Source organism: Pleurodeles waltl, chromosome 8, assembly GCF_031143425.1.
Source record: "Pleurodeles waltl isolate 20211129_DDA chromosome 8, aPleWal1.hap1.20221129, whole genome shotgun sequence".
Classification (NCBI taxonomy): Eukaryota; Metazoa; Chordata; class Amphibia; order Caudata; family Salamandridae; genus Pleurodeles; species Pleurodeles waltl.
In genome coordinates, this window is record NC_090447.1 from 345,989,360 (window position 1) to 346,061,448 (window position 72,089).

At 44.8% G+C, this 72,089-nt stretch overlaps 1 protein-coding gene across 1 annotated transcript; it reads left to right on the forward strand.

The window, feature by feature from the left end:
• Positions 1–13,795: 13,795 nt before the first annotated feature.
• On the forward strand, positions 13,796–55,148 carry NYX (nyctalopin). The gene is made up of 2 exons (XM_069203129.1): positions 13,796–14,127; positions 53,415–55,148. Exons 1-2 carry the CDS (start codon positions 14,001–14,003, stop codon positions 54,803–54,805), a joined length of 1,518 nt encoding a protein of 505 aa, XP_069059230.1. The 5' UTR covers positions 13,796–14,000; the 3' UTR covers positions 54,806–55,148.
• Positions 55,149–72,089: the final 16,941 nt, after the last annotated feature.

Below are 72,089 nucleotides of genomic sequence, written 5' to 3' on the forward strand. Positions count from 1 at the left end.
GTGATTCATGTGTCCTGATACTGTGGGCGTATTCCTGTTGGCTTAACGGTGTGGGTTTTGGTACTGCCAATTTATCACTGACCTTTGTTCTGCCTGACTTGTGTGGGTGTCTGTATAGTGGCGATTTCTCAGTGTGGGTCATAATACCCTTAGCAGAATACCGCCGCGGTCACGGTATGTTGGCGGCCGTCAGCACAGCGTTAGGCGGCATTTACCGCCAGGTTTGTAATGAGGGTCCTAGTGTTTCATTTTCCATATTTTTTCTCCATTTCTGTTGAAACTGCTGCATTTGCTCCTGCAAGTTTTCAGTTCTAGCATGTTGCAGATGCTTGCGAAAGATTCATTTGGGCTATACCCATACCTGCTAGTATCTTATCTAGAAAATGACCTATATAAAGGTATTAGACATCCTTTGTATCACTGTGCAGAAAGGCCACATGGAAAATCTGTATTTTTGTTACTTTCTATTCCTGATTCTAATTCTTCACTTTATGTTCTCTAATCTTGTATTTTTCAGCCTTAAACAAGTGACGAGATATTGCAAAACATATGGTGGCTGAAATCATATGCATAACTGGATTCAGAAGCTCTTTTGAATGAACTTTATGAAACATACACAATGTAAAACATTTTTCATTTGTAATGGTTGCATCTTTTTAAAGACAAGACATTTTGTAGTAGTAAAATTTGAAGTTTGTCTGTATGAATCACATAACTGAATAGTAGCCTGATTTGCCGACTTAACTAAGACTGTCAGAAAATAAAATCTTGCTTCTATATTGATGTGTTAACATTTGCATAGAAATAACATTTCACTTATAACTTTTGTTGCTGCAGTTCTTTGCATTTAATTTGGATTTAAAAACAATTAAAAACGATCTCAGGAATGTATCTGACAGTTTGTACAGCACAAGGCTCTGGACACTACAATCCCATTCACTACCCCGTATTTTTCTAATCTCATAATAAAATCTAAAGTATGTGACTCGGGCAATTACTAGTAGGTCTGGTGTTGGTGTTTACACAAGCTTTATTCAGCCAACAGACCATCAAAGCAATACAATACAAAATAAATAGTCATCACAATAGAACAATTCAAATCTACCATAAACCAAATTTAAGGAAGAGAGTAAAATCCATTCAACCCGAGCTTAAAAAAAGTTAAAATCATTATAGATAAAAGTTGCGTATACGCCATGCCGCTACTAAAAACTTGCTTACAGCAAAAATGAACACACTTGAATTGTGGCTTTTTAGAATCCTCAAAGCTAAAGCACATTTTCTTAACTTCAGTTCCCGACAAATGTTACAGATCCATTTAGACCTTGGAGTTAAATAAGCAGGACAGAAAAACATAAAATGCTCTACTGTTTCAGGGGAATTACCACACACAGGATAAGTATCAGATGTTGAATTGGATCCCCATCTGCTCGTCAAGGCCATTAATGGTAATGTTCCAAAGCGGAATCTGGCATACAGTCCTTTGCCTAATAGGTCAGGTATGGTATCTAGGTATAATTCAAATTCCGGGTACCATTTGAAATCAAGGAAAAGATTGGTTAAACGACCACTAGATTTGCGGGAAATATAGTTGTTCCGTATGTAAGACCAGTAGGCTCCCTTCAATACTTTTACATGGGATTTCTCAAGTTGATGAGGGTTCTCCCATAGATCTCTCAGTCCCAATGTGCAAAACCAGCTGGATACATGTTTGATCCATGGGACAGAGGTAGAATTAGAACATTTTAGCAATTCTAGATGTGAGGACTTGTATACGACCAATTCGGGGACTATCCATAGCCTCACCCAGTACAACAAAGGTCGTAGAATAATTAGATCAGCCATCCGTTCTAACCCTAAGTCTAAAAATAAAGGGATTAATGAGGTGCTAATGGGGCATGCACATAAAGCCCGTGCAAAGATATTCTCAATTTTGGTTATTCTACTACTATCTGACATGCCCCAAATCTCTGCACCATAGGCAGCTGCTCCCTGCGCCTTAGCCACATAAATCTTTATTGCTGGGGATACAGCTTTGGCAATCGTGCTCCTATAACGGCGCAATATGGATGCTGCCCGATGTTGCAAAAGTCCGGCACTCTTGCTAACCTGTTCCTCCCAATAAAGTGAATCTGTAAGCCTCACACCCAGGTAATCAATGGAGCTAACCTGGTCCAATATAACACTATCTAGCCTTATAGTGCATTTCTTCCGAGGTCCGGAGCGGAGCGCCATCAATTTAGTTTTCTTCAGGTTCAGCTCTAGACCAGAATTCCAACAAAATAATTAAATTTGTCCACAAGAATTTGTAAACCCATAGGGGTTTTTGAAATAAGTAAGGAGTCATCCGCAAAAAAGAGAATAGGAATTGTCAATTCACCTTGGTTGCCCCACCTCACTTGCGCATATGTGTCTTCATGCATGCGTTTCAATAGGAGAATTGTATGGGCTGGTATCCCTATTTTATATAGCACTTCCCAAAGCTTTTCTCTTGAGACCAGATCAAAGGCGGAACGCAAGTCAACAAAGGCAACATATAAGGTTTGCTTTGCCAGAACTAGATATTTCCAATGTAGCACAGCCAACCTAAAGGCCTGGACTACCGTACTTATTTTAGGCCGGAACCCCACCTGTAATGGTGAAAGAATCTGCTGTTCCGTAACCCAGCTTGATAGTCTACCTAGAAGCTGTTTGGCAAAGATTTTTTGCAGATTATCAATTAAACTAACCGGTCTATAGTTGGTTGGGAGATTTGGGTTACCCTTTTTGTAGATGGGGATAATTTCGGCACCCTTCCACGTCTCGGGAATCTGCCCTCCTTTTATGATTTTATTTGACAATAAGTTGATATACCAGGTCCATATAAGTGGCTCACATTTATATAGATCACCTGGGATTTTATCTGGTCCTGGGGCTTTACCAGATTTCAAAGAGTTAATAGCATCAGCAGTTTCTTATAAGGAGAAACAAATGTTACTCTCGGGGTCATATGGACTCCCATCGGGTAAAGAAGTGGCAGGGTTAACATTTGGTAAAGTGGGGGGTAGTAGGTCTCTTTACCACGTTTTTGTTATTTCTGCTATAATTGGCAGTTCACACACAGTAGCCTTTTGATATGAGTTTTTCTTTTTTACTTCTTGTTCCGAGGGAACTTTCAAAGATTAGTATTTACTTTTTCTTAATAAACTTAGGTTTTCAATAAAAGGTACCAGGAGCAGACTTCTCCAATGCCCTAGTTTCTGAAATGAAGCACAAAAGGGTTGTGTGTGTAATTTAATTCTACACCCATGCAGCATTTCTTTTGAAGGTGCTATACTAACTAAATCAAGCTAAAGAAGCACGTTCATCGTGAGAAGTGGAAACTGGTCAGACCATTGTTAAATGTCCTGTGTTAAAATAGCCACCTAACCGAAATGATTTGGAGTTTTGCAGTTTTGGGCCTATAACCATGGATTTGTTTTATATAAGTAATTGGTCGTGGATTCACAATGCCTTTGCTGTAATGGCTGTAGTGTGACAATACTGAAGATATTGCATAGTTCTTGAAGGATCTGTAGAAGTATCGCTCTATAATTGCTACCATCTCTAATTGCTCCATAGGATTGATCTTGAATAGTATTTGGTTGCATTCAGAGGCCTAGTGAATGTCACCACCTGGCCTCACTAAACAGCTTGCCTCTTTCGAATTCCTCGCAGCGCTAAGTGGTATTTCCTCTCTTTACCAAATACAGGCATGGCACTGGTATGGCCATAGGCAATCTTAAGTGTTTTGTGTTTTCACCCTGAAATAGTTTATGCCACTGTGAAATCTTGAGGTTTCCAGATGTTTCCATGTACTGCATATAGAATTGGTTGACTTTTATTCTCAGTTTCTGTTCTTTATTGGGTTAGCAATTTGATTCTGCCTTTCAGCCTTGTCTTGAGTGCTTATTTTGTATATTATGGGTTCTTTTAGAGCTAGAGTAACGTGACAGCAAATACCTTAAACTGTTCCAGTGAAAATATGTTTTTACCTCAATTATTTTAAATGGACTCAATGGATAGGCAATGAGCTCTAATAAGGCGATGAGCGTTGCAGAATTACCTTGCCTGTGAAGTATTGTCTTAAACCTGGAGGCAAACCCACAGGCCATGTTTAACCTATAAAAGATTATGTCCGCATCAGAAATACGAAACCCAAGTAATTTTTGGCAACTGCTACAAGATTTATTTTTATATAATTCACGTGTGTAACGGAGTACATGGTAGCCCCAGTTATGCTTTTGTCATTTGTTCACTATATTTTCTACATTTGTAACAATATTGAGAAGTGTAAAACAAGGATTTTGTTTGGTTGTTTGTGCTTCCGAACTGACTCTGTCTAAACCGAATAAGAAATTGGAAATCTTTGCAAGTACATATGTTAACTAAATTATCAACTGTCTGTGTGGACTCTCTGGGAACACTGCCCTGTGACAGCTAAATACTTAAGCAAATGTTTGATGGTATGCCAAAGACCCTTTCAATTCGTTTTCAATTATAACTTAAACATTTTGATGCTGTTGTATGCTTATTTAGTTCACTGATAGTTTAACACTCAATATCTGAAGAGCTCCATTTTAAAACTTTGGGTGCATTTATGACCATTTGTGCTGCTGTTGCGTCACTTTATGTGATGCAACTGTGGGGCAAACCTTGAGCTCATACCTATGAGGCTTTGCGTGGCTTTGAGTGGCCTGTTAGATATGATGCATGCATCCTTTCACCACCGAACCTGGGGCCATATGTACGAACACATTTTCCCATAGACACAGAATGGGTAAAACCCTTTGCTACATCTGGCTCCTGGTCACTGCACTTAGACATTATAATTAACTCCTCTGGTAGGCCCTTCAGCCAAAGGGCAGGGTGCATGTCTCTAAGTGTGAGGATACCCCTGCATGAGCAGAGTGCCCCTACAGACCCCAGGCCAAATACTGGACTCTGTAAGTGCAGGCAAGCCATCTTAAAGTATATTGTGGACACTGGTCAACATGAGAAGTTGAACTAGATAATGGCTTCTCTGAACCTAGGCGTGTTTTGTTTCAAAGATGTTGGAATCATGCAACTATGCTGATTCCGGTGTTAGATAAAAGATACCATGTACTCTGGGGGTTCCTTTAAGGATCTCCCAGTTCTGACTGTGCAACCTTATGGGGTCTTGCTGCAAGCCCACCCTGCTGCTGACCTCAGATGTTGTTCTGTCCTCCTGCTGCAGAGCCAGGCTCAGGCCAGAGAGGCAGAACAAAGCATTCACGCAAGGGAAAAGTGTGACCACCTCTCCCTGTGTATTAGGCCTCTATTTGCTGGGGTGGGCTCTGAGCATCACCAGACTGCTTTGAAGGGTACATTTGTTGCCCTCCTTGCATAATCCGATTTGCACCAGTTCAGGAACTTCCGGTTCCTGCTCTGGTGAGAAATTACACAAAGGACAGGGGAGTGACCACCCCCCTGTCCAGCTCTTCCCCTGGGGAGGTGCACAGAGCTCTGCCAGGTGGCCACTTGATTCTGCCATCTTGGAAAGAAGATGTGCAGAGGCCCCTGCGAGCTTCTGACTGGTTAGGGCAGGTAGATGACGTCACTGAACCCCCCCCCCGATAAGTGGGGGGAGGGAGTTACCAACCCCCTTTTAGGATTACTTAAGGGCTCCCTCGTGGGTGGGATCTCAGATTCATTGAGCAAGACTCCCCAAGGAACTCTCTGCAAGACATCTTTTGCTCCTGGCCTCTGGAACCGCTGCTGGTCTGCTTTGGAACCGAAACAAGTCTGCTTTTGGTGGGAAGGCTCCCATTGCAACATTGTTTCTCCGGATCCTGCAAGAATTCTGCAACATGCAAGACTGTGCATCCTCTAGGGTCACAAGGACTCAGTTTGTGCCTGGAAGCACGAAGGAACCTCCCTTGGAGTGAAGGAGTCACTCCCCTGTATCTGCAGGCACCTCAATACTATGTAGACCGGCTGGTGGGGTCTGATGTCCACAGACATCTGAAGGTACTGCTTCACAGGTGGTGAGTCTGTGGCCTCTTCTGGGTCCTGCTTGTTTTCTAACTAACTTGGGAGACTGTAATTCCCTGCTCCTGCCACTGGTCTGGAATCCCTGTGCACTGCACAGGCTTGTTGGCTCTTCCTCTGGGAGATCTTCATGCACCAGGAAGCCCTGGCCCCCAGCACTCTGCAATGCAAAGATCAGATCAGCCCCTGTCCTGCAACTCCTGTGATGTGGAACTTCTGTTTTGTTGTGCTGGTGAGGCCTTCTTGTGCCTCCATGTGCCCGTCACCTGTGAGTCACTCATGGGGGCTCCATCGACATCTGCTGGCCTTCCTATGTGCTGAGGGCCAGCCCTGACTCCCCCTCCTGGGTAGAGTCTCCTGGACTTTGATGGTCCCTAAAACTTTGCAAACTCTTCTGCAGCTACTGTTGCATTTGCCAGTGCTTGTTGGTGACCTGGCCGGTCACTGACCCTCCTGCAATCCGGTGACCGTTGAGAGACAGCTTGAAGGCTGGGATATTCTGCAGCTCCTGTACCCTGCTGCTGGACTTCTTCTTTCACCGACTTGCAGGAACTTCACCTTTAGGGGGTGGGCATTGCCACCTGCACCAACTGGGCACCTCCAAGGGTTCTGGACTCTGTCCCCTCCCTTTGCAGGTCCTCCACATCCAGAATCAATTCCTGGGTTCCACTGGCCTGGTCCAAGGGTCGTGACAGCAGCTGGTCAATCCAAGACAGCCACTGACTTCAGAGAGTGTCACTTCTCCCCTCTGCATCCGGGTCATCAGCATAGGTACGCCTGTCTTCTGGGTATCCTGGGGAAGGGGCATTCTCCGTCCATCCTCTTGCCTGCTGGTTTCCTCAGTGTCCACTGGGAAGGATTCTGAATTCCACAAACTCCAACCACTACTCTCTGTGTTAGCCTATGGGACAACTGAGTGGGTAACTACCTTGCACCTGGTTGCTGGGGACACCCACAGTACTTACCTCTGGTGTTTCTAACTGCCCCCAGTCCCTAGCTAAATATCACACTTATTTTGGTTGGGGTCACTATTTTGCCTTCCACTTTTTTATGGTTCAATTCTCTTTATTAAAGGTTTACACATACACCTGCCTACAACCATTTGCTCTCAGGGAAAGGCATATCTTGCTCATGAGAATGCTTAATCCATGATGAAATCAACCTCACCTCCCCTTCTTAACCCACACGGGTTACCCAGTTCCTGCAAATAGCATATTACAGACACAAAAAGGCAAGAGAACCTGTTATCATATGGAATGAGACACGATTAGGAGTCTGTAATGCTAAGGAGTCTCAAATAGTCCAGACAAGATAACTCACGAAATTTGGAGGACAGCAAAGAGATGAGAGGGGCACACAGTTCCCGAAAACAGTCTGGAGATGACCTGAGGGACAATGTAAGTTTCTCCATGCCCAAACATGCCACAACCAGTCAACCCACATACTGTGTGTTGGAAGTCTGTCAGTCTCCTACTGAGAAAGGATCACTTTGTGTGCAGCCCTTAGTGCAATACTTATTCTGTGACCCGTGTGTGTTCGGCGGGGTAAGTAAGAGGGTTAGGCAAGCCCAATAGGGTGTAGGGCAGAAATCTTGGGAGAGTTGGTTCCAAGAAAGTGTTGATATCTGTGAAGACCGAGTTCCAAAAGGCTTGTAACTTGGGGCAGTCCCAGAGAATGTGCAACAGGGTCCCTATCTGTCCATAGCTTCTCCAGCATTCTGGGCTATGCCTGAGGTTCCCCCTGTGTAATGTGGACGGTGTAAGATACCAGTACCTCATGATTTTTTTGACCATTTCTATACTAGCATTGCAGATGGCTGGGTGTCCCACATGGTAGTAGATATCTCTCCATTCCACATCGGTGAGCGTTCTGCCCAGCTCCCTTTCCTAACGTTTCTGACTGGGGTCTTTAGCAGATGGCGGAGGAGAGAGTAAAGTATATGTTTCGGACACTAGTTTGTGGTCGTCTTTCTTGAGTATGAGTCATTTGTCAAATTCAGTCAAGGGGCGCCCTCTCCTTGTTTGACCAAGCTATGAGAGACGCAATGCCGGATTTGGAGATAGCGAAGTCTCTCATTCTCCACCAGGCCTAAATGTTGTGTTAGTTGCTCAAATGTCATAAGGCCCTCCTAGTCAAAAAGGTGGCTGACAGATCGCCAGTCAGCACCCAGCCAACAATAGAATGCTGCCTCATTCAGCCCTGGAGTGAAGTCTGTGTTCCCCCAAATAGGTGTTCAGGGGGGTGGAAAGGATGGCAGACCCTTGCCCGTAGAGACCACGTCTCAAACCTTCATTGTCACGTGCATAATAGGGAAGGAATAAAGTCTCCATGCCCGCTGCCGTGGGGGGAGAAACAGTATTTTCCAGAGTTGAGTACCTGCAATGGCACGACCCATAAAAAGTCAGTGTTTCTCTGACTCCGGTTGGAGCCATTAGACCAGATAGCGAAGCTGTGCTGCCTGGCAGTATCGCTGGAGTTGTGGGATTCCCAGACCTCCTCCCCGCTGTGGGCAATAGCTCCGATCCCTGCTCATACGGGGCCGTTGCCCCGTCCAGATAAATCCATGTATGTTGGTCTGGAGGAGGGTGACTGTGCGAGGTTGGGGGGATGGAACAGTGGGGTGGTGAATACGACCCAGTTCTCTCGCTTGTGCCTGGAGAGAGGAATGTTGTTCCTTCCTCGCTTTATTTTCTGCCGCTGCTATGGTGATGAGTTCCCTCCACAAAACTGATTTCAGTGTCCCAGAGGAGGGAAATGTAGGTCTCAGGATTGTCATTGTCGGCCAAAAAGTTTTGAAGAGTGGTATGGACCTGTTTCATGACTTCAGGTTTGCCGAGGAGAGTCTCTAGGAGATGCCATGGCTGGTATGCACGAGGACCCGGAGGGAGGGGGGATCTCTGCTGTTATGGCAGCGTGATTGGACAGGGATCTAGACGCTATGTTGCAGGTCGGGGGCAGGCGGTGCAGTTCATCAGAGCCCAGGAAATGGTCAATCCTAGCATATGTCTTGTGAGCTTGGGAATAGAATGTGTAATCACGAGTGGTCTGGTGTTGCTTCCTCCATAGGTCTCTCAGGCCTTGATCTCGAAGCCAGCATTGGCATGCTGCTGAGAGTTCCCCAGCCCCCCCATGCCTTAGGGCACAGCAGTTGAGAGCATTATCAAATACTATATTCAAGTCTCCTCCAAGTCCCTTTCCAGTCACATGTATATAGGATTGTGCATATCACCAGTGCACTATTTATTCACTTGTCACTTTTTGCACTGCACCGTCTCTGAATAGGAGCACTTTTATAGAATAACAAGTATTGTTTTGAATTTTGTTTCCTCAGAAATAAATGTGCATTAAATGAAGAAATAGTCCTTGACTGTGTGGAAGATTTCCATGAAGGGAACTATTGCAGTGGTGGTCTGGGGCTACACTTCCCCCGTTGTAACCACATTTTTTGTTTATTGTCTTAGTACACACGGGTCCCTGGGTTATGGGGTCTTACCCCTTTTTCTAATATACAAGTTAAATATGTTTGCAGATGATGTCATTCTCTTTCTGAAACCTGGTAAGGAGAATATCCAGAGGGTCTTGGATGAGTTTCACAAGTTCAAAAGCAGAGGGGAGCTATAAAATCAATCAAAAGAAAACTGAGCTGCTTCTTTTTTATACTTCAGCTAGAAGTCTCCCTGTTTTGCTTCAACTGCAAACTCGTTCTCAAACCCCAATACAATACAGGGTGATATATGTGACAAACAATTACTCTCAGCTTTTTCAAATAAATTATGTCTCGATGCTCCATAACATTAAGATGCCACTTCTTCCCTTAACACTGGTCGGTAAGGCAGCCCTTATTAAAATGGCTATTTTGCCATTTCTTTAATTCCTTTTTTTCGAATGTTCCCATTAAAATCAATAAGGGGTGCGTTAGTGCTCTTGATTCACTCATTAGACCGTTTGTTTGGAATAGAAAGGTACCTAGGGTAAAATATCCTGTACTTCAACTTGACATCGCACAGGGTGGGCTGGCCCTTTCGCTCATTCAGACATATTATGAGACAGCCCTTTTAGATTTATTGGTGAAAGCATTAGAAGAAAAAGGGACAATTGATTTGGGTTTTTTTATTTTTAAGATTGTCCATTTTTTGAGGTCCCAGTACCAGAAAGCTAGCCAAAACATTCATCCATCCTTGTGTGCGCTTTTCAGGTCTAAACTATTGGGTATCTGCAATACGAACAGGCTACTACGCAACCAAGGGGCGCAGTAGCATCTGACTAATTTTCTAGAAAAAATGTGGGTAGTTGCACAGTGTCGCCTCTTGGAGGATGATTGGCAGTCTTTATCGCTAGTGGGCCATAAGGCCATAAGGGCAGCAAATTTTTAAAAGATGTTGTTCCTATCCTGATGGATGGTCAAATATACTCCAGCAGCCCTTCATAGAATGTTCCCTTCGGTGGAGGATTGCTGCTTTCGGTATTAGCAACAGGGCCTAGGAGCTTGGCTTCATATTTTTTATTGTCACATGCTAGCTCACTTCTGGCAGCATCTCTTTTCTGCTTTGAGTCTGGACCTCAGCCTCAGAATAGATTTGGAACCTTCAATGGCAATGTTTGGATTTACCAAACAGGGTCAGTGTTCCGCAATGGGGAAATCAGGACAGATATTCTTGTCAATTGCATTTTCCATAGACTGTTCCTTGATACTGCAACTATGGCAAACTAATAGGGTTCCATCATATCATGATTGGTTAAATAAACTGTCTAGAGCAAAGAAGGTTGAGGAGGCCTATACAAAACTGGTAGGGGTCTTAAAGAAATTCAACTAATACGAAAAGTGGGGTCTGTTTTTCATTAGTAATACTAGTGGGGATTGATAAACAACCCTGTTTTTGTTCTTGTTTTGGAGGTTACATTTCCACTGAAAGCCCTTTTAAGTATGAGTTAGGACTTAGGCCCTAGTAACACCAGGATATTTTAGAAGTTTTAATATTCCATATTCATTCGCATTTTATTAACGGCACTGGGTCTATGTAAGAGTTGGGTTTTTGGGGGGATTAAGGCTTCTTGTTGTCTTTTTGTGGCTATTGTTTTTCAATATTCCTGATATTTTATTTTATATTATGTTAAATTGTCTTAATGATGCATGACTATCCTTTATATTTGGCATTCCGTAGCATACCCGCACTTTATTATATTTCCAGGCACTTAATGCTTCATACTTCATTGGATCTGTTTATTTGCTACTGCGAACAATGCACAACCCTAGATTGCCAGCTCAGTCAGGAGATAAATACTTTGGCCCATATTCATAGGAAAATGACAGTGCGTGACACTGAGCCAAAATTGGCAGAGCTGTGCTCTGCCATTTTCACAATGCAGGGATGCGCCATATTTAATTGAATACGGCACAACCCTGTGTTGTCCCCTGTGCTGGCGCTAAATTTATCTGCCAGCATCAATGAAGGCATCCTTGCACCATTGTGCAAGGATGTCTGCGTTGAGGTGTTTGATTGTTTATGTGCGCGAAGGGGTCCCTTCTTGCACATAAACAATCACTAAGGACGAATGGCATTTCACACAGAAGTGCCAAAGCGTCATTTTGAAAGATTGTTTATGTCCAGGAAGGGACACCTCCCCGCACATAAACAATAATTTCTGGCAGTTTGCTCTTTCTATGCATGCTTCAGAATGCAGCACACATAGAAAAAGCAAAAAACGAGGGGGAATGAAAGTATTCCTCCTTCTTACACCTTGCTATCGCCACCCTTGAGGTGGCGTTAGATTTTGGCGCTGCCTCAGGTTTATGAAAATACGTAAATCTGGGGCAGCATCAAAATGCAATGGGTGTTGCTGTGGCACCCCCACAGCAACACCCATTGCACGCCCCTTCCACGCAAAATGGTTGCGTGTGAAGAGGTTGTATTTACAAGGTGGCGTTAAACTACAAAAAGTGGCTTAACGCCACCTTGTAAATACGCGCAGGGCATAGCGCCACCGGAGCGTCACATAAATAGCGCTAGGGGATGATAAATATGCCCCCTGGTGTTTAATATCCAATACTGCACTGATCCATTCATTGGTCTCGATCATTCTGATGCGAATTTTGCACAACCTCTGATTTCTAGCTCTGTTTAGTGATGAACAACATAAATAATGTACTGCTCTCGCTTCCTTTTAAAAAAAAAATATTTTTACCTTGTACAGGTCTACTCAATAAAAAATATTAAAATATTAAAATATATATACATATATATATATATTTATAAAGCAACATTTGTCTCCACATGTTTTGACCGTGTCATCGTTTTTATTTACGTCGTTCTGTTTGGAATTCACTCTAAAATGCCATTTTCAAAGTCATTCATAGATTCAAAATACTGACGATTTTTAAATTCTTGCTTGCACCAATTAGAGTTGCTTATAAAAATTCTTTAATCTCTAATCTATTTTTTGTGCCATTCTTTAAAAGTAGGTGGTATGTCCGATTTCATCACTGAGTGGCAACTGATCTCTCAACTAAAATAGATATACAAATTAATTTCTCCTTAGGCCTGCTCAATGTTCAGAATACACTAAAAGTGCTGATTCTGAGTCCAGAGGAACTTTGCATTCCCCATTTGCTTACTTAGAAAGTTAAAGATTTCTTCACAGTATAATTGCAGGTTAGTGGAGGGAAAGGCCATAAAGGCCATATGTCAAAATGTAGCCAATCACTCCAAAACTTTTTTTTTTTTTTCCATCTGTTGTGCAGTGGGAGAAGCATGTGCATTGAAACCTATTTTATGAAGGAAAGGAGGAGCTAAAGCATACATTCAGAATTTTAAAAAAATGTATTTGCTTAAAATTGGCACCACAAGTTTTAAAAAAAATGTAATTCAATATATATAACATGTCGATTGATAAATGGGTAACAGTGAATTACGGGGACGTTTTTCACAGAGGGGTTCTGAATGATATTAAGTAGTTATCTATAATATTATTCATAACCCGAGATTTAAAAAATCCACATATTTCACTTTTTACCCGTCCATAACTTGAATGGCCCCCGAAATCAAATGTCCCTTCTTTCACCTGCCACACAGGCGCAAAGAAGTACTGGGGAGCTATACGTAACCTGGCCCCTCCTCCCTAACCTAAATGCGAAACGAAATACCTTACCAGTCTTCTTTAAACAACCCCGACCACCTTCCCTGTCTCCCGTCCACCTCGTGCAGCTCTGCTTTCAGTGCTGCGCTGCGGGCCCTCGGGAAGAAGCAACATTAGTTAATGCACCGGGCTTCGTGCTCCAGAGGGAAAAACACACTACATGTTGGTGATTGTTGTGTTGGCTATAAATGCAGAGGGTGGGGTTTAAAGTATTCCCTACTTATTTTTGTCAATTGTATAGGAAACTTGAGTACGATTTTTCACGCCATCTTTGTCTATTTTACTTCTTTTTCAGAAAGCCATTCGGAAACGTTTGCAGTGTTTCACATATTTCCCACAGATGTGGACTGCCTCTACTGTTAAGTAAGTTTCACGAGAACGACTCTTCTACATCGTTCCTACGCGCTACTGCGGGGCCAGGGTACTCTTTCTGTCAGAGATGCGTGCGCAGAGGCGGGCATAAAGCAGATTGATTTGTCGCAATCTGTCTTCCCTGCTAGAGAGCTTTTAAAAGGCAACCCCGCGCTCCCATCTCTATTAATCCCTTATGTGGCACAGGAGATTTTCCTGTCATTAAGTGATAGCTTTTCTGTGACGAAAGATGCCAACTGCGCGGCGCGCGCAGCACCCAGGTCAAACGGTCTCCCGAACAGCAGGGGAAGCAGAGGCGCTTCGACAGTAAGCTGTATGCCCTTGAAAAATAGTGGCAACCCCCAAAACCCAGCATGTTACTTGCATAGTGAGTATTTCACATTTTGTTACGGAAAAATGCCAGCAGGTAACAGGCTAGCGACAGAAAGGGGGCGTCCTCCACTTCACGGTTGATATTTAGTGAAATGTCCCCAGTGCTGCAAGGCGTTTCTCTTTCTCCATCTGTTCCAGACACTGCCAGAAGAGAGTGTTTTCCAGCCCTGACATGCCACAGCGTCAAAGGCAACGTGATGTTTGCAGTAGTTTTAAATGGTAAGTTGACACTTTTCGGTGTTTTTTCCAAACAATAATACAACATTAATTGGTGTTAGTTTTAACTGCAAATAATTGGCATTGCTGCCTAAAAAGCAATTCAGATATTGTCGTGTTGGTAAGTGCAGTAATTTTAATATATTTTTTTGGCATGGAAAAGGTTTAAATCATCTGAGTGTATGACAACCTATTTTGCATTTTTAATTTATGAAGGATGTGCATTAGGGCAATGTAGTTGCGTCTCCAGAAGTGAATTTTAGTGGGGCACACATTGTGCCTCAGAGAAAATTGGCGGGTCCACCTACAGATATATACAATTATATATCTATATGTGTGTGCGTATGCACACACACACACATAAATATTTACATCTAGCTTTGTATGTGTGTGTGTGTGTATGTATATATATATATATATATATACATATATATATATACACATATATATGTGTGTATATATATTTATAGATATATATATGCCCACACACACACATACAAAGTCAGATTTTAATATTTTAGCAAACACCACTGCTTTGAATTGAGAGACAGTCGGACAAGTTGTCACTCCTGGAACATCAGTGACGGGGGTGGACGGGCATAAGTGCAGCACAAATGCGGGATGATTATGTAAAATGCATCTATGTTTCACTAGCGACGAGATATTTTGAATGCATCACAAATCGGCAGATTTTACTTAAACATATGATCACCAAAGTTTGTCCTTGGGGTCTGAATTCCCATATCCTGATTCACAGACTTAAAATTTGAGTGTTTTTTTTCCTTTGCCAGATCTAGTTTATGATGGAGGATATTCTGTGCATAGGTGATCCCATAGGAGACGCAGGAGGTGCCCACAGGATATGGGGTGAGCCCCACAGCATTTTGTGGTTATGTACAAACATTCCCAACAGTTTTTCACACCTATGCCCAAATGTATACTTTTTTAGCGCCGCATTAGCGCTGCTTTTTGATGCAAAAGCGGCGCAAACTTACAAAATACAATTGTATTTCCTAAGTTTGCTCGCCTTTAGAATCAAAAAATGACGCAAATGCGGCGCTAAAAAAGTATAAATATGGGCCCTAATTTGTACAAATATGGGTATAATTTACTAAGTTTTTACGCCATGTTTACATCACAAAAATTACGCGAATCAGCAGCAAATATTTTTCAACATATTTACTTTCCAGTGCAAAAATTGTTTTGCGCAGGAAAGTACCCTAAAGGTAACGCAAAGAAGTGAGAACCACTGCTTTGCGCTACTTAGCTTCAAGCGATGTTACATGGGTGGTGCATTGGCGCTCCTATGCAGCCACCCATGCCTTTTGATACAAAACCCTATCTACAAACAATAGAAAGCAGACATTAACAGGAGAAATGTTTTAATTTCTCCTTTCTTTTCCATCTTTACACGCGTGCTGCACTGTGCAGCACACATACAACGTAGGAAAAGTTTTAAACTGTGCCTATGCACAGTATTTTGTACTGGAAGGGTACCCTTCTAGTACAAAATCTATGCTAGATTCACGCACACACCTTTGCACTGAGGCGCAAAGGTGTGTGCGTGGCGCATGGCAGCAGATTTTGGTGCCAGGGAGAGGGGAGAAGAGTACCATATTTCTGTGAATATGGCGCAAAGGTGTGTGCGTTGCGCATGGCAGCAGATTTCTGTGCCAGGGAGAGAGGAGGAGAGTCCCATTTTTCTGTAAATATGGCGTTCTCCTGCTCTCTCCTTCTCACACAGCGCAGATTTTTTGACTGCTGCGCTGCTTGAGACTCTTGGAAATCTGGCCAGAAATGCTGACGACAATTCACAATTGCTGTGAAAGTTTTTTTTTTTAAAACAAATCTTTTCCTTGGGTGTAGGTTAATAATTTTCTACAATTCTGGAACTATGGAGAAAATAAGGAACAAAAAACTTGTAAAGTGCAACCCTAAACCAAAACGGGAAGATATTCCTACAGCAAAAGATTCAGCAGAGTTCAATTACGCTTCTCATACAAATCTGCGTTTTTGTAACTTTTCATGGGCACAGAAGAGAATAAGAATGAACATCTCTGCAGTTACAAAGTTATTCCTTTTTCTGTGATTGAGCTCCATATTTCTTGGCTATATAAATATCTCTACACTTAATTATGTATTGTAGTATTAAGTTTCATTTATTTGTATGTTTCTGGTTGTTTGTTAAACTCTTTTGCCTTTCCTACCTGTATTTCATACACTACTCTATATTGTTAAATATGAATAATGGTAATTAGACGTGCAGATTATGATTGTATGTTCACAGCTTCAGTTGATATGCTCCAATTCTATTAGACTCCTGAAATGTTAAGTTGTATATTTTGGGGTTTGTCATAATGATTGATTAATTGCCTTTAATTAAGTGCACTCTGCCTATACGTCTCTTGCCGCTTATCTAAAGAAATACCAAACAAGCATTCTCAATGCAATGGGTTTCACACTTGCTTGAGTTAGAGCTATTAGCGTTGTAAATTCCTAACTGGACTTTTCCTGCCATTTAAATTGAAAATGAAAAGTAAAACAGTTGACATAAGCGAGCCGATTCAAAGCGCCATGGCTGCTATGAGCATGAGTGCGAAGGAGAGACACAAAAAGAAAAAGAAGTTGACTCGCAGTCAACCGTGTCTGCAATCGTGCAATTATCCATGTAACCGGGGCAGTCTGCAAGGCGGTAACAAAACCTCCTCAAGGTGGGACAAATGTAAAGCATTTACCAATGATAACAAAGGCTTTTTGAAAGGCAAGCCCACAAATGAGTTAAAGTGTTGGGCGTGAGGTGGGCGTGGTTAAAAGCCCAGAAGACTTACAACAGGTCAAAGCACTTGCACGCTTGACATAAAAATGATGCATTTTAAGGGTTTTTTAAATAAAGGAGTCATTTGATGAATACTAGGTAGAGGAAAAGGACTTCAGAAAGGTTAGGCGGACATGGGAAAATGCCCACCCATCCATACATTTGACTTTAACCTTGGATTCACTCATCACCAATTTGTTACTTCCTGTTGACACTCTTGTTGGCACATATGGTGCGATTGTTTGGTTTAAGTAGGGTGGAATCATTTTGTGGCTACATTGATACCAATGGCATCCGATTTTGAAAATGATCCACTCCTTTACAAAAAGGCAGTGCTGATTTCATCTAGCTCGCTAGACATTGTCTTTTTGTTAAGCTCCCCATTTTGTCCTGACTGCAGCTTGTTGTGTGTGTTGACGATAATCTATTAATACACTAGGTGATCTGCATATAGGATGTTGCAGTAGTGACATCTAGAGTTGGCTATTACCCCTTCAAACAGGTCTTATGCTTCTAAAACAGTAGTGGCATTCGAAGCTGAAGCAAGCACAATTGATGATAACTATTTCTTATCACCCTGTTGATATGGACCTTTAGAAAGAGATCAGGTTCAAAAGTGAAACTGAGGTTTTTTACTTTCGCAGCGCCTAAAAAGAGTTGATTAAAGATGGTAGGTATAGCAATGGATAAAAATGGTAAAAAATCAGTTCCTTTCAAACACAAACTAGTACAAACAAATAATTTCCAAATGGGTACATGGATCTGCCATAATTACAAGATTGTCTATTCAATTTGGCCACGTAGCAATGGAATCCCTGCTTCTGAGCCTTTTATATTGGTTCTCCTCACTTCCAGTTGTGTTATTTTGAGGCTGATGGTTGCTCTTTGACCACCCCAGAGTGCATGGTTGTCAGCAAGGTGGGGTGGTTTTACATTAGGGTTTACATCGGATGTAGCATTTTAGGTTAATTAATTCAGATCTGTAAGGATGGGTGTGATATGGTTGTACGTTCTGTGGCAACAAGGGGTTCCACTGTCAGTGTGGGGGAGCACATTGGTTAGTGTAAAAGGTGTCAGGAAAATAAAATTGGGTTTTATTTTCCATATGAGAATCACCTATTGCCTTGCTGTTCCTGTTTTGTTGATAACGTGGGTCTTAAATGACAAGCGAGAGTCAAAGTAGAAGCTGGAACACTTATCCCAGTGTATGGGGCGTGGCGGTTAAACCCTCAAGGCATCCATGATTGAATTTGCTGGGCTTGTCCTGGAAGATATATCAGCTCTGTTTTTTGCACTCTGTAGACATTTAGGAGTGAGTAAGTTTGGGCAGGTTATGAGTAGGTTGCGTGCCAACAATACTCGGAGGAAGAGCTGGCTGTCATTGGCATATTGAATTGTGGTATCTGAAGGTCAGCGATGCCCTGGAGGCTCTGTACACTGACTGAAAAGGATGGGAAAGAGAATGAGGTATTTTGGGCCCCAGATGCAACTGTGAGTGAGGGGATCAGGAGCACTCCCTTTGGACTCTTTGTTGGCACCAAGAGAGGAAGGAAGACAATTAATGGAGGACGATTTGGGGATACCCATGCAGGATTAGACTGCATGAAGGATGGTCGCTGATATGTCCAACAGCGCATTTATGCGAAAATTCAAGAATGTGAAGGCAACATAGATCACCTGGGTTAAAGCTGTCTATGTACTGCACTGGGGCCAACATTTAAAAGGCTAAGGCCCTAATTACGAGCAGCCTGATTAATTGTGGTTTGCACTGAAACTGTTGTTACCGCACATATCTCAATTATGTGTTTTGTGATAAATATCGGCAGGTCAAACCTGTTGATGTTTATCTAGGGGAAAAAGGCAGCTATTTATCGGAACATGGGGATTTTAAGGGATAAGCACCAAAATCCACGTGTTAGTCTAAAAAAGCTGATAATTGTGTGGTATTCATAAGAAATAAATTCCGATTCAGCGGAGATGGATTTTATCCGGTGTGGTAACTATGAGGGATTTATTAGCTGAGATTAGGAGGTTGTTGCTGTCTTTCTAGGATTGCACTTGCAAAGCTACTGCCTTTTCTAAAAATGCTGCTGAATAATGTGTAAGGGGGCTTTGGAGGGGTACATGGAGAATTCCTAAGGATCTAGGTATGTTTTTTTGATGGATTGTTGATGTGGCAATGCCGCGAAAGATGAGGTACAGTGCTGCCCTTCTAAATGATTAATTGGTAGAGGCATATACTCTGCCACCCGTTGCAAGGCGGAAGGCTACCTTGGATATGAGGAGTGATTGTGAGCACAATTGGTATGCGGTTAGGTGTAGAGCCGGGGTGTCAAAAGATGTTATCCGACAAGTCGGCAAATCACTGGGAATCGTCCTGGGGAGTTGTTGTATCACTGGTCGTAGATCAGTGATGGGCAGTTGTATGTTGTTTCTCAATCAAAAAAGCACAATCAACACAGTGTTTTCTTTAAAAAAAAAGATGTTATCAGTCAGATCAACCTCATGTTGGATACCGCTGATTGTTTCTGCTTAGACAGTTTGTTAAATTAAAACAAGGTCTTATCATGTACAAAAAGCAGTTCGGAGGAAAGTCATCCTCATGGCTTTTGTTTGTGTTGTGTCATCCTGCCTTGCTCAGTTCTGACAACCCTCTGTGTTATTCTCCAGTGAACCTGATTTTTTAAAACATTTTTATAGCGAATATTTTCTAGTAAACAATACACAGTGCACACACAATGATGTTTCCAGCCTTCCGGTGAGGATTTCCCATTATTGCAATTCGGACAAGTCATCATCTACAATCGCTTACAAGAGTAAACCAATAGGATAATCTAATCATCAAACTCAGTGTTAATTTGTACATCGTTATCAACCTTGATGGTAACAAGCAAGTTAACAGGCAAACAATATCAAGGAAATAAACAGTTAAACAACTAAAAGGCGAAGAGGCAGATTCAGGCGATTGATTTTGTGGGGCAAACTCAAATGAGTGAATTCCAGGGCGTGTACCTGCCTGCTGGGCCTCTCGCCCCTTTATCTCAGTGCGGTGTTGGGGCTCCGCGCGGTCTACCCAGAGCGGCCCGGAGTCCCAGGAGGGCGGACGAGGGACCAGCTGATGGAGTCCTGAATACTCCAAAGGACAGGAGGAGGGAGAGGGGTGAGCTTTCAAATTATGAGGTATCGCAGTCTTTAAAGGGGGTCTGCTGTCATCTTTAGTGTGTTCTTGGAAGGCAATTGCCAATTTAACCCACCGTGCTTAGATGGGGCATTTACCGGAGCCCTCTAACCTCCTCCCTGTGCAGGGCCTCAGCCTCCATCTTAGCGCACTGAGGTACTTGTGTGCAGCTGTGAGAGACATGCAGCGAGAGAGAGATGTCCACTTCATGTGGATAGAGCGCCTAGCTCATTAAAGGCAAAGTGTGTGAACCTGGTAGTCAACCTTCCCATCTTGAGATGCCTGAATAGGCCTAAAAGGCAACTCTTTGGAGTAAAAAGGTATTGTCGGTCTGTCACTGTGGTCAGTATGGTACATACTTCACTCTAGTAGGAGGATATAGCGGGTCAGGTCCAGAACATGTGTGCCATGCTTGCAGTTGAAGTGAAGCAGAGGGGGCAATCGGCATTAGCCGTGTCGTATATTGTTTGGAGACATGCAGGATGTCAAGTATGCACTATTGAGCATGCTTTATTGAGTATGATGAATGTATTGGAACGTAGCATTCCGTGAAACTTAGGGCCTCAATTACTAGAAGTGGTGCAGCGTGGCGCAGTGCCAAAGCGGGCAGCGACGCATCACTTCAGAAAAGCAGGGATGCGTCATATTTAATACAATTGAATGTACCCCTGTGTTTTCCCTAGTGCTAAAATTAGCTGCCCAACACCAAAGAAGGCACCCTTGCACCTTAGTGCAAGGGGGTCTGCGTTGCAGGAAATGATTGTTTATGTACAGGGAGGTGCCCCTTCCTCCACATAAATAATCATTAATGGCGTTTTGCAGAATGCAGCACACATAGGAAAAGCAAAAACGAGGAGAAATAAGTATTTCTCCTTGTTGCGCCATGTTAATGCCACCCCTTTGTGGCATTCATTTTTGGCGCTACCTCAGGTTTACAAATCCTTGTAAATCTTGGGCAACGTCAAAATGCAATGGGTGTTGCAATGGAACACCCACAGCAACACCCATTGCATGCCCCTTTCACGCAAAGTGAAGCTTGTAAAGGGGTCAAATTTACAATGTGGCGTTAAGCCACAAAAAGTGGCTTAATGCTGCTTTTAAATATGGGGCAGGGCATTGCGCCACCGGAAGGCTGATAAAAGTGACATTCTGGTGGCGCAATGCCATTGTAAATGAGGGCCTTTGTGTTGGCGAATGATGGCTATATCTCATTCCTTCTGAGTGAGAGGGCTCGTAAGGTATGCATCCCAATTGGATCAGAAGTTTGATAAGGGATTCACTGTTCGATTTGGAGTCAAATGACGTGTGAAGGATACCTGTAACATGTAGTGTGTGTGGGTCTTCCTGTTGATAAATGAACTGGTGAGCACTGTGTCTTCATATATGTTGTATAAGGTGATATTCTTTTTTTGCCTGGCTGGTAATGTCCATCACAAATGTTCCAGCATGCACATACCCATCTCTTATCTCTCTCCCAGAAACTAGTGTACCTGATGGGGGAGGAGGTAGCAGGTCAGTCGCTTTGTTTGCCTGCATGGTTTCCCTAAATTTTTACTGCCTCTATACCACAATATTAAAATTAACAGGTTCTAGCAATGAACCCTTCATGTCTGAGTGGCAACATGTTTCAGCACTTGTAAAATGGCCACTAGCACTAACACACATTCATTAGGGCCTGAGGGCTTGGTGTTCTACAAAACATGCTGTGCATTGCCTGTAGGAAGCTGGCTCTGTATACACTATAGAAAAATGAGATATAGTGTGCACAGAGTTCAGGGGTTCCCCAGAGGCTGAAATAGATAATATTAATGCTCTAACTGTGCAGGGTAGTGTTTAGCATTTGTTGTACACACACAAACAATAGAAGAAACACACACTCAATGACTTAATTCCAGACCAATAGGATTTTATATAGAAAAATATGTTTTGTTAATTTATTTCTAGAACCACAAGATTCAGTTTGCAGGTAAGTACATAAAATAAAAGGTACTTTGCATATATATGATCAGGACTTTGAATAGAATCGACAATTAATACAGTTTTTCTTAAAATGGCAAAAAGCTATTTTAATTTAAGTGGACACTGCATTTTTCAATAGTTCCTGGGGGAAGAAAAGATAGTACAGTTCTGCAGGTAAGTATACAACTTACAGTTCTTATCTCTGGGGTGTAGGTAGTCCATCGTTGGGAGTTCAAGTTAGTCCCAAACACCCACCACCAGCAACACGAGGTCGGTCGGGTGCAGAGGTCAAAGAGACACCAAATTAACATGGGCTCCTATGGAGACAGGGGGCACTCAGAACTTGGTCTGCTGGCAGGTAAGTACCCGTGGTTTTGAAGAGCAGACCGGGGGGGGGATTCAAGAGAGCACTGGAGGGGCCCCAAGTAAGCACCAAACACGCACCCTCAGAGGCACTAGGGCGGCCCGGTAGAGGGTGCAAACAGGGCGTCGGGGTTTTCAATGCAACTCTATGAGGGGATCCCGGGGGTCACTCTGAGGCTGCAGGTGAGGAACAAGGGGGGGCTTCTCGTGCAAACCACCAGCTGGACAGGGAGGAGGGCTGCCTGCTGGTCGGTACTGCACCAGGGGTCGGTTTCTCCAGGGCCTGGGGGCTGCAGGTGCAATGGTTCTTCAGGCATCAGTTATCTTCGCCTGAAGCTCCCGGTCAGGGGGGTCGTCGGGATTCCCTCTGCAGGCGTCATCATGGAGGGGTCAACCCACGGTGTGCACTTGCTCACAATCGCCTGGCCACCCTCTCTTGCTGGGTGGACCACCTGGACACGGGCCATGGGCGTTTGGTGCACAGGGGTCAGGACTCACGCATCTGTATTGAGGTGGGAGTCCTTGGTGTAGGTGTCTTCAGACAGAGCCGCTGTACTCAGGAGTTTTTGGTCTTTTTGGGTGCAGGGCAGTCCTCTGGAAATGGCAGAGGTTGTTGGGCCCGCTGGACACGTTGCTGGTTTTTTTGCACGTTCTCTGAGGCAGGAGACAGGCCGTTAGGGCTGGGGCCAAAGCAGTTGTCGTCTTCCTTCTTCTCTACTGGGGGTTTCAGCTTAGCAGTCCTTCTTCTTCTTGTAGGTCACTAGGAATCTGGTGAGCTGGATTCAGGGAGGCTCTTAAATCCTAGATTTAGGGGTGTGTTAGGGGTCAGAGGGCAGTAGCCAATGGCTACTGTCGCTGAGAGTTGCTACACCCTCCTTGTGCCCACTCCCTTTGGGGAGGGGGCACATTCCTATGCCTATTGGTCCCTGTCCTTCAAACCAAGATGGAGAATTCTGCAGGGGGGGGTCACCTCAGCTCTGGACACCTTAGGGGTGGTCCTGGCTGGGGTGGTCACTCCTCCCTGTTTTCCCTAATTTTCCCGACGGACTTGCTGCCAAAAGTGGGGCTTTGTTGGGGGGGCGGGCATGTCCACTAGCTGGAGTGCCCCGGGGCACTGTAACCCGAGGCTTGAGCCTTTGAGGCTCCCCCCCAGATGTCACAGTTCCTGCAGGGGGAAGTGTGAAGCACACCCACCCAGGACAGGCTTTGTTTCTGACCACAGAGTGCTCAAAGACACTCACTCCATGTGGTCAGAAACTTGTCTGAAAGTTGGAGGCTGGCACAGACCGGCCAGACCTACACTAGCAGTTGGGCTAACATACAGGGTGCATCTCTAAGATGCCCTCTGTGTGCATTTTTCAATAAATCCCACACTGGCATTAGTGTGGGTTTATTGTGCTTAGAAGTCTGATACCAAACCTTCCAGTATTCAGTGAAGCTATTATGGTGCTGTGGAGTTCGTGGTGACAAACTCACAGACCATATACTAAATATGACTACACTGCACTGACAATGTCTAAGAATGGACTTAGACATTGTGGCCCGTATTTATACTCCGTTTGCGCCGAATTAGCGTCGTTTTTTTCGACGCAAATCCGGCGCAAAACTAACGCCATATTTTACTTTGGCGTTAGACGCGTCTAGCGCCAAAGTATGAGTAAAGAGCGTCATTTTTTTGCGTGAACGCCTTCCTTGCGTTAATGAGATGCAAGGAAGGCGTTCCCGTCTAAAAAAATGACGGCGACGCAAATGCGTCGTATTTATACTCCCGGGCAAAAATCACGCCCGGGAGGTGGCGGGTCAAAAAACCCCGCATTTGCGCCACTATTTAACGCCTGGGTCAGGGTAGGCGTTAAGGGTCCTGTGGGCTCAAAATGAGCCCACAGGTGCCCTCCCCTGCCCCCAGGGACCCCCCCTGCCACCCCTGCCCACCCCAGGAGGACACCCAAGGATGGAGGGACCCACCCCAGGGACATTCAGGTAAGTTCAGGTAAGTATAATTTTTTATATTTTTTTATTTTTTTTGGGTGGCATAGGGGGGCCTTATTTGTGCCCCCCTACATGCCACTATGCCCAATGACCATGCCCAGGGGACACAAGTCCCCTGGGCATGGCCATTGGGCAAGGGGGCATGACTCCTGTCTTTACTAAGACAGGAGTCATGAAATGGCGTCTGGGCGTCGTAAAAAAATGGCGCAAATCGGGTTGAGGCGATTTTTTTGCCTCAACCTGACTTGCCCCATTTTAAGACGCCCTAACGTCATTTTTTCCCAACGCCGGCGCTGCCTGGTCTACATGGTTTTTTTCCACGCACACCAGGCAGCGCCGGTCTGCTTGCGCCGGCTAGACGGCGCTAAATTTTTTGACGCTAAACTGCGTTAGCGCAGTTTAGCGTCAAAAAGTATAAATATGGGCCTGTACGTGCACATTGCTCATGCAGCTATGCCCTCACCTGTGGTATAGTGCACCCTGAATTAGGGCTGTAAGGCCTACTAGAGGTGTGACCTACCTATGCCACAGGCAGTGGTTTGTGGGCAAGGCACCCTGAGAGGCGTGCCATGTCGACTTTCTTTTTCTCCCCACCAGCACACACAAGATGCAAGGCAGTGTGCATGTGCTCAGTGAGGGGTCCCTTAGGGTGGCATAATACATGCTGCAGCCCTTAGACACCTTCCCTGGCCACAGGGCCCTTGGTACCATGGGCACTTTTTACAACAGACTTAACTGTGTGCCACAAAGCTACAGTTTTAGGGAAAGAACACTGGTGGTGGGGCCTGGTTAGCAGGGTGCCAGCACACCTTCTATCAAAGTTGGCATCAATACTAGGCAAAAAGTGGGGGGTAACCATGCCAACAGTGGCACTTTCCTACATTGCCACATTAGGAATCAGGGCAATATTTACATAGAATCCCGAGAACATTCAAATTGCATACTTTGAGACAAGAGCTCCTGCCCCAGAAGCGACTGTAGAAATAGTTAAATTATTCAAGAATGCACAGATTGGCATTTTTTGTATATCAGAATTTTGGTGGTTATAGGGAGGCTACTGCAGAGTCAATGAGTACCTATACTGAAACAATGCCTGCTATTCGCACTGTGAAATGCCTACTCGGCAAAAAGTCCTTTATGTGTGGAGAACAGAAGCACCATTCTTAATCAGTTTCCGGGACCCTTGCTTCTAAGACAACCACCCCAATGTCATATTTTTAACTTTTACGTATGAACCACCCTTGCCCAATTTTATGCAGGTCTCACGGGGATACTGAAATAGACAGAGGTAGTTAAAATTCATGGTAGGATGGAACTCCTAGGTAGGCAAGAGAAAAAGTTATAGACAGACATTATACAGATGGATGTTGCCCAGTGCTAGATAAGAGAATCCTTTGATGAAGCAAGCCACACTATGTGGGTGAGAGTTGGTCTTCCCAGGTGACTCGTTGGGCATGACATCTATTATAACAGTGACGAGAAAGGCTCAGCATCCTTAGGTTTCTGCACTCTTGTATGTTTGCGTTAGTCTAGGAGAGGACATGTATAAATCTTTCAGTTCCTCTCTCTCTCTCCCTTTTGGGTATGAGGGCTTCTGTGGGTGCCCTGTGGGCATCCTGCCACTGGAAAGTTGTATTGCGACTGGTAAAAAAAGATAGAGACACATTAACATTTTGAGCAATACGTGGGACGTAGTAGGAACTGCCCCACTGTTTTTTTATGCCCGTTCCCAACTTTAACTTAAGGGTCCAATCGGGCTATTAACTGGTCACTAGAATCCAGTTACTTTGATGATGACTGTACTAGTCATTAGTAGCCAACCACCTGGCCACTTGGATTTGAAGAAGCCGCCAAGGATTCCTGAATGAAGGAATACTGTTGTTTGAATGAAATTTCTATTTCAAGGCTATCAGTCTGTACTGTTGTTATGGTTGACTCCTTATAATCAGCAACATCCATGGATACCATAAGTGGCTAGACTGAACTAAAGTATCCTTGTCTTTATGCCATCATTCAGAAACCTATTTTTAGTGAGGAGGCCCACATGCTTCTCAGTATTACTTAGTGTCCCCAAAGTTTCCCCTGTAGATTATCTCTGGCTATAGGGATAGTTTAAAAATATAATTATAGCACCTTCCATGAGGCAACTATAAAATGTTATGGGTAGGACTTCAGCTCTTCTTATTGTCAATCTGTATCATATTTGTAAGTGTACTAGCTCACTTTAATACAATACAGTACTTTTTATGAACGAAAGCACTAACTGGACATTGAAGTTAAATTAAATTACTAAGCCCCTCTTCCTCCTAAATGACGCCTTTGCTGCTCGCCCTCACTACCCTTAGAAATGGTGTTAGTCTTTGGCGCTGTCTCAGGTTAATGATTTCTTGCAAATCTGGGGCAGCGTCAAAAACAATGGGTGTTGTGTGTGTACGCCCACAAAAAATAAAAAAATCTGGAATAATGGACAGCACTTATAATATTTAATGGAAAACACTTCAAATTAAGGACCTCATTTAGTAGGAAATGGCACAGTGCAGCAAGCAATATTGCAGAGCCAAGCTGAGTTATTTTCAAAATGGCAGGATGTGCTGTATTTACAAGAATACGGCACATCCCTCTGTTTTTCCCTGTGCTGACGCTAAATCAGCTGCCCAGCACCAACACAGCCAGCCTTGAGCCAATGCGCAAGGATGCCTTCTTTGCGGGGGGTTATTGTTTATGTGCAGGAAGGGACACCTTTTGCCAATTTAACAGTTCTAAGATTAAACATTATCACATCATGAAATTTCCGCCTATAGCGTGTTCCTATTCTGAAACCTATAAGAAATTCCTGTTTCCTAAGACACAAATCTAATATTATCCCTTCACATCTGGACTCTATTTGGAGATGTTTAAGATGAGCTCCATTTACCATGAATGGTGTTCCTTACTGCACAAAGACAATTCTGATGTAACATTGGCACCCTTGCACCATGGCGCAAGGGTGCCTGTATTGGTGCTTGGCAGCCACAAGTGGGCCAGCGCAGAGAGAGAGCAAGAATGCACCCTATGTTAGTAAATATGGTACATTCCTGCCTTCTCCACATGACACTGCGCAACAAGATGCCTTGTCGTGTTGCGCTACGTCAAATCATGATAAATCTGGGCCTCGGTCTGTTCAACCCTCTACCCCTTTTCTAGTACTTCACAAAACAAGAGGAAGCTTGCAGAGATGCCAAATGAGGTGAGAAAGCTGGCTTTTGTGTAAAACTACTCTTCCCATGCTGGAAAAATAGGCACAGTATACGCCCTGACATAGGTTCTTCATCGGTCCTTTCAGTCCGAGAAAGGCCATGGTGAAGTCAAAGAGATTAGTCAGTTCATAGTCACTAGTTCACGCACTCGTGCTTGGTTAGTTTCGAACCTCACTGAGATCAGACAGGAATGTGCATGTTGTGAGGGAGGTTCAACCCATATAGTTTCAGCAGTCACAAGAAATGCTCAAGCAACTGTTAGAGCACACTCTGGTCTTGCATAAGCCAGAGAAGTATGGTGTATGAGAGAAGTCTGTGCTAATGCACATCTTCGAAGTCTGAAAATCTTTATTAACAAAATATAATAATCCGGGAATCCCAGTGTAGGGTGCCAAGATGACCCTGTGAGCATAAAGCTAAAAGCACACGTATACAGAATGCAAACATGTTTTCATACATAGGGCACTATTGGAGATCACATGATTAAACCAAAACAAAGGACAGTATAGGTGCAGAAACTGAAATCTTAGGATAGTACAGACTCGACCTACGGGTTGATAAAAGAATACAAACTTTCACAGCTGAGCAAGCTATTTGAGAATTCTAGTCTACGATGCCAGACATGAGAGTGAGGCTTGACATGTCAGAGATGAGCACAACTTGCTAGCATTGAGCAAAAGTATGGCTGGCACTACTGCAGTTAACGCTCAGACAATATATATTTCTAAATTCCACAGGGGTAATAGATCACCTGGAGGCTGGGCTTCCAACACCTGCTAGTTTACAGGGAGCTTGAGCAGTATTTAGGGTCAGTCCATTCTTCACTGCATCTCCACAGCCTGTGCTTGGAAGACCTCACCATAGTATTAGTCACCTTTCTTGAAGGGAAGTACTTCAGAGCCCCACCAGAGTTGCCTATGTGTCAGTTTGCCCTACCAATTAAGACCTGGGTATGGGATCCGTTTTCATAATGGAAATGCTGAGGGGCAGAGTGTGGAGAAGTGAGTAGATCATGTGATACCCTGACACAACATTAACATTTTACCCAGCACCAGGTGGACTTTGTATAGGACAGAATTGAAGTCACTTGTACAGCACTGAATCTAAACTGGGTGGAGAGGAGCAAATCAGAATGTACTGTGCCAAGAACTTCTGTGTATTTTCTGAGAGGACCTTTATCGTGAGAGGTGCTGCTATTAAGGCTTTCTGCTGTCGGCCTAACACTACATCTCAACCTGTCAGCACTGCAAAGAATGGTGACAGGACCCTTTTAGCTTGCAGTGGGCTGCTGGTTACTTTGTTCCCCTGCAGCCTGGATCCAAAGAGTAGTTGCCTCCATAACACCTGCTCATCCTGAACTGTTTTATCACCTAACAGCAACTCATCACTGATGCAGCTGTCTATACAAGGTTTTCTGTCTGTACTAGTGAGAAGCCGCTGGGAAACCCAACTCTGCCAGGAGGGGACAGGTGTTTACCCTGGGAAGGTCATTACCTCAATCACTGAGAGAAGACAAGGCATTAAGAGAAATGGGTAAAAGATGGGTTATTCCTGGATCAATATTCATTTTGGTCTCATGGGTGACAGTGCAACATACACTACTCAATAGCGATAGGATAACTAGGCTGATGGTCTGGGTAGATCTGACCCTCAGTTTGTGTGATGCATGAATGTGACTGGTCATGTTGATGGATGAGAAACTTGGGGGCATATTTATGAGCCCCTAGTGCCACCTTACGCCACATTTGAGGCATTAATTTAAAAGCAAATGTGGCATTAAGGTGGCATTCCTCACGCGCCACATTTACAAAGTGGTGCAATGCTTGCATTGCACCACTTTGTAAACCCTTGCAACACAATATGCCTGTGCTAGGCATAATGTATGCAAGGGGGGCGTTTCCCCTTTAGAGGGGCTGAAAAAATGGCGCAAGGAAATCGGATTTCCTTGCACCATTTCTTTCGGCACTTTTAACGCCTGCTCAGAGCAGGCGTTAAAACGGGGCTTCCATTATTTAGAATGGGCCCTTATGTACTCTGCCGGAGTAGCGGCAACATTTTGGCGGTACTCCTGGAGAGTACATCAATAGCGTAACATAGAATGACGCAATTGCTCCCTACCCTGCGCCACAGTGCGCTATATTTTAAATACGGCGCACACATGGTGGCGGTAGGGGGATGCTAAGGGGCCCAGGGAAAGTGGAGCTGCACTCATTGCAGCGCCACTTCCACGAATCTACCCCTTGATGTCTACCTGGAGATGAAATATTCTAGGAGGGTTACTCACTTGAAGTTAACGATTGCAATCAAAATGGATAGTGCTGAAAGGAGCACTGTCTGCTTCAGCACACTCCCATTGGTTATCACAAGGAGGCCCACAGGCAATATCAGACACTAGGGATAGGAGAAAAAGTATTAGGTTTCCCCGTAAACGTATTGGATAAGGTATGGGTAACACCCTAAATCTCCGGTCGTCATTTAGTGTTTCCTGCTAAATCTGGTGGCAAAACGTTGATTGCAAGGGGCTCCAATAGCAATATTTTAACCTTGTTCTATTCCTGGAGATCTGGTACAGAAAGAGCCCTTAAATGTTCTGCCCTTGCGGGATGACATGAGGACCTTGTTTATGTTATCTCAGAAGATAGTCCCACACTGTGACTAGTATAATGAATAATAGAAATTAATAACAGAACAATAATTCCCCCAGTGTCCTGGAACGAGATGTGCACCCTCTGGAAAACCTCGTTTAGGAAGAAGCTTCAAATACTCAAGTGAGGTAAAGCTTAGATCACGATTCAGACTTATTAAAATTACAATTTTCCACAGGGTGTATTACATAAGGCCTCAGCTTTCAATGTTCAGTTGATTTCCCACATCGGAATGCTCTAGAGGATGTGTCCAGGATGGTAGTTACTTCTGCCGTGCTTTATTTGTACCAGTGTTTGCTGGTGCTCGAAACTGGCACTTATTTATGAAAATAAATCACATAGTAGAACACTTAATTTATTTTTCAGCAGAGCTCATTAGTAGGGTGTTTAACAATTCATTATAGTAAAGAGACAATAATAAAATCAGCCCTTCATGCTACCTCGAGAGCCTGAGGTGATATGAACTACTAGTACAAAATGCCACACTTATTTAATTGTACTGTTTAATAGGTAATTCTGGCACTGGCAGCAGCATTGGCAGGAGCGATGGGTGGTGTCAGCTGCAGTGTTATACTGTCATAACCCCTTTCAGAGGGCCACGGGGAACGCAAGAGCTAGTGGGCCCAACCATGGGAGCTGAGGCCTTTTACTCCTGATGTCCCAGGGCCAAACTTACTGTGGGCCCTGAGCAACTGAGCCAAGTACCCCTTCAGCACTTGACTCTCAGTAGTAGAGTAAATCAAGCATTACAAGGTTTCTCGAGGAGGAAGTAAGTGCAGCAGGTGAACACAGCTCCCAATCGAAAATATGTTCAATAGCGGCAAATAATGTTTGTCTATTCAAATACTTGCTTTTATGAAAAAGGAGTATTTTTATTCAATCAAAAAGTGAAATACGGCATATACAACAATACAGTCCCCTGAACTAGGGCTCTAGTGTTCGATAGGAAGGTCCCTGAGTCTCATTCCCCTATCACTATCGGTAGTGGTTATTTTCCATTCACTATTGGCAACATTCAGATTAAGCCCCCCCCCAGTCTCGGATTTGCACTTCAACTCTTTTCAAAAGTCAAAAGTGTTCCAACAAAGTGCTATTCGGAACTAACCCACTCCTGCAGGAATTATGCTTCATGGAAACCCCCTTTGGCATATGGGGGTCACTGACTTCACTCTGTACATGATCTTTGGCCGGATCAGAATGGCAGCAATGTTCATGGCGGTCCCCTCTGACATAAAGGTTCGCCAACTTCACTCTGCACACAGGATATGCCACCACCGGTGTAACCATGGCTAATTTCACAGCAGCCCCCTCTAGCATATGGGGACGCCATCATGAATCTGCATGCGAGCAACGGCCCATCAGTCCAGCAGCTGTCTCCTCACACCTCTCTACAGGGATCCACTCATCTGGATCTCGGACCCACCCAAGTTCTTTCCTCTTTCTCACAGGGCACACTGGTCTTGACAAGCAAGCAAGCCCCGGTGCTCCAGGTGTAGGTGGTCTTGGATTTCCTTGGGTAAAATACCCCCTCACTGTAGGAAAGTACCTTCTTTCTTGGCATGGCTACCCCCTTTTTCTGCCTGATGTTAGTGTGCTTGACTGTGTTTACTGGTATCCTGCTAACCAGGACCCCAGTGATTATGCTCTCTCTCCCAAAACTCTGTATTTCACCCACAATTGGCACACTGGTGCCTCTTATAAGTCCCTAGTATATGGTACCTAGGTACCCAGGGCATTGGCATTCCAGGTGATCCTTATGGGCTGCAGCATATATTTTGCCACCCATAGGAAGCCCATTCAAAGGATTCCACAGGATTGCCATTGCAGCCTGCGTGAAAAGGTGCAAGCACCCTTTCACTGCCATTTACACTGCACCAGGTCACTTATAAGTCACCCCGATGGCAGGCCCTTCAGCCCTGAGAGCAGGGTGCAAAGTAGCTGTGTGTGAGGGCACCTCTGCACTAGCAGAGTTGCCCCCACAACCTCCAGGACCATTATCCCAGACTTCCTGAGTGCGGGGATGCCATTTTACGCGTGTACTGGACATAGGTCACTACCTATGTCCAGCTACATAATGGTAACTCCGAACTTAGGCATGTTTGGTATCAAACATGTGGGAATCCTACCCCAAGGCTTTTGCAAGAATTGGTTGTGTGATCTCATGCACTCTGGGGGTTCCTTAGAGGACCCCCAGTATTGCTATTCCAGCCTTCTGAGGTTTTCTAGGCATCCCCAGCTGCTGCCACCTCACAGACAGGTTTCTGTCCTCCTGTTGTTTGAAAAGCTCGAGCCCAGGAAGGCAGAACAAAGGATTTCCTTTCAGAGAGGGGTGTTACACCCTGTCCCTTTGGAAACAGGTGTTACAGGCTGGGAGGGGTAGCCTCGTCAGGCCACTGGATCACTTTGAAGGGCACATTTGGTGCCCTCCTTGCATAAACCAGTCTACATCGGTTCAGGGGGCCCCAGTCCCTGCTCTGGCGCAAAACTGTACAAAGGAAAGGGGAGTGACCACTTCCCTCTCTATCACTACCCCAGGGGTGGACTTCAGAGCTTTTTAGGGTCTCTCCTTTGGGTGGTTCCTCAGATTCGGATTGCAAGACTACAGCATGAGTCCTCTGCATCCTCTACTTCGACTTCTCACTGAAGGAACTGCATCTGGACCCTCCAGGAACTCTACAAGCTGCAACAAAGAAACAGGATGCCTTCTACAACATTGTATCTCCAACTCCTGCCAGCAACTGCAACTGCTTCCCGGGCGTGCATCCTCTGAGGACAGCCCGTCTTCAGCCTGCACTAGAAGAACCAAAGAATCTCCATTGGGGTGAAGGAGTCACTCCCCTGCTTCTGCAGGCAATATCTGCTATGACAACTGGCTGCGTGAATCCCCTCTCCTGCTGAGCTGCATCACAGGTGGTGGACTGAAGTGGACCCAGCGGTTCTCTCTTCCAACTGTCCAACTTTCGTGGAGGTAAGAGCTTGCCTCCCAACGCAAGACAGTACCCTTGTGCACGGCGTGGTTTGCAGCTGCCAAGGCTTGTTGACATCCTTCCTCCGAGACCTTCATGCATCTTGTAGCTCCGGCTCCCAGCACTCTGTCCTGCGACGCACAGCTTCTTGAGTGGTACTCCAGCGGCGTGGGAGCCTTTGTCGTAGTGCTGCATGGAACGTTTTCGCAACTTCCTTGTCCTCGTGCTGTGGACTCCTGTGTGTGTTGCCTGGTCATCTGTGGACTCTCTGAGTTGCTGAGAGCTCCCTCTGACTCACCCTCCTGGGTAGAGTCCCCATGGTCCTTCCTGGTCCTGGGAAGCGCCATTTTCTGCTAACCGCAAGCTTTGCGCGTGCCAAGACTTGTTCGGCGGACTCCGACGACGCAAATCTGACTGCAATCCTCCATCACTTGCATCCTCCAGGAATCTGACTTCGTCTTCTTGGGTGCAGTACTGACTTTCCTTCTTCACCGGTGGTTCTCCTTTTGCACCTTCATCCAGATTAGCAGGGGCTCCTATTCTTCCTGGACTCTTCTGTGCTTCTAGGACTTGGTCACCTTCTTCCACAGGTCTTCTTGTCCAGGAATCCACTCTTGGGGCCATATTTATACTTTTTTTAGCGCCGCATTTGCGTTGTTTTTTGACGCAAAATTGGCGCAAACTTACAAAATACAACTAGGCCCATATTTATACTGTTTTAGTGTTGCATTTGCGTAGTTTTTTTACACAAAATCGGCGCAAACTTACAAAACACAATTGTATTTTGTACGTTTGCGCCGATTTTGCGTCAAAAAACGACACAAATGTGGCGCTAGAAAAAGTATAAATATGGGCCTTAGTTTCTTGCAGTCTCTTCTGGGTTTTGCATAATTCTTCTTCTCGTTTCTGTGTGTTTTCTAGGAAACTTACTGTGATTTACTCCTGCTTTCCTGGACACTGGGGTGGGTTTTGATACTTACTTTTGGGGTTTTCTAGTACTCCCAGCTCCCCTCTACACAGTACACTTGCCTATGTGGGAGACCGACTTTCGAGTTCCACTTTCTTAGTATATGGTTTGTGCTACCCCTAGGCCCATTTCTAACTATTGTGATTTTCACTAATTGCACTGTTTTATAACAGTTTTTATGCCTATTTCTGCATACTAGTGTATAAAATGTGTGTATTACTTACCTCCTAAGAGACACCTTCCCGCACATGAACAATCACACCCCTCAACACAGACATCCTTGCACAATGGTGCAAGGATACCTGCTTTGGCGCTGGCAGCTAAATGTAGTGCCAGCGCACAGGGAAACGCAGGGGTGCACCATATTCAGTTAAATAAGGCGCATACCTGTGTTTCTAAAGTGACCCGGCGCTGTCAATTTTGGCGCAGCACCGCGTTGCGCCACTTTTCAATAAATCTGCCCCTGAGTATTTTCTTTCATGTGTGTGAGTACTGTGTGACTACTGTTGTATTGTATTAGCTTTGCATGTCTCTTAGATAAGCATTGGTTGCTCATCCACAGCTACCTCTGGAGAGCCTGGCTTCTAGATAGTGCCTACATTTCACTAATGAGGGATAACTGGACCTGGTTTAAGGTGTAAGTACCATAGGTACCCACTACTTACCAGGCCAGCCTCATATACTCAACCAGCTGGGAGACTGACAGGCCTTAGCCCCCAGCCTTAGTCACAGGCAGAAATCTTGCAGAGCTTCTTCTCCTGGCATAACCTGACTAGCTGCTTGACAGTTGCCAATTGTAGGGGCCTCAAGCTTCCATTATTATAGTCCATTTCCAGACACCAAATTTCACTTAGGGTCTGATACTCTGAAGGTTTTGTTAGGGGTCTGCTTCTTTTTGAAGTGCCCGCTCCTCTGCTCGGCCCTTCTTCCAAAAAAGCACCCTGTCACAGGAGGAAGGACGCCAAATTTGATTGCCCACAACACAGGCCATGGGAGTGAGTAGGGGTTCGCACTTGGATGTCAGCCATAGTGATATGTGCCTCACAAGGTTATCCCATGGCCCCACCCCTACTCTTGATGAGATGTGCTCAGGCCCCTTTCCAGAGACCTGTCCCTGAATCAAAGAGCACCTTTTGTATGCAATGTCTGGCTCTTCTTTCTCCAGTGTGTGTCCCATCCAGCTCACAGGAAGGCAGCAAATCACAAGTCTGTTTGGGTGGATTCGTTTACCTCTTTGTGCTCCTCAAGTTCAGCCATGGGTCTCCCAAAATGGAACCCAAAGTTTCCATGTAATGTATCATTCAAAGGCACACGTACACCAACCACATGCATACAACAACACATACACTATACATTGCTACATAATAACTTGTTGTATGCCATGGGTGAATTAAGCCCACAGCATTGGAACTTTGCATGAGTGAGCTTTTATGTAAGGAAATGCCTCTTTGGCATGGTTACCCCCTGCCTTTTTGCCTTTGCTCATGCTAAGTTTTGATTGAAAGTTTGCTGGGACCCTGCTAACCAGGCCCCAGCACCAGTGTTCTTTCCCTAAACTGTACCTTTGCTTCCACAATTGGCACAGCCCTGGCACTCAGATAAGTCCCTTGTACCTGGTACCCCTGGTACCAACGGCCCTGATGCCAGGGAAGGTCTCTAAGGGCTGCAGCATGTCTTATGCCACCCTGGGGACCCCTCACTCAGCACATGCACAATGTCTCACAGCTTGTGTGTGCTAGTGGGGAGAAAAAGACTAAGTCGACATGGCACTCCCCTCAGAGTGCCATGCCAACCTCACTGCCTGTGGCATAGGTATGTTACCCCTCTAGCAGGCCTTACAGCCCTAAGGCAGGGTGCACTATACCACAAATGAGGGCATATTTGCATGAGCACTATGCCGCTAAAAGTGTCTAAGCAAAACCTTAGACATTGTAAGTGCAGGGTAGCCATAAGAGTATATGGTCTGGGAGTTTGTCAAATACGAACTCCACAGTTCCATAATGGCTACACTGAAATCTGGGAAGTTTGGTATCAAACTTCTCAGCACAATAAATGCACACTGATGCCAGTGTGGAATTTATTGTAACATGCACCCAGAGGGCATCTTAGAGATGCCCCCTGAATACCAACCCGACTATTAGTGTGGGGCTCACCAGTTTCTGCCAGCCTGCCAAAACCAGACGAGTTGCTGGCCACATGGGGAGAGTGCCTTTGTCACTCTGTGGCCAGGAACAAAGCCTGCACTAGGTGGAGGTGCTTCACACCTCCCCCTGCAGGAACTGTAACACCTGGCGGTGAGCCTCAACGGCTCATCCCCTTTGTTACAGCGCCCCAGGGCATCACAGCTAGTGGAGATGCCCAGCCCTCCGGCCACTGCCTCCACTTTTGGCGGCAAGGCTGGAGGAGATAATTAGGAAAACAAGGAGGAGTCACCCACCAGTCAGGACAGCCCCTAAGGTGCCCTGAGCTGAGGTGACCCCTGCCTTTAGAAATCCTCCATCTTAGTTTTGGAGGATTCCCCAATAGGATTAGGGATGTGTCCCCCCTCCCCACAGGGAGGAGGCATAAAGAGGGTGTAGCCACCCTCCAGGACAGTAGCCATTGGCTACTGCTCTCCTAGACCTAAACACACCTCTAAATTTAATATTTAGGGGCACCCCAGAACCCAGGAAATCAGATTCCTGCAACCTGAACTACAAAGAAGGACTGCTGACCTACAAGCCTGCAGAGACGACGGACTACGACAACTGCTTTGGCCCCAGCACTACCGGCCTGTCTCCTGAGTCGAACACCAGCAACCAGCGACGCATCCAACAGGGACCAGTGACCTCTGAAGCCTCAGAGGATTGCCCTGACCCCCAGGACCAAGAAACTCCTGTGAGCAGCAGCTCTGCTTAACAACAGCAACATCTTTGCAACAAAGAAGCAACTTTTAAAGCACTCACTCTTCCCTCCGGAAGCGTGAGACTTCACACTCTACACCTGACGCCCCCGGCTTGAGATCCAGAGAACCGACACCACAGGGGGGACTCCCCGGCGACTGCCACCCCGTGAGTAGCCCAAGATGACCCCCCTGGGCCCCCACAGCGACACCTGCAGAGAGAATCCAGAGGCTCCCCCTGACCGTGACTGCCTGTAACAAGGGACCAAACACCTGGAACAAGCACTGCATCCGCAGCCCCCAGGACCTGAAGGAACCGAACCTCAGTGCAGGAGTGACCCCCAGGCAACTTTCTGCCTAGCCCAGGTGGTGGCTGTCCCGAGAAGCCCCCCCCAGGGCCTGCCTGCACCGCTAGAGTGACCCCCGGGTCCCTCCATTGAAACATATACAAAACTCGACGCCTGCTTTGCACACTGCACCCGGCCGCCCCTGTGCTGCTGAGGGTGTGTTTTGTGTGGCTACTTGTGTCCCCCCCAGTGCTCTACAAAACCCCCCTGGTCTGCCCCCCGTGGACACGGGTACCTACCTGTGGGCAGACTGGAACCGGAGCACCCCTGTTTTCCATAGGCGCTCATGTGTTTTGGGCACCTCTTTGACCTTTGCACCTGACCGGCCCTGAGCTGCTGGTGTGGTAACTTTGGGGTTGCGTTGAACCCCCAATGGTGGGCTACTTATGCCCAGGAACTGAGACTTGTAAGTGTCTTACTTACCTCACCATCTAACCATTATTTACCTCCCCCAGGAACTGTTGATTTTTGCACTGTGTCCACTTTTAAAATAGCTTATTGCATTTTAACAAAAACTGTATATGTTATTGCTCTAATTCAAAGTTCCCAACTTACCGGTGTGGAGTACCTTGCATTTTATGTATTTACTTCAAATGTTGAACTTGTGGTTCTTAAAATAAATTAAGAAAATATATTTTTCTATATAAAAACCTATTGGCCTGGAGTTAGACTTTGAGTATGTGTTCCTCATTTATTGCCTGTGCGTGTACAACAAATGCTTAACACTACCCTCTGATAAGCCTACTGCTCGACCACACTACCACAAAATAGAGCATTGGAATTATCTAATTTTGCCACTATCTCACCTCTAAGGGGAACCCTTGGACTCTGTGCACACTATTTCTTACTTTAAAATACTATATACAGAGCCAACTTCCTACACTGTAGTTCTCACTCCAGTGACACAGGTTAAAAGGCATCTTCACTTCAACTGATCATTACATGCTATGCTGCCACAACAACACTTTTGCTGCTTAACACCTGGCAAAGGTGATAGCCTTTCACCATTATGAGGGTAGAACTTTAGGAGCCCCTCCTAGCCACACAAGACCGCAATCCCTGAGACAGACCTATGTCTTGGTGCACAAGCATGATCTGTGTTTGCCCTTGACAACAAAAATCAGCACCAGCGCTCCAGAGACCATTGCAGCTTGGGCACTCAGTACAGGGGTACACGTCCATCACCATGCAAGGGATTTTTCAGCCTCAAAAAATACGTTGGGCCCTGGAATTTACATTTTTACAAATTAAGCATTTGACAATGTTCAGCATTCCGTCCATCAGTTGTTCTTTCTCCATTTGTTGACCTAAGTGGGACGGGCATACCCAGGCATGGGTCCCATGCTTGCCATGCCACTGGAGTCAAGCTAGCCTGGCTGATGAGGGGTGGTACCCCAAAAATGGTCCCAATATACTTGTTCACGGTCCAGGGGGGACCTTGCCTGGCAGGTCAGGCTAGACTGCTCCAATGGGGAGCAGGTCAAGACTGATTTGCATTTGGCCGTGTCCCAACTTGTGTGGCATGATGTGCAAAACAACTGATGGATTTAGGCCCAGATCTCCATACTGGGGGTGAATGCTTGACATTGTTCAGCATTCCATCCATCAATTTTTCTATTTGCATTTGTTGCCCTAAATGAGACAGGTGTGTCCAGACACATGTCCCGTGCTCGCCATGCAACTGGAGTCAAGCTAGTCTGGCTGATGAGGGGTGATACCCTGAAAATGGTCCCAGGATGCTTGTTTTTGGTCTTGAGAGGACCTGGCCTGGCAGTTCGGCTGGACTGTTCCTTTGGGGAGCGGGCTCATTACTTATTTGCATATGGCTGGGTCCAAACTGAGGTGGCATGGTGAGCAAAAAAATAATGGATTAAACCCAGATCTGTGACTGGGGTGAATGTTTGCATTGTTCAGTATTCCAACCATCATAAGTTATTTTTACTTTAAGGGACCCAGCACCAAATTCATAGAGACTGCCACTGCAGGCTGTGTGTTGAGGCGCTCTAAAAAGTCAAAACACAACAGCACACACTTGTGTGCCATGTCCCCTTACACTGCATTTAACATTTTTAATTCACCACTACAGCAGGCCTTGCAGCCCTAAGGCAGGGTGCATAAGATTTCAAGTGTGGACATACTTGCAAGAGTAGATATGACCCTGCTATGTCTTTTTTGATTCTTAGACAGTAAGTGAACAGGGAAGCCATTTTAACTACACATGCTGGACCCTGGGCAATACTAGTTCCCCTGCTACATGATGGCTTCACTGAAACTAGGGATATTTGGTATCAAACATCTTGTATTAATAAACCCTCACCAATTCCAGTGATGGATTTATTAATACATGCACCCAGAGGGCAACTTAGAGGTGCCCCCCAAAAATCTCCCAACTACTGGTGTGCTGACTGACAGGTTTCCACCAGCCTGCCACCAACAGAAAGGTTTCGGACCCCCAAGGGTGAGAGCCTCTGCTCTCGGGTGGTCAGGAACAAAGCCTGCTTTAGCAGGGGTGTTACACATCCCTCCCAACAGGATGACCAGCAAATATGCATTACAAGGCAGAAGGCTCCAAAGAGCCCATCACCTTTGGTATGCAGATCTGGCTTCCCTCAGAGGTGAGGAGATGTGACCCCTACCCTGCCCAGGGCCCATTTGGCACCTAGACAGGCAGGACAATAAGCTAGTGAGCAGGCGTGTACCATCTCTGGGCTAACCATACCCATAAGGTGGGCTACCTGAGGCGAACACTCAAGGAAGGGTTCCACCATCTTGCTTTTGGTTGAAACTAGGCCTTCTGGGCTAGGAATATGTGCACTCCCTGCAAGAAATGGTCATATAGGGGGTGTAGGCACCCAAAGGGTATGTAGCCCATTGGCTGATACTCAACACAACCCTCAACATCCCTAAATTCAGTATTCAGGTGGTCCCCTGACACCAGAAGACAGATTCCCTGGACCCAGGAAGAAGAAGGACACGGAAGAGTTGCAAAAAGCAGGAACAGAGGAGCAGCTTCTGACTTGGCTCCGTGTTTTGCTTCACTAATGACTGAGATGAAACACTTATACACTGACAAAAATCCCTGGAATGCACCTCTTAATCTAAAGGAAGCATTTATTAATTCACTCTGCAAGGTTCATAGAGGAGATTAGCATGCTAAAAGCACACGTTTAAAAATGGTCACAGCAATTAAATGAAAACATGTACAAATGATTCTCCACTGCAATATGCACAGCAAAAATATGTATCTATATTACAATGCAAAGCAAATAATGAATTAAAAATGCATCACCATGAGTCATGGGTAATCTTCGTCATCTCCCTCCTTATCAGTATCAGATCCCAGAATCGATCGTGGAGAGAGAGATCAATTATCCTCACGGGAAGGATGACACACCTCAGTGTCCTGAGCATGTCTGAGATCTGAGTCACTCCCGGGCCATCTGGTCTCAGCCTCTTATATACTTTAAATAAACAAGAGAGGAGAATTCTAGAAACTCCCTCCCACTACATCAGTTTATTATTTTTAAAAAATGCTGGTTACTTTAGGTCAGCTTTGAAAAGAACACGTCGGGAATTGGCCAAAATCCCAAGGTGCCCTCTATCAAAACAAACACGCAGAATAAAAATATAAGCAAGAAGCACATTGTATCATGAAAAAATACTTGAAGCTTTGAACATAGCGGTGGCTAATGCTAAAATAAAGTCAATAGGCAAAATGAGGTTGATGGTCACTAATGTGACGGTGTGCTGCTAGGTTAAATGAAACATGGAGTCAATGGTCAAAGCACAAATATCATTACACTCCGACTGTGCCAGCCTGTCTGCATTCCTCAACCCTTGAGCCAAAGTCATCTCATCCTACAGCTGCTCTGCCTCCAGACGCCTGGGTGACAGTCTGCACTTCTGAAAGCACCAGGATCTCCAGTGGAGTAGTGGAACTACTTCCCTGCACTCTGCAGACACCCAAAAAGAACATTGAGGACTCTGTACCACCTAAAACCAATGAACCCAAGCCCCCTAGCCCAAGTCGAAGTTGGCCCCCAGTGCCAGCATAGTCCCACAGGCCACCAGGACAAGAGCTGATATGAGTGTCTTACCTGTGGCCTCTCCGAAGCTGCCTGCAGTCTCTTTGTGCAGGCCGCCCTCTGTCGCAACTGTCCCCAGTGACGGAAACCCGACAGTCCAGTACACCTCTGTAAGCGGCTGCCTCGGATCGAGGAGAAGAGGCCCATTGGTGTCCCTATGTCCCCAAGCTGTGTGGGACCTGGGCCCAACTGTTGGATTGGTTGAACTGGACCTCAAGTTCACGCCTGCAGTCTCTCTCTGCAGGGCTCCCTCTACCGTGACCTTCTCAGGTGACAGAAACCCAAAGGTCAAGTACACCTCTGCACCCTGCCTCCCCAGACAGAGGAGAAGAGGACCAACAGTGTCCCTGTGTCCCAGAGCAATGCAAGACTTGAGCCTCCCTGTTGGTTCAGTCAGACTGGCCCCTCAGTCTTCACCTACAGTTTCTTTTCTGCAGGACCATCTCCCATTGAAACCAACGGTGCATTCAACATCATAAAGCACCTCTGCACCCGGATGCCCCAGAGCTCCCTGACGTGACCTGTTGGTGCTGCCTTTGACAGTGCCCTGTACTTACCTTAACTCCTGAGAACTGGTCCTGTAGGTCGCTGTTGAATGCTTGTATGCAATACTTGTGTTTCTCTCCATAGGTTTGCATTACTGCTTTGATGGCACTACCAGTGTTATGCTGTTTCTCTTCAGAACTGTATCAGCATTTATTCTTGCAACAGTATTCTGGCATTGAAACATACTATAAACAAAATATATTTTGTTCTAACAATTGGTCTTGAGTTCCTTCTTGAGTGTGTGTCTCATTTATTTCCTCTGAGAGTACAACAAATGCTTAACACTACCTCCTGATAAGCCTAAATGCTCGCCCACACAACCACAATGGAGAGCTTTTGGGATTGTCGTTTGTAACCCTGTGTAAACCAATAAGGGTCGCCTGGACTATCTCCATAGTGCCCACATACATTGCTGTACTACATAGATAGCCAGCTTCCTATATTGGTGGTTCAGTGGTGGCATAGAAGACTTTGCATTCACTGATACCACACTGTCAATAAGTGTATCCACAGAGAAACTCGCAACTGACTTTAGAACTAAAAATATTTTTCCAATATTTTCCAGTTTTCTAAATTTCTAACCTGACTAGTAGGGCCTTGTGTTAAGCCATCCCCCAACTGTATTGGAAGTTTATAAAGTTTTAACTAAGAATCTTCTCTTTTTAAAGTACTAAAAAGGTCCTCACTACTTTAAAAAAAAGATGTCTGGCACAGAGGATACAGTCCTGGAGCTCAACCTGACCCCTTACCTGCAGCTGGTCCATGCAGTAGCTAAGGAATCTCTGTAAGGCCAGCAAAATCAAGGCTGTCTCAAACCCTACCAAGGCCAAGCTCTAGGAGCTACTTGCAGAGTTTGTTGCCCTTCACGTAGGTGAGGATTCTGACACCACACCAGAGGGTGAGGTGGACAGTGATCATAAAAGTGGGGGTTGCCCCCACACCTGGCTAGGGAGGTGATGAGGTATCCCCTCACCTGTACCCTAAGGCTGTGCCCAGAGCGCCTCCTCCAGCTGAGGATAGTGCAGGTTCCTCAAGGCACAGATAAGAGCTAGATGATAAGGAGCTTGAGGGACTAGCCAGAAGGGCAGCCCTTGAAGCCAATATCTTGGCTATAGAAAAATAAAGACATTAGATAGGCCTAGGACCTATTTCTGGTGAAGGCAACAACTTAAATGGGAGAAAAAAGTAGCTTTTGACCCTACAATCCCTGAAGTGATTTCCCCAAATATGAGGAAGGTAATCATATTGCGAAATCGGTTACAGCCTTTGAGAGGACTTGTAGAGTGAGGAAACTCGACCAGAAGTATTGGGGCTCTCAACTCGAGGAGCTTTTCTCAGACAAGTGCAAGGATAGACTCCTGACACTGTGGGCCTCATTCCATAGCCCTCTGTGCCACCACTGCATCATTTTTTGACACAGAGCACCGCTCCAGATTTAGAAACTGATGCATTGAGCCAAAAGCGTCAGTTGTAAAGCCCTGCGTCAGTTTATACCTGCTCCAGGTATAATGTATGCAGGGTAGGTGTTCCCAGGCAAAAAGTCAAGCAGAACTGACACAGTGAAATTTACAACATTTCACTGCATCATTCTGTGACTTCACTGTGTCAGAATGTTACTGCCTGCTCAGTGTAGGTGTAAAATTGATGCAGGGCTTTTTCCAACAGGAGCCTCCTCACATTGCTGGAGTAGCATCATTTTAACAACGCTAATCCAGCAATGCATAAGTTTGGCACCAACAGCTGCATCTGAATTTCAGACGCATCTGTGAAAACGTTTGTCATGGAGTTCTGTATTGTAAATACAGTGCATCCATAGTGTCATTGGTGGATCTTAGGGAAGCGCATCGATGCTGATGCGTCAGATTCTTGTAAATGAGGCCCTAAATGAGGAAGAACCTGTCATATGAACTCATGAAGGGAACCCTCATTGAGGGCTTTGGACTCACCACTGAGGAATATAGAATCAGGTTCAGGGAGACTCAAAAAACCTTGAGTCAGTCGTGGGTTGATTTTATGGCCTTCTCAGTGAAAACACTAGCTGGTTGATTGAAGGGAAGTTAGGTGTATAATTATGATGGGCTTTATAATTGGATTGTGAATGAACATTTGCTCAATAACTGTACTTCTGAAAAGTTGTATCAATACCTAGTGGACCTGGTTTTGGTCTCTCCCCAGGTGTTGGGGAGAAAGGCTGACCATTGGGTAAGAACTATAATGTCCAAGAAGAGTCATGGAGGGGGTGACCAAAAAAAAGGGGTTGTGAAGCCTCCCAATGAAAAAGGTGAACCACTCAAAAACCCAAGATAAGGAGTCCTCTGTAGGCCCACAAAACACAGTCCAGGAGGGTGGTCCCCAAGACACCTCACAAAACAAAAGCGGATTACCAGAGTAAGGCCTGGGATCCCAAAAAGGCTTGGTGCTATGATTGCAAGCAGACAGGGCACCGAACCAAGGACACTTCCTGCCCTTGAAACAAACCCATTAGTGTACCCCAAGGGGTTGCCACTGTAGCCTTTGAGGGTGATTCCTCAGATGAGGAAGTCCTTGTAGCTTTAAACTGGAAAGTGGGACAAAAAGATGAGTTGGAGATTCCAGAGGGAAATAGAGACTTCAACACCGTACTGGTGAATGGGATCCCAGACACTGCCCTGAGAGATACCTGTGCCAGTCCCACCATTGTGCATGACAAGTTAGTACTCTTAAACAAGTATGTCTCAGGTCATACTAAAAGTGTAAAGGCTATCCCAGGAGAGGTTACTGACAGGCCTGTGGCCCTAGAACCCCTAGAAATAGCTGAGACCCTTAGTTGGGGAAGAGTGGTTTTCAGAACAGACCTCCCTCTCGATTGTCTCCTTGTAAGTTACCCCCCGAGATTGGTCAGAGCCCTAAAGAGGAACTGGTCCAGTGACAGTCCTCTTCCAAGGCTTCTTGAGGTGCTGAAGCTGCAGTTAGTACAAGTAGGCTCCAGAAGAAAAGAAATAAGAGAGAGTGTAGCAAAAGTGGGCAACTTTTAGCCAAATTTCCAGTAAGCCAAGGAGATTCTGCCCCAGCTGGGGAGGACTCCCCAAGTGGCACGGATAAAGCCCTACCCGACCCACAAGAAGTACCGACTAGTCAGGCAGATGTTAAGCATGAGATGGTGGCTCCTCAGCTAACAGAAGAGAGAGTGGAAGGCGGGGGTGTGCTACAAAATATAGTAATCCCCTACTCTAAAACAGCAGAAAGGCCCCCTGAAACCAAAGAAGCCCATAAGTTAGTCCCTTCATCTGTCAGTGATCACTAAAGGAAGGATTCCACCATCTTGTGTTTGGTTGGAACCAGGCCTTGTGGGATAGGAATATGCCCACTCCCCAGAGGAAGTGATCATATATGTGGTGTAGGCACCCCCAGGGTAAATAGCCCATTGGCTACTACCCTACACACCCCTAAATGCCCCTAAATTCAGTATTTAGGTATCTCCTTGACACCAGGAGACAGATTTTCTGGACCCAAGAAGAAGAAGGTCACTAAACAGCCGCAAAAAGCAAGAACAGAGGAGCAGCTACTGACTTGGCCCCGACCATGCCAGCCTGCTCCAATCCTCAACCCTTGCTCCAAAGTCATCTCGTCCTGCAGCTGCTCTGCCTCCAGAAGCCTGGGTGACTGCCTGCACTTCTAAAAGCACCAAGATCCCCTGTGGATTCACAGAGTTACTTCCTTACACTCTGCAGGCACCCAAAAAGAACCTTGATGAGTCCCAGCTGCCTAAAACACTACGCTGGATAGCATCATTGCACCTGAGCCACCAAGTCCAAGTCAGAGTGAGCCTCCAGTGCCAGCGTGGTCCCCCAGCCCTCCGGGACATGAGCCCACCTTGAGTGCCTCACCTGTGGGCTCTGCGACGCTGCCTGCAGTCTGTGCAGGCCCCCTCTACTACGACCACCTCCGAGGGTAGAATCCAGGCGGTTCAGTACACCTCTGCACACAGCCACCCTGAAACGAGGAGAAGTGGACCAATGGTGTCCCTATGTCCCAAAGAAATGCAAGACTTGAGCCCCCCTGTTGTGTCAGTCGGACTGGCCCTCCAGAATTCACCTGCAGCTTCTTTTCTTCTTTTCTTCAGGACCAACACTCATTGATACCAATGGGGCACCTGATGTCATAAGGCCACTCTGCCCCAGATCCCTCCACCCCGAGGTAACCTGTTGGTGCTGACTTTGACAGTGCCCTGTACTTACCTTAAATCATGAGAACTGGTTCTGTAAGTTGCTGAAGAATGCATGCATGCAATACTTGTGTTTCCTTCCGTCTGTTTGCATTACTACTTTAAAGGCACTACCATTGTTTTGCTATTTCTCTTCAAAACTGATCAGTACTTACTCTCGCAACAGTATTCTTGCATTGAAACAGAATAGAAACAAAATATCTATTTTTCTAACAATTGATCTTGAGTTCCTTCTTGAGTGTGTTTCATTTCTTGCCTCTGTGAGTACAACAAATGGCTGGACCTACCGCCTGATAAGCCTAACTGCTCACGCCACACTAGCACAACAGCAGTCTTTTGGGATTGTCATTTGTAACCCTGTAAGCCAATAAGGGTCACCTTGACTATCTGCATAGTGCCCCCATACATTAGTGCACTACAGAGATAACCAGCTTCCCACAACACATCCTTGTAAGTCTGGGAATGTGTCAAAAGCCATGAGTGTTGCATGGGAAACCCCACCCCAACGCCCATAGAACGCCCCCCGATGCAGAGTAAGGCAACGCAGCAACTTGCGCTGCTTTGCCTTATTCCATATCTATGAATCTACGAAAAGCAACGCAAAGTGGCTTTGCGTGGCCTCATAGATATGAGTCTGTGCTGCAGGAGCATCAAAAAAGTGATTCTTCAGTGGCACATGGGGGCATGTAAATATGTGCCTAGGTTTGCATTACAAAAAGTAACCCAGTGCAAAACATTAGTAAATTGGCACCCTGGGAGTACTAACTTGGACTGGTGCATGGCATGGTAGAGTGGTGTGTCAAGCCAGCGCTTGCCCTAAAAAGTATAATAGGACCTGAAGACCTTGGATTCATCATTTTGGACTTTAAGGTCTATTTTGCAGCTACCTCACTTCCGCATTCCCCTCCCATGAGGAAAGGTATCTAATGTGCGGCTCCCAGAAGAATGGTAATTGAGGTGCTGAAAATATAACTGTCTACATAGTTAAGGGAGGAAAAGAAGAATAACATAATTAAAAAGATCAGCGCCTCATGTCAAGGAAATCTTCCAATAATCAAAGAAATCTCGGAAAACTCCCCGAGAGCGTGCTCTCACAAAGCAGTGCTGCGGAGGTGATCTCAATGCCCCTTGCACTTAAATGGTTAACGTCACAATATCCATTAGAAAAACATGTTAACTACATTTGAGTGGTCTCAAATAGATTTGTTTTCCTTCACTTTAGTTCCCATATTTAAACAGTAGTAATGGGTTGACCTCCTGTGGAATGCAGGTGGCAGATCTCTGCAGTGGGTGCGCAATCCATCGAGCACGTTTACAAAGAAGGAACAGTTGTTCTGACGAGCCATTGCGAGAATCAATATTTTAACTTGCTGAATGAAGCCTCTGAAATCTCAGCGTGACTGGGAAAGTACTTCTTATATTTATTCATTTTTGACGGACCGGATGTACCAGTTTACTTGCACAATGTTTACAATGATGACTAGGGGTGCACGGTTATTGAGTTGTGTGGGAAATCTTAGCCTGAGGAGATGTTTTGAGAGTGCTCTTAAATCGCTGTTGGGTGACAGCTTAGAGATCCAAGCCACTCACGCCATTAATTCCACTAAACTGGCGCCAGGGTCGGACTGCCCCATAGGGCAACAAGGCTGTCCCCGATGGGCTGGTCCCACAGATCGGTCTGTTGGTTGTTTTTTAGCAGTGTTTGGGCCTGTTTTATGGTCTGATGGGCCGGTTTTTACTGTCGATTTCCTTGATATTACAACAAACTTTGACTGCAGCAAGCACAGACTCGTGCAGTTACCTAATCCTTGAAAAATACCAGCGTCTTTAAAAAGGTAAAAACTGGCCTGATTTCCAAATGTGGGCCACTTTTTAGGCATCTTGTTCACTTATGGGGCATTTTTAATTTGGTGCCCAGCCTATTTTTGCCCCAGCCCGACCCTGACTGGAGCCATTGGAGGTTGATTTTTGGACACCAAGAGCCACTGCTAAGTATTCTCACTTTCTCCATCTTCCTGAGGTTAGTTGCAGCAGGTACATGGGGGCGGGGGAGGGGGGTCTTCAGGAGAGAGAAATTACAGAGGCAAGGCAGAGGACAGATGAAAAGAGACAGAGGTGAGGAAGAGAGTGGGGCTGGTTTGAACTTTTTTGCCAGTGGTGCTGGTAGGTCCTATTCTGCCGCTGTAAAAGGGAGCAGGACTGGCTTTAGCGCTGGTGGGCCCGGTGCAACAGTCTTTTTTGGCATTCCTCCAACCTCCTCCTCCACGAATTCCCTCACTACCACTGTCCAAGAGTGCCCCTCATCTCTCCATAGCCCCTCTCTGACATACATTTCATTTTTCAAAGCGCTACTCATAGTTCATTCACATTCATGCCCATATTTATACTTTTTTGGTGCCGCATTTGTGTCAAAAAGCGGCGCAAATGCGGCGCAAAAAAAGTATAAATATGAGTGTCAGTTTTTTGATCTGCATGGTGCACATTCTTTGCAAATGGCACATTAACCCTCTCCGCTACTTTATGAGTCAAAACTACCACTAGCAAAAACTCTGATCCCTCACCAGCAGTAACATTAATCACCAGAGTTGCCTTGACATTTTTATTGTTGCCTAAAACTAAGTTATTTTTAAACACAGCGCCCAGCACCAATGTCAATGCCTGGGGCAGCTACAGTGGTCGCACCACCCTAAACCAGCCCTGACAAGGACTTTCAATCTCCATATTGTCTCTGCGCGAAGGAGCTCAGCACACACAGACTATCTCAATGCCACAGTGGGACTTGCAGCTGTATCCCAGAAAGTGGCGGCTTGGACTTATAGGTGTCAGGCCTCCTCCCTCCTTTTTTTCTGCCGATTTTTTAAAACTATATTAATAGTGAATTATTATTCACAATTAATATAATAAAAATGTTGATGCTTGCTCTGAGGGGGGGGGCAAGCAGTGGTATGAACGAGGAATTGTATCTGAAGTGCCTGCATAGAAGTGCCTGCACCAGCCATCAGACACATTTTCTAAGTCTGGCAAAGATACAGCCCTGGCTTCACTGACTCTGCATTTGTAAATGTACTGTAGGTTCTCTGGTGAAGGTAGCCCCAGGCAATTTAGGCTTCTGCCCTGCAGTACCTAGGGGCATATTTATACTCCGTTTGCGCCGAATTAGCGTCGTTTTTTTCGACGCAAATTCGACGCAAAACTAACTCCATATTTATACTTTGGCGTTAGACGCGTCTAGCGCCAAAGTTCATGGAGTTAGCGTCATTTTTTTGCGTGAACACCTTCCTTGCGTTAATGATATGCAAGGTAGGCGTTCCCGTCTTAAAAAATGACTGTGATGCATATGCGTCGTATTTATACTCCCGGGCAAAAATGACGCCCGGGAGTGGACTAAAAAACCCGCATTTGCGCCGGATTTTAGCGCCTGGGTCAGGGCAGGCGTTAAGGGACCTGTGGGCTCAGAATGAGCCCAGAGGTGCCTTCCCAAGCCCCCAGGGACACCCCCTGCCACCCTTGCCCACCCCAGGAGGACACCCAAGGATGGAGGGACCCATCCCAGGGAAGAAAAGGTAAGTTGTGGTAAGTATTTTTTTTATTTTTATTTTTGTGGCATAGGGGGGCCTGATTTGTGCCCCCCTACATGCCACTATGCCCAATGACCATGCCCAGGGGACAGAAGTCCCCTGGGCATGGCCATTGGGCAAGGGGGCATGACTCCTGTCTTTGCTAAGACAGGAGTCATGTTAATGGCGTCTGGGCGCCAAAAAAAAATGGCGCAAATCGGGTTAAGACGATTTTTTTGCCTCAGCCTGACTTGCCCCATTTTTGGACGCCCAAACGCCATTTTTCCCTACGCCGGCGCTGCCTGGTGTACGTGGTTTTTTTTCACGCACACCAGGCAGCGCCGGTCGGCTAACGTCATTCAATAAATACGGCGCCCGCATGGTGCTTCAGAATGGCGTTAGCCAGCGCTAATTTTTTTGACGCAAAACTGCGTTAGTGCAGTTTTGCGTCAAAAAGTATAAATATGGGCCCTAGTGCTTCACATCAATCAGCTTGTCAGGTCACCCTTCCTAAGGGCGTGCATCAAAAGCTTCACTCACACCTTCTCTCCCAGGGACAAGCTGGGAGAGGGCGAGGTGAAAAGACAAAAGGCTGCAGGGCATCAGCAGTAACGTTGCCGCCACTGGTTTTTCGTTGGAAAACCAGTCTTCTGCCTTGGCGGTACGCCCACCCGATTTAGATGTTGGCGGGATCATAGGCGAAAGAGTGTCAGAGTCCTGCCGATACTGCCCAAGAATTTTCAGCCACGTCGAAGGCGGCCTTGAGAACTGGGGCTGACAGCAAGACTCCAGCTACCTTCACCACCAAGCAGATTTGAATGTGTCCTACTGCCAAGCCAACTGTGGTGGTCTGACCTCCACACCCTACTTGCGGATTGGCTGGGAAATGAGGTAAAAACCTACCTTTTTCCCCATTCTGCTTTCGACTGGACAACACCTTCCGTCACTGCTGCCACTGGACCACGGAGAAAACACAATCCTCCCCACCCCCGTCGCCAAACTGTGTATGTTGTGTGGTCACCGCATATGGGCACGGGACCACTACAGTCATATACATGTCACAGTCATTTTTTGAATTACTGTTACATGCATATGTCGGGAACATATTTGTGTGGGACACACTGGTTCATGACACATATCGCACACATACACAGATGTTATTGTGGTGTCAGTATTTATTGCCACATGAATGCTAGCACCACAGTGGTGTTACATTCACACCGTCAACTATGTCCAACGGTGCACATTGTAAGGGAACTGTACCTGTGATATGGTGCTACCAGTTGTTTATGTGAGCCAGTACATGTCTGTGTGTGTGCGAAGTGACTGGCTGGCTGAGGCAGAGGGAGCTGGAGTGGGTGATGTGGTTGTGTCTATATGTGTTCCACTTTCATGTGGGTTCAATGCTGTGTATGTTGTGTTGCTGTGTGTAACATTCAGGTGAGTGTTGTCTGTTTTTTGTTTTTATGATGTATGCAGTTGTGCTTCTGTGTGAGTGAGTTTATGTAGCTGAATGGTTTTGTCGGTTCTTGTGTCGTGGGTGGGTGGAGTGACATCAATGTGTGTGTGTTGTGTCATGGATGTATGGCAATGTGTGTTTCCGGCATGTTAGTGTTGTGATGTGGTAGAATGGCAATGGATGGAAGTGTATATGTAGTGTAGTGCAGGAGGACACATATGGCTAAGGTACAGTGTGTGTGTGGGACTTGCCTCTATTCCATGGCAAGTGCCATTGTCTGATGTCCACTGGGTTCAGTGACAGTCTCCCTCCATCAGCAATCCGCTGCCAGTACACAGCCTGCAGGACTAATATCTAAATGGGGTCCGCAGGAACCCACCAGCCCGACGGCTAGAAAGAGCACTCCATTGTGGCGGTCTTCGGCTTGACCACAATAGATCCAAATATTTAGCAGGTGGAACACCGTCGACCTGTTGATCTTTTCGGGTCCACCATTGCAGACTGGCAGTAACACCACCTAGATCTAAATCAGGCCCTAAACTTTTGTTCATAAATAGGTGTGTTGTAGATTTTTTGTGGTGTAACAAGACGATAAGCTAAGTTGCTTCATTGCTAATTGGATTATTTGGCTTGTACATTTCCCAAGTATGTTTCAACAACATCCATCTTTTTTCTATCTTATCTGTGTTGAGTGGGTGTTATGGTTTCTCCTTAGACATGTTTTTTGTATGATGGTGTGGGTGAGTGCTGTTGTGTGAACACTGTTAACTCAATTTAAGGGGCATATGAATACATTATTGGATGTGTTTGAGCCATTCTATTATGCTGTGTTAGAAGTTTGTGCACATTGTATTTTGTGCTAAATGGTGTTGGTTATACACAATAACAGAACTGTGCAGATGTAATGGTCTTTGTGAAAGCCAGGGTGCTGTACCACAAGATTGCAGTCAAAATATCGACCTACTTACATATCATGACCATGGTATTGGCTCCTAAAATATGGTCATTGTGTTAATACCAAAAACGTCTACACTTACCTTGAAGGCACTTTGGGAGTTCATATTACGGTCATTGTACTAGTGAAAAACAATGTTATGACGTTCAACCAAAAACCACCAGGAGAACTACAGAAAACATAGACCTTGCTACATAATCATAGTAAACATCCATTTTCCAATGTTTAATCTGTATTCATATTTCAAATCTCTGTTTGCCAATCTGCAAGAGCAGGGACAATTTCACAAACAGAACACTTCCATTTCCATGAAGCAGCTTATCAAACATTTGCTATAGTTTTACGTGAATTTGATTAGTAGATATTGTGTAGATAGTCTTCACCATCTTTATTTCCTCTCCGATTCAAAAAAGTATAACAACATTTGAATGTTGACAGCTCCATTGAAGACAATGGAGTAGCTCCAGGTTTATAAAGGCTGATATAAGCCCAGAGCTCCAACATGGCAATGTTTGACTTTGTGGTTCTCTCTTAGTGGAAGGAATGTTCTACCAGCATTATAGCCCTTCTGCCTTGGGCTATACCAAATGTTAAAGGCCCTCTTCTTTGTTATAGGCCCGAGCCGCAGGTTCAGTGCCTTTAATAACCTGTATAGCTTTTGATTGTAGGCTATAAGGCTATAAAGTAAGTATCAGGATGTTATTTGTAATGTTTCTGAAAGAATAAGAACACGTGCAACAAACACATCAGAATGTTTCCAGTTTTGAATGTGCACTATGATGATATCGATTAATAACATTTAAACAGCTGCGGTGGTGGTAGTATTTTTGTCGCACATACACAACGCTTTAGGGCCTGAGTTCAAACTTGGGGACGGGTTACTCCATCACTACGGTGACGGCATCCCGTCCATCAAAATCTAAATCTCATAAAATGTAATGGGATTTAGATTTCGGCGGACTGGATATCCCTTCCCATTGTGACGGAGTAACCCATCTGCCGAGTTCTAAATCAGGCCCTTAGACTACCAGAGACGTATTATAAATGTCACACTAATTCGCAAAATATAATAAATGTTTTTTCTCTCCCTGCCCTATCTCAATCGACCCACATTTCTCCTTATCTCATTTACTCCTAGCTGTTCTTTTAATCCAGCCGATTCACGCTGCCTGGGCCTGCGCACGTGCCTGCCCTGCGGACTGCGTATGCACTCAAGAACGAAGCTGTTCAGTTTTATGCGACCGGATTGGACTCCCGGAAGTGCCCGGTCGTTTCCCATGTGAGGCGTCGTTTATTACCCTTGATAAAAACAGCATCAAATTTCTGTCCGAAAGAGCCTTTGGGACATTGCCTGCACTCAAATGCCTATCATTAAAACATAACAATATCTCATTTATCACTCCAGGGGCCTTTAAAGGACTTCCCAACTTAACAGAGCTGAGGATGGCGCACAACGAATACATCCGTTACTTGCACACTAGAACATTCTCAGCTCTCAAAAGACTAGCCAAACTTGACCTCGCTTACTGCAACCTTTTCAACATTCCTGACAGGATTTTTGTGGAGCTTCCTTTTCTACAAGAACTTCTCTTATTTGAGAACAACTTTCGAAGGATCCCAGGGGCCATACGAGGAATGGAGAACTTGACCCATGTTTATTTGGAAAGAAACCGAATAGAAGCCATTGCATACAATTCTCTGCAGGACCTGGGCAACCTTAAATATCTCAACCTGCAGGAAAACAAGATTTATGTGATTCATGACATGTCTTTTCAGGATTGTAGAAAAATGGAATACCTATACTTGAATGACAACTTGCTCATGGAGCTGCCGGAAAGCTCCTTTAAAGGCCTTCGGCGCTTGAAGTTGCTTAACTTAGGAGGCAACTTAATAAGGAACGTATCCAACACTTGGTTTCAGGACTTGTTTGAGCTGGAAATACTGTATCTGGATCGTAACAGAATCAACTACATCGAAGAAGGATCCTTTGAAAACCTGACTAGCCTGGTATCATTGCACTTAAATAGTAACAACCTGACGTCTCTGCCCTTTCCCATTTTCAAACCAGTTTATTTCATTGGTCGGCTTTATCTCTTCAGGAACCCCTGGGAGTGTGACTGCAAAATCGAATGGTTGAAAAAGTGGATGCTCAATTACAAGCTGGTTCGAGATATCCCATGTGCTTCCCCCAACTCAGTTGCAGGAGCCGACCTAAGTGAAGTCTTTTTTGACAGGTCCGCTGAGGGTTCCTGCCTTGATCCCATAGAGAGAAACCTAAGTTGGTTTACCCCAACTCCAGCCGAGGAGCTTCATTCCACAATGGAGACCAGGCTAGGCAGCCTCCTCTCCAAACTCCTAATGCAGGAGGGGGGGTTAATAAATTTAGTGAACACAACAGATACTTCGTTCAATGTAAGTACATATGAAGACAATGAGGCTTCTTTTGGAATTGGGAACCATTGTGTGAAGCGGGGTCTACATTGCCTTCTGGTTCTATCTGTAGCAGTGTGGGTTCTTTGTGGTTTTTAGCTCAGTTAATGAAGTCCACTGATTTGAAACTCGTGACAGGTTTTTTGCATGAAATAGCACAGTTTAGTGATCTAATTGTGGGCGTGGTCAGGCTATGACAGCTGAAAACCAGGGCTGTATTACATGTTGACGTTCAAATTTCAAATCCTGAAGCACCAATAAAATAATTTAATCCACACGTTTCTGAGACAAAAAGCATAAACGGTTTGCAAATTGAGCATCTTTCATGGAGTTTAAATTGCATTATGGAGCATGATAATGATTTTATGTAAAATACCTCCACATACTGTCACTTGAGATGTGCACCTTTTCCCAAAACGTGTCTTTTCTTACAATAAATGTTTTACCGTCTACCAAATTTGCCATTGAAACCCCTATTCAATGTTTAACATTTTTTCAGTTTTTTCAATTTGGGTGTCCTCCATTTTGACATCTGCCTTCAGCCTTTAAAATAGGAAGTAAAGATTTACTTTAATCTAGCTTTCCTCTTAGAATTATCTTACTTAAGCTCACATTACGTGTTGGCCACACTTTGGTGTGGAGATACCAGGGGTGGGGACATTGGGAGGGGGGGTTGGTGTGGAATTGCAATTACCCAACTCCACACAAAGACCGACCATTGCAGGTTTTTTTTACCCGAAATGGATAATAACTGCTGGGGCCCAGAGTTAGTGGGTGCTTTACTGGCTAGTTGTACACCATGTCAGTGTAAAAAACTCTAACATTTTCTGCCTAGTCTGAGCAGGCAGATTATATCAACTGAAGTCACTGTCGTTACCGGACATGATAAGGGCAGGGGTCCATGGCATGCTTTTTCATAACGGGGGGGGGTGGTCTTTGTCTACTCCCCCCGGACTGCTGCAGAGGCCCTGCAGCATTAGCCACAGGCCTACTGTTTCCAGTCCTGAATTATTAGGTCCTGAGTTTTGGGACCCAAGAATTCCAGGCCCAAACACGTTTGTAATGGTTACAAATTCGTAATGAAGGCCTTAGACTGTTTTTGATTTACGTCAGCAGTCTTGAACGCCTGACACTGGAAGGGACAGAGGGCAGGATGTGCAGCGTGCAGACCAATTATATCAGCAAAGATCCAATGTCAAATGTTGCACTTTTATTTTCCAGCAACAATACAACTCAGCCTTATACTTCGCTCTTTTGCTACTGGAATGTATCTAAATATCACACTTCCTGCCATCCTTTGTCATATCCTGTAGTTAGAGGTTTATGGCTGCCCACCAAAGGGAGTGCTGTCTAACAAGACCAATGCCCATAACAAAAACAGGATCGAATTTGATGTCTGCAATGGAGTACATGTTGGATACAATAGCCAGGTTCGTCCTGGTCAAATATTTTATCTTCTGGCTTTAGTCCTTTAAGTTCAAAACTACCACTGACTTTAGTCCTTTAAGTTCAAAACCACCACAGGAGTACACTTCTAAAGCCCCCATACCTTCTTAGAGGAGGCACTTTGACACTCGCAGGGTGGTGGCAGGCAGAGACCAGGAGGGTGCAATCCAGGTCCTGGTTAGCAGAGTAGTTGCAGGAAAAGGCCTATTGTAGCTTGTTGTGTTCCTGTATCTTTAACAAGAGGTCAGCCATATGACTCTTAGGCCCATATTTATACTTTTTTAGCGCCGCATTTGCGTCATTTTTTGATGCAAAAGCGGCGCAAACTTCCAAATACAATTGTATTTTGTAAGTTTGCGCTGCTTTTGCGTCAAAAAAGGGCACAAATGCAGCGCTAAAAATTTATAAATATGGGCCTTAGAGTCCAATTCTTTGTCCAGGTACAAGAGGGAGAGCAGGTCTACTCCTTCAGGACTCTTCTCATGTCTCAGACAGCAGGTTCAGTCCTCTTCTGATCTTACACCAGTACAGAAGTGTTTTGAAGTGGATGCCTGGAGATTCCACATTTATATCTGGCAAAGGGACAAGCTTGTGGGTGAGAATGACCCCTGGGGATGCCCTAACTAATGGGATAAAGGTTCCCAAGCCAAATCCTACACACTTTGAGCATTTCCAAGATGGCTGAAGTTTTGACCACACTAAACTTGAAGTCGAAGGGTTGAGGGTGTGTGAGGTAAGTGTACTATGCTATCCTGGTGTCCGACAACATCTAAAACTAAAATCCATTCTTACGTAGTCCCTGTAGCCCCAACAAATTCAGACACAGAAGCCTGGTAGAACAAAAGCTCATCAGCAACCGGCAGGGGATTCACAAGAACTGTATTGGTACCTTGTCTCTCTCCTTTGAAATGTGCCCCTATTGTCTTATATATTAAATGCCTGCAGACCTGTCAAGCACATCTTTTCATTGTGATGTCCAGAAGAACCAACCCCAAATGGGGGCCAGTCTGGATGGTGGACTAAAGGGCGCTTGCCTGAGTGTTAGCCACACCTACTTGCGACAGGGTGCCTATTTGAAGTCAATAAAGACCATGGGCCCAGCCCACAAGCCATCCTGTTAAGGGCACAGCAACACCTCCCAACACTCAAGGCCTTTTGTCCCTGTCCTAGGAGTAAGTTCACACCTCATTCACACAAATTGAAACGCTAATAACTGTCCGCAGTTGAACAAAAATGCAGATTTAGGGCCATATTTACTTACATTTCACGCAGTGCAGGGCAGCAAGAACAATTGCTGTGCTGCATTAAAATGAAACAGCGGAAATGTGCCATATCCACCAAAATATGGCACATTTCTGCTGCCTCCCAGGCCTGACACACGTTGTGAATCTAGCACCAGAGCAAGCACCTTTGCACCATGGTGAAATGGTGCCTGAATTACAGGCAGGATTGTTTTTGTGCAGGAAGCGATTCCTCCCTGTAAAAAACAATCGTTAAAGGCATTTTCCTCTTTCTATGTGTGCTGCAGAATGGAGTACACATAGAAAAAGGAAGTAAAAATGAGAAATAAAGATATTTTGTCTTGTTACGCATGGTTAAGGGAGGTGTAGTATTTTGATGCATTACCAGGTTTACTAGTTTTACTAAATCTGTGAGTGCACCAATATCCAAAAGTGGATGCATGGGAATGCCCATGCGCCACCCATGGAATGCCTTCTCAAAGCAGTGTATTGCAAGGCAGTACTGTGCCCCGCCTTAGTTTACTTTTTGGGAAAAATCACATGCAGAGCAGCGCAAAACTGATTTGCATGGCTTTGTAAATCACAAATAACATTTTGTGTCATGACTGCGCCAAAAGCGTGGTGCAGCCACGATGCCAAATTATGTAAATCTGCCCCTTAGCTTGCAGGGACTTCCGGCAGGACACAGTCACTTTATAAAGATTATAGTTCCACAATATTTAGAAAAAATCTGACTTCACCTTTGAATTATATTTTTAATAACTATTAAAATTGTTGTTTAAATAGTTTTCCAGCGAATCCCATTTAAAGTTTACAGTATTAGTATTAAAAATTGCATCAGAATGCTTTCCTATGGAACAGCCAACCCATTTATAGTGACAGTAGCTTTTAGGGCTTTGGCTTGTAAGGGCAAGGTCAACATTAAACTTTTGCATGTCCTCCTCTTAAATTGCATGTACCCTGCCTTATGGGCAATAAGGCATGCTTAGGGATGCCTTGTTGATATTAAAATGGAAGGTTTAAGCTTGTCAAAAGGGGTTATTTTGATTGGTCGAATTTGCAGTTTTAAAACTGCACAGCCAGACTACAATGGTTGGCTGGGAGACAGATTTTACAGTGCTATCACAGTGGGTGGTACAATGAGTGCTGCTGCCCATTAGTATGCACAGGCCATGGAAACACTTTGGCCCGTATTTATACTCCGTTTGCGCCGAATTTGCGTCGTTTTTTTCGACGCAAATTCGACGCTAAACTAACGTCAACTAACGCCATATTTATACTATGGCGTTAGACGCTTCGGGCGCCAAAGTGCCCGGAGAGTGCGTCATTTTTTAGCGTGAACCCCTTCCTTGCGTTAATGATATGCAAGGGAGGCGTTCCCGTCTTAAAAAATGACTCCCAGGCCTTTACGTGGTATTTATACTCCCGGGCAAAAATGACGCCCGGGAGTGGGCGTGGCCAAAAACGGCGCTTTTGCGCCGCTTTTTAACGCCTGGGTCAGGCATGGCGTTAAGGGACAAGTGGGCTCAAAATGAGCCCAGAGTGCCCTCCCCTGCCCCCAGGGACCCCCCCTGCCACCCTTGCCCACCCCAGGAGGACACCCAAGGACGGAGGGACCCATCCCATGGACATTAAGGTAAGTTCAGGTAAGTATTTTTTTTTTTTTTTTTTGTGGCATAGGGGGGCCTGATTTGTGCCCCCCTACATGCCACTATGCCCAATGACCATGCCCAGGGGACAGAAGTCCCCTGGGCATGGCCATTGGGCAAGGGGGCATGACTCCTATCTTTACAATGATAGGAGTCATGTTGATGGGGGATGGGCGTCGAAAAAACATGGCGCAAGTCGGGTTACGACGATTTTTTCGACGTAACCTGACTTGCCCCATTTTAAGACGCCCATACGCCATTTTCCCCCTACGCCGGCGCTGCCTGGTCTACGTGGTTTTTTTCCACGCACACTAGGCAGCGCCGGTCCGCTTGCGCCGGCTAACGCCATTCCATAAATACGGCGCCCGCATGGCGCTTCAGAATGGCGTTAGATGGCGCAAAATCTTTTGACGCTAAACTGCGTTAGCGCAGTTTAGCGTCAAAAAGTATAAATATGGGCCTTTGTAATTTGGACTCAGGACTTGTGAGTAAATTAAGGCCCAGATTTACTCAGCACTTGCATTGCCGTTGCATCACACAAGGCAACACGAGGGCTTAAGTGATATACTTAGTAAATCCAGAGTAACTGAAGGCAGCACAAATTGCTGTCTTGTGTTACTCTGTGTTGGGAAGGAATTTCATGAGTGGAATGTGTGGTTTCCCACACAAACACACATGGATTTTGGCGCATTCCCAGATTACTAACAATAGGAAACCTGGGTATGTGTCAAAATTCTATGCCATCCTAACAGAGGTGTAACGAGGAGAACTATGTTTATTTCTTCTGGTTATTTCTTCGATGTGTGCTACATTATGCCGCTCAGGATTATCCTTGAGCAGGAAAGTGTTATGCGCAAAAACAATCCTGCATCCAAAGCAGGAACCCTTACTCTATGGAACAATGGTGCCTGCATTGGTGCTAGGCAGCACTCAGTGTGCCAGAATATGGTATATATTAATAAAAATGGCATGTTCCTGCTCTCTCTATTTGACACTGTGCAGCAAGTTATATTACTATGTTGTGTCAAATGTTAGTAAATGTTGGCCTCCATGTGCCAATCAGTAGTATATCAATTTTACAATGATGAAAGGAGCAGCACAATCACTTTACCACTGGTTATCAGGTTCAAGTGGACAGAGTTCTGTAGGCATAATATTAGTGTTCATCATAAAGACAAAAAAATCAGGGTTACCCTGCAGAAAGTACACATTTCCAACACTCACAGTCTTTAGGATTTACACTTGTGTAATTGAGCATATGTATACTTTCGCAGGTGTAAAATGGTTATCATGCTAGAGTTCCCTTTAAATATATTTAGGGCAGTGACAAGATAAACATTGGTCAACTGAAGATAGAAGATGATGGGGATGAGGTTCTTCTGAAAATTACGAAGCCATCTGAATTGGCAGATTTGTAAAACCAAATGAGTGAGGACTGTGTTGGCAATTTCTTCTTTTTGGGTGCTATCCAATCAAGTTAGGAGTTTTTGCGGTTGCTGAAATATTTCTTTTTTTTGGGCTTTGACACCTTCTTTCCATAGTGTGCAATGTTTCTGACAAAATGTTGATGCCAATCTACCTCCTGTCCTTTACCTTGTTCAATCTGTAGGTATATTGCACACATTTTCTCTAGAGTTTTTATATTGTGCTTTCACATTTTCCCTCTGCCTTTATTTTTATGTTTTGTTGACAGTATCTGGTTGAGTTTTCTCAAATAAGAATTTGTTTGATCAATTCACACCAGGCTCGGTAGACAACAGTTCATGTATGTGAGTCATTAATATCTGGACGGAGACACTAAATCACCACAAGGTTGGAGGTTCTTCATCTTAACTCATTGTCCTGACCTCTATGCGGTCCCTTATAACGAATTATAGAAATCTGCTTATTGTGCAGGTGACTCTGAGCAGCCATTGTCTGGTGTTGGCTAGCCTCTCACACCAGCATCCTCCTTGATGCAAGATCTTGGTGAGAACTTCCTAATGTGTGATTGCACGACTACAATGTCAAGAATGAACAGAATGCTAATGTACTTTGCAAGCCTGTCCCTTTGGTTTATGTACAAAATCAACGGATTTCGGCAAATGGATTCAATATTAACTAATATTTATTTATGTTTGCTAGCACTTTTTATACATTTACTTAAATATACAATGCTGTGATGAATGGTCATAAAATATCCATAAATAGTTGTTGTTGTCCCTCTAATACAGCTACTCTGGAAAACTACCAAGTGCAAAGGAGCCTAAGTTCTTTTGCTAAGCTCATGATTCAAAGTACATTTATTTCAGAGAAGTACAAAGGCATAATGGATGTATATGGGGAATCCACCACCGTGGTAAGAGTTAGGACCAAGGCTTGTGGTTAATCCGGTGTAGATGAGGGAACAGAAGGGATGTCCATCTCATTGGAAGAGACCTGTGGGGCAAAGGAGAGATTGGGAGAGCTTGAATGAGAAGATCAGCAAGAGATGCTTTGAACAGCAGGTGCTGGGGGATGGAGTTGCACCAGCAGAGGCGACAAAGATTAAAAAATCAGATTCCCTTAAGGTATACAGCATTAGAAGCAGGTGATCCTCACAACAACCATCTTTCTGTAAACTGAAATACTTATACGGATTTGGGGAAACTGGTGAACACAATGGTTCATCTTCAGTAGGTGGACTCAACACTTACTATCAAAAGAGAACGCATATGGTCACTTGTAACTGTTTTTCTTACAAATACTTCCAGTTCCGATTTATCTAAAAAAAATCATCAACCGAAGAAGTATCCCCGTCACTTGGATGCAATTAATGACTGTCAATATAGTTTATTATAGGTTGATAAATGTGCCTGAAATATTTGTGTTTACACACTTTAAAGTATTCTACAATTCTTAGACATGTTCATCTATTACTTCGCTTTATTACGACACTCATGTAAATTGTAAATACATAATATATCTACGAATTACTCTGCATAGTGAGTAATAATTCTTCATTATACTTTTCCTCATATTTTTCTCTTTTTTACTGGCCTCGTTTCTCTTCGTCTTTCCTGGTTTTCCTTGCTTTATTCAAATACTGCAAATACTGTTAATTTGTATATATTTTATGAACAGATTATTATTATTATAATAATATTGATACAGCCAGATATACACACATTACATTTTAATATGTGATGTCTTATTCCCTTACGTCAATTATTTTCTGAATAATTTGCTTTTCTATATTTTACACTCATTTTCACAATAAATCTCTTTCTTAAACTTAATAAGAAGATGGTCACAAAGAGCTGGAGGGAGATCAGGTTAATTAAAATGCATTTTGGAGACCGGTATCATATATTCATTTTATTGAAACGATCTCTTCGTCTGGACAATACACTCTTTATATCTGTGGTTGTGCTGCACAAGGAGGAGCCTCTTTTCATAAACATTGCATCGGTAACGTGAAATACAGTATATGTTACACAAATATACTTCTCCATTGAACAAAGAGAAAATGGGACATCAACTAATCTGCAATAGCAGCAGATGGGGGAGGCAGGTTTGATGCCAGTGAGGACGAAAGGTTTCTGAGAAATTATGCTTATATAAGGTAAATGATCATCAAAATAGAAACCATTTAAATCCTTTTGTATTTTCAAACCTGTTCAGGAGTATAAGACCGCCTCGAGACCTCGCAATGTTCCAAGGGAGCCGTGTTTAGCTGGGCTAGGACACTGCCATTCATACAATATGGCAGGATGTTTGGGGGGGGGGAGTCTGAATTGGGTACACCTACCTTTGATTCCTTAACTCTTTTTGGAGAGGAAAAGGAGACAGGCCTTCTGACCATTGAAAAAAAGGGGCCAAGATACGTGGTTCAATAACATCTTAAGCCTGTTTAATTTGCAAGTTACACATTGACCTTAAAAGGAGAAAATTGTGAGGGCTACTTGGAACCAACATGCTTGGGCGAAAGCCATTTTTCTGTGATGAAATCTCAAGTGTTTACCAGCTGTGCTTTACGGATTAATGCAGTCACATCCAGGCACTGTTACCACAGGCACTGAGGCCAGTGTTCCTTCTTCCCCTCACTCTATCTTCAGCCTCCCTACCATCTCATTTATTCCTTACCCCCTCTATGATCATTTGCTTCCCTCTGGCTCCACTCGCCATCTCACCTTGCCTGTAGTAGTGTCCCAGACTTCAGGGTCATGGGGAAAAGTTCACATTTTACCATATTTTTATCAGGCAAATGTGGGAAACCCGCAGGCTTCAACTTTGATAGAACCTTTGTGCTGTATAAGGCAGAGGTATGGACTATGGTAGTTCTATGAGTGCACTGCAGAGGTTAAGGAACAATTCGTTTATTGCTATCAATGTACCAGGAAAGGAGGCACTGTAGGAAGGTTAATGGTGAATAACGTAGTACTGCACTTGCCATCAAGTCACAGTGCCTGTTATCCCTGGTAGCACTGAAAGGCAAAAAGCACATGTGACAGGGTTGAACCAAGAGATAACTGCTTTCTACCACATGAAAACTCTGCAACTTATGTTTCCTCACTTAGATTACCCACAGAAGCGCACAGAAGTGATTGAAGACATGCTTGATGCTCTACCCACTGGCAATCACTTGGGTGGCATTCAAACCCATTGTTTTTTGTTTTTATTTGCACCAATGCCACCTCAGATTCGAACTAGCCATATAACAACCAGCCTTGCTCCTGCTTCATTAAGAACAGTCCACCCTGAACTTCTAAGCAAGGTCCTCTCCAAACTGGAAAACAAGAAACCCAACACTGGTTTGAACACATTTGGGCCTCTTCAGTCGGGTGCATCTTTTTTTCAGTGGCACAGTGAGCATGGGACCTTTGCCTTGGAAAACCCTTGGCCAGTTGGGGCATTATATCAAACACACGAAGGAAGTTATAAGTGACCATCACATTTGCCAAGTCTTGTGTAGACACAGGGCAGACTTACCAACTTTTAGTGTAATGCAGCGGAGTTGCAGCACAGTTGCTGTACTGCACTGCATGAAGGGGAGCGATCAGAGCAGTGCTGTATGTATAATGATATGGAGCTGTTTTACTCTCTCTGTACTGGTGTACTTTAGGCTGTCATGTGCCAATGTATAGACCCTTAACAATATTGCAAGGGTGTTTGGGTTTTGTAAAGCATATGTTTTGCACCTAAATGGGACCCTTAAGTACATAAACTATGTTTTAACAATCTTCCCACTTTGTATGTGTTCTTTTCAGTGCAGCACACATGCAAAGTTGGAAAAGTATTGAGAAATTAAAACATTTCTCCCCCATTATGTGTACCTTGAGGACACATGGGGCAGATTTAAGAAAAGTGGTGCTGCACCCAGTGCAGCACCGCTTTCCTTGCACCCAATAGCAGCCACTACTGCCACCATGTGTGCGCCGTATTTAAAATATGGTGCACCATGGCTCAGCGTAGAGGTCAATAGCATCACAATTGTTTACGCTGTTGAGGTACTGTTCAGAGTTAGCGCCAAAATTTTAGAGCAGTATATAGGGGCCCATTGTAACCAATGGTGTGCCCCTTTTAATGCCTGATCTGAGCAGGCTTTAAAAATGCTGAAAAAAATGACGCAAATAAATCTTTTAGACTTCTTTGCGACATTTTTCTGGCTCTCTTAAAGAGGGAATGCCCCCCTTGCACACCTTATGCCTGGACCTTATGCCTGGTGCAGGCATAATGTGGTGCAAGGGGTTACAAAGTAGCACAATGCATGCATTGCACCACTTTGTAAATCAGGCATGGTGTTTTTGACATAATATTCCCACATTTGCGTAAAAGAAATGACGCTAATGTGGCAACATTATGGTGAAAGGGGCTTTTAAATCTACCCCATAAGGTTTTGGTGTCAACACCCAAGAGCGGTTACTTGGGAGCGTCCATTTACCACCCCTGGAATGCCCCCTTTACACAAAGCAGCACTAAGTGGTGCTTAGTACTATTTTGCATTGCTTTATCCAATGAATTCCTGATTGGTGTAGGAAAGTAAAGCCACCACAACATTTTGCGCTGGTTTTGCATTACAAAAGTATTGGAAACCCAGAGCAAAACGTTAGTAAATCCAGACCACAGATTCTACCTAGGGGCTCAGCTCTTGCTATTCCAAAGACTACATAGAATCTAAAATGCTGCAGCAAGACATTTCCTGCACATTTGTCACCTTTCCAAACACTACACTGGCTACCGGCATTCTAATGCTATGCCTTCAAGGCAGCTCACAGAGCCATCTAATGCATGGGCCCAACCTTCATCCAAGTAAAATCGTAAAGATAGTCATAGAATTTAAGTCATTGCTCTTTAGACAAGAGCCTCTGCTAACGGTTCCCCTCTACATGAGGCAATGTATTAGTAGAACCTCCTTCATTCAGGTAATGAAATTATGGAACTCTATCTTGGCAAAACCAACATTCAAGGCCACCTGGAAATCCAGAAGGCAGTACACACATGGCTCTTCCACAACAGATGATGAAGAATTGCACAGGCCATTATATCCTGAGTCCTGTTCTGTCCAGACATATTTATAACACAGGACTCCACAGCATACCCAAAACACAGAACTGGCCCAACCATACATGCAGCTGTCTCTGAGCTACCTTTGCTCCACTCAGTACATGAGTGCACCTGCACATCTGCAGCAAAATGATAAGAGCAGCCACTTCCAATCATGAAAGAAACAAAGGAACTTCCACAGTTGGTCACTCTTACGTTTTCACACTCTTCCACCCAGACATCACTGCCTGAAAATCTTAAACTGCCAATCTCACACTCCACTTTTACTACATATTTTGTTTTAAAAAATGATTTTTCATTGAAAACTGCTTACTTTGCGACTTAACATACAATCCATTGTCACAGAGCAGCTACAGGCAATTGGGGATTATCCTGGCTAAATGGTGGTTGACAGGAACAGGTCTGTTCAGATAGGATTGTTTGAAAAGTGGATATCGACCTAAGCCTGACCAGTGATTAGTGACAGGCTGCCAGCAGAACATTGGCTGAAAGACAGAGAGGTATGTGCTCAGCTCATGAAGAGAAATGTGGAGGAAAACTAGGCGAGACACATCTTACAGCACAATTATCCAAACATATCATTATTAGTCAATACCTATTATGAGCAGTTCTGAAGAGCAGCTCATAAAATATACCAGTGCTGCAGGGCCTGCCACAGAAGCCAAGATAAATATTTTGCCACTGAAGCAAATCATGTTTTTGCCTATAAAGGAATTGAATGCCTAATACCAAACACTGGCTCCCCAATCAGGCGTATATTTGTGTTGCAGGAAAAGTAATGTCTTTTTAATGGAATGTGACCCACTGGTATAAACAGCCTTCAAATTATTTTTTTTGATAAACACATTTTTATTGTTTTTGAGAAAGGAAGACAGTAAACAAAGTAGTAAAGCATCTGAGCACATCGAGCAGTTTGAATAAAGCATTCTTGATACATTATGACATTGAGTAACGATACCAATAACGATAACAGTAGTATCTGTAATTGGGTTGTTGCTCCCCAAATGACATTGATGTTAGGGACAAAGGGGCATATTTATACTCCGTTTGCGCCGAATGTGCGTCAAAATTTTTGACGCACAATCAGCGCAAACGTTGCCCCATATTTAAACCCTGACGCCCGAGCCTGCGGACGATAAAAATCCGCAGTGTGTGTCATTTTCTGGATGCGGCAACCCGCCCTGCGTTAATGATATGCAGGGTAGGCGTTCCCGTCCAAAAAACGACGCACACGGCCGTGCGTCGTATTTATGCTTCCGGGCAAAAATGACTCTAGGCCGGGAGGCGGAGCAAAATAATTACGCAAAGCCCGATGTGCGTCAAAATTTACCGCCTGGGTCAGGGCAGGCGTTAAAATGGGGCAAACACACCTGTATTTAATCAGAACACACAGAACAAACAACAGAGCAGCAGGGCAGCAGAGCAGCAACAGGGAGACATGGAGGTGATTTTTATCCAGCGTGCACGTAGACGCAGAGCCCTGCAGCAACAACAGCAGCAACAACAACCACAGCAGGGACCCCAAAGGCAGCGCAGAAGGCAGGAGAGGATATTCCGCCCAAGAACAACCCTGCATGGCCTCAGGGAACACGACATCATACAGAGGTACCGGTTGAACTGGCAGGCCATTCAGCAGCTGCTGAGAAATATTGAACAGCAGTTGGCCCCAACTTTAGTGACACCCCACACCATCCCAACAGAAACAAAGCTGCTTGCCGTACTTCACCTGCTGGCAAGTGGCTCGTTTCAGACAACTGGTGCCCTAGTTGGCAGAATATCACAACCATCATTCTCCGCATTTCTGCCAAAAGTACTGGATGCCATAATTCGCCTGACACCCCTCCACATCTGCTTCCCTAACACACTGCAGAAGCAGCAGGAAACAAAACAGGGGTTCTACTTCATCAGTGGCTTCCCACACGTCCTTGGTGCAATCGACTGCACACACGTACGCCTTGTGCCACCTGCTGCAACAGAACACCTCTACCGCAACAGGAAGCACACACATTCAATCAACCTGCAGGCCATAGTTGATCACCAAGGATTGATCAGCAACATCGTGGCTAAATATCCTGGGAGTGTACATGACTCCTTCATCTTCCGTCACTCTACCATCAACCAACACTTCCAGGATGGACGGTATGGCAATGGACTACTTGTTGGTAAGTACAAAAACCTACTTATATACACACTGCACAGCAACCCTCTAGGACACATAACACATACACCACAACAGCAACACCTAGAGAGGAACACACTGAGGTCCTCACATCACCAGCCATGTTTCTTAAGTCACCATTGAACCTGTCACACATTGGAATTTACTGTACAGCTTAATGTGAAGACATTAATGAGTGTGGTTGCCTAAATGTCACCTTGCAAATTGTAAGTGTCACAATAACCTGTACATTAATACATTGCATAAGTCTTAAGGTATGGGATGTACAGGGTACTTTCATATGAACGTGTTAACGACACTTTCAATTTTAACTCTGCATGGAACTATCATGTCACCCCCAGTGAAGACACACGGACACCTGTATCACAAGTCACAATGCTAGGGAGGACACACTCTATTGCAATTCCCAAAACATACTGCTGACAAACGGTTAGCTAACAAACACTTGCTCAGCCAAGGAAAAAACACAATGCAAAAGTTTTAGCCTACAAGTATAGGTTGTCACATTAGTACACAAATGAGTCACAGACAACACAAGACAACTACTGCCATTAAAGGTCTTTACTAAAGTGCCTCCTACATCTACATGATCCCATTCTGTGTTTTTCTTTCAGCTGATCAGGGGTATGGCATCCAGCCTTGGCTAATGACACCATTTGGGAACCCGACTACTGCTGCAGAACGGGCATACAACGACGCCCATAAGAGGACACGCAGCATTGTTGAGCGGACCTTTGGGATCCTCAAGTCAAGGTTCCGCTGCCTTGACATCACTGGCGGTAGCCTACTATATTCCCCAGAGATGGTCTGTAGGATCATACTCACTTGTGCCATATTGCACAACATTTGTGTAAAAAGGAACATTCCCCTCCTCGAACCAGACCCAGACATGCCTGAAGACGACAAAGAGGAGGATGCTGGCCTGCAACAGGAGGGGGAACAACCAAACACGGCTGCTGGAGTGCGTAGGCGCCAACAGATTGTAAATAATTTCTTTTCATAATTTCTTATATCACCACTTAATGCACAATTGTAAATAAACACAGATAACAAACACCACATCATGGTTTGGCCTATTCATTTCTGCCCACCTTTAGTTTGAAATTGCTGAAGAAGAATGTCGTCTCATTGAGCAATAATGACATAACACTCATCACACAAAAAATACACACCACAAATGTCTGCACAGAGGCTATGATGTTTCATGATACATTACCATCCACAGAGGCCAACAGGAGTACAAATGTGGCAATGACACATGCATGATCCAGAAACCTGAGACATTCTCTAACTCAGCACAAAAATGTAGCTCATTTGAAAGTCTCATTACACGTGTTCAGTGACAGGGTGGGACCATCCATGTGTGGGTGACCATGTCCTCAATGGCTTCTCTCCATTTTTGCTACAAACAATGCCCAATTGGAACAAGATTAGCTGCCACTAACTCATGAGGAGACCTTGAAGTTACAGTGACAACATACACCCAGACAGTTGATAGTGGATCTACATTGGACCACACATATAAACATATGCCATCCAATCAACCAAATATTTGCAAGCAGCCGATCACAGTAGTGTCCCAGTTGGAACCTAGCAGGAAGAATGAATCATGCCACTAAACCAGGTAATGCATAAAGGGCCACATACATCAACAACCTATTTGTCATCAGCACATGAGGAACGCCGAGATTTAGCAAAAAAGTTCAATGCAAAATGGTATGTCAGATTGCTCCAAATAATCAATAGGACAAACGTCAAATGGGCAAATGGGATTATTGAATGGCCAACAGTGAATCATACCCTATGGCCTTCCATGAGCCTGCTGCTGCAGGTTTAGCATAACAGAATAAATGAAACCCGTGGATAAATTAGCAAATCTGGAAGGGCAAACCCTAGGGTGCTGGGGGCCTAAGTCCACCTCTACCGCCCCCCAAATATACAAGAAATAAGTACATGTGAAGTACACACATGCATAAGGCGCATGTGTGGCCTACATGTCAAATGTAAAACACATATAAGATACACAAAATCAATATTAGGACATGGTTAGCCCCATAAAAAGTGTAAGTGACAATTGCACTACCTGTTTGGACTATAGATAATTGGATTAACGTGATAAATGTGGACACATTGTTGCTAAGGAATACATCCTGGTATCCCATTTATCGTTTGAAATTAGCCATCAGCAATTACCCAAAATATGTGTACAATTATGGGTAATAACCATTTTGAGCAATCATTACTATTACACTGTGAATGCCTTCTATACATCCAATAAGGGACATGTGTCATAGCTAACCCCAAATGTGTATCACTTACCACCGTTTGGTCATGACAAAATTCCTTTCACAATTTGACAAAATTAAGACATATTTGTCAAAATGCGTCATATTTCCACGCATACAGCTTGGGCGTCATAATTTTTTGACGTACAGGAGTGCACAGAATGCAGTCAAAAAATATCATTTTAAAAATAATATATTAATAACCAGCATTACATGGCCACCATATTTTCTATGATGCGTCATATTTCCACGCATACAGCTTGGGCGTCATAATTTTTTGACATACAGGAGTGCACAGAATGCAGAGTCAAAAAATATAATTTTAAAATTAATATATTAATAACCAGCATTACATGGCCACCATATTTTCTATGATGCGTAATATTTCCACGCATACAGCTTGGGCGTCATAATTTTTTGACGTACAGGAGTGCACAGAATGCAGAGTCAAAATTAATTTTCATATTTGGTTCTCATATTTGCTAGCGGATTACATTTCAACTCTAGAACTGTAAAATAAGCCTCACACAAATGTAAGGGAACAATGTTGAATTTTTTTTTGACTCTGCATTATGTGCACTGTTATGCGTCAAAAAATATGACGCACAATCTGTATGCGTGAAAATATGACGCATAACGGAAAAATAAAAACGGCGGCCATTTTATGCAGGATGTGATGTAATAGGATATCCTGTTTACAGATTCTGTACTGTGAGTGTACTTTCACTTTCACTTTGCAGTCTCAGATTATTCTAGACCATGGGTACTCACAAACTTTTGTTCGGGGGCCAAAATTGCAGTATGGTTTGCGGCCGAGGGCCGCACTGAAGTGACAGCGGGGGGCGGGGCTTAGAGGGGGAACAACCACCCCACCCCCTTTTTCAAAACATCTGCACACTACCCCAGTAACACACACAGCGCCATCTGCACACTGCGCCATCTGCTCCCACCCCTACCCCAGTAACACACACAGCACCATCTGCTCTCACCCCTACCCCAGTAACACACACTGCGCCATCTGCACACAGCGCCATCTGCTCTCACCCCTACCCCAGTAACACAGACAGCGCCATCTGCACACTGCGCCATCTGCTCCCACCCCTACTCCAGTAACACACACAGCGCCATCTGCACACAGCGCCATCTGCTCCCACCCCTACCCCAGTAACACACACAGCGCCATCTGCACACACACAGCGCACACACACAGCGCAATCTGCTCTCACGCCTACCCCAGTAACACACACTACATTAAAAACAAATAAATAAATAACCAAAGAGCCTTACCTGACTCAAAGCACTGTAAAGATGCCACAAATGTGGAACAGCAGGCAGGCAGGCGGGCAGCAGACGTGGAGCCGGTGACAGGAAGCAGACGACAAAGCCCTGTAAAAGTTAGCTGCAAGCGCTGACTTTTATGGGGCTTTGGCTTCCAGGATCGTCAGGGTAACGCCATAAACAATGGCCGCCATACTTAAACATAGAGGAGGGCCGCGGGAGCATGCGCAAGGAAGCCACTGTTGCGCATGCTCCCGCGGCCCTCTTCTATGTTTACATACTGCTGCCATTATGATATGGCGTTTGGTGTGCGTCTCGCGGGCCGCCAAGCTAGGTCCGTGGGGCCGCTGGCGGCCCGCGGGCCGTACTTTGAGTACCGTTGTTCTAGACTGTGTCGCTGTGTGGAAAGTGTTGTCCTGTGTTTTAGTGCTTTTGTGTCTAGTGTACCTGCTCTATTGTGCTTTTGTGATCATTGTCTTGTTGTTGAATATTGTCTGAGTCTGTTTTGTATACTTTTGTCAAATCCAGTGTATCTTTTATTGTCTGTGGGAGTCTGTTCTGGGTAGTTTAAATTTGGGGTTAGTTGGGCTCTTTTTCTTAAGTTTTCTTTTTTCTTCACTACTCTACCTTTCCCCATTTCCCACTTTTCCTTTTTGTTCCAAATTTTTCACCTTTGTAATTGTAAAGATGTCAGGTAGGCCACGGCTTGCCAGGATGGGTGAGGAGGAATTGGGGGGATTTATATGGCTTGTTTGCCATTTCCTCCCACTCATGCTGGAG

Bases quoted from the DNA above. Each gene is read 5' to 3' on its own strand.
- NYX (XM_069203129.1), top strand. From the start codon at position 14,001: ATGTCCCCAGTGCTGCAAGGCGTTTCTCTTTCTCCATCTGTTCCAGAC. The intron at 14,128-53,414 runs GTAAGTTGACAC...ATTTACTCCTAG, and splicing joins GTTTGCAGTAGTTTTAAATG to CTGTTCTTTTAATCCAGCCG.